Source organism: Danio aesculapii, chromosome 23, assembly GCF_903798145.1.
Source record: "Danio aesculapii chromosome 23, fDanAes4.1, whole genome shotgun sequence".
Lineage (NCBI taxonomy): Eukaryota > Metazoa > Chordata > Actinopteri > Cypriniformes > Danionidae > Danio > Danio aesculapii.
Genome location: NC_079457.1, coordinates 18,460,307 through 18,532,395, shown reverse-complemented (window position 1 = coordinate 18,532,395; position 72,089 = coordinate 18,460,307). Strand labels below are relative to the sequence as shown.

General features: G+C 34.8%; 2 protein-coding genes across 2 annotated transcripts in view; both read right to left on the bottom strand.

Moving 5' to 3' along the window:
- Nucleotides 1-19,814: 19,814 nt before the first annotated feature.
- Nucleotides 19,815-57,247, bottom strand: ctnnbip1 (catenin, beta interacting protein 1). Its single transcript, XM_056449932.1, has 4 exons — nt 57,118-57,247; nt 42,736-42,853; nt 41,888-41,978; nt 19,815-21,665 (listed from the first exon to the last, which is right to left on the bottom strand). The coding sequence occupies exons 2-4, from the start codon at nt 42,829-42,831 to the stop codon at nt 21,607-21,609; spliced, it is 246 nt and encodes an 81-aa protein (XP_056305907.1). The 5' UTR covers nt 42,832-42,853; nt 57,118-57,247; the 3' UTR covers nt 19,815-21,606.
- Nucleotides 57,248-62,687: 5,440 nt separating this feature from the next.
- pik3cd (phosphatidylinositol-4,5-bisphosphate 3-kinase, catalytic subunit delta) overlaps nt 62,688-72,089 on the bottom strand; it is a 60,316-nt gene continuing 50,914 nt past the window's right edge. Inside the window, exons 19-23 of the mRNA XM_056449342.1 lie at nt 71,518-71,685; nt 67,115-67,238; nt 66,416-66,561; nt 65,578-65,710; nt 62,688-64,103 (exon numbers count right to left, since the gene is read on the bottom strand). Of these exons, the coding sequence (XP_056305317.1) occupies nt 63,969-64,103; nt 65,578-65,710; nt 66,416-66,561; nt 67,115-67,238; nt 71,518-71,685 (706 nt within the window). The 3' untranslated portion in view covers nt 62,688-63,968. The remainder of the gene's footprint in view (nt 64,104-65,577; nt 65,711-66,415; nt 66,562-67,114; nt 67,239-71,517; nt 71,686-72,089) is intronic.

Below are 72,089 nucleotides of genomic sequence, written 5' to 3'. Positions count from 1 at the left end.
TGGCTCTTCTCTCTCACTGGCCGCATATTAAATTCCTGGCTCTAGAATACCTGCAGCATCAGCAGAATCGCACAGGGTGATTCATCTGAGGCTGTCAGACTGAGCACACAGCCCGCCGAGAGGAGGAGATTTACACACCTCCTAACATCAGCTCTGACCGAAGAGTAGCAGAGATGAACTCATCCAGACACTGCCTCATCATTTACATAAACATTTATGTCACAGAGGTCATTTTTAAACCACCATTTTACCACAAAGTATAGATTTTCTGGTTTTCATTTATAGGCACAAACCCTGGTAATAAAATGCATAGGCTACTGTTTTAAACTGATAATGTTAACAACAAAATAAACATGCATCATTTATTTTTCTTCGGCTTAGTCTGTTAACTAGGTCTCCACAGCAGAATGAACTATTCCAGCATGTTTTACACAGCGGATGCCATTCCAGCTGCAACCCAGTACTGGGAAATAAACAAAATAAACAAATAATTTAAATCTAGATTGTGTCAACTTTATCTAATGATTTAAAGGGGTAGTTCGTCATTAAATTAATTAATTAATTAATTAATAAAAATACATTCAATTTTTACATTTTAAAACAATAATAGCATTAATGATATTAAGCTCTTAAAATTGTTAATGTTTAGTCACAGCATTAAACTTAAAGGGGACCTATTATGCAAATATTTTCAAGATGTAAAATAAGACTTCGATGTCCCTAGAGTGTGTATCTGATGTTTCAGCTTATAATACCCTACACAATTTTATAATAACTCCTTGAAACGGCGCCTTACGGGCTTTTTTAGGATCCGAATTGTGCGATTTTGATGACTGACACTTTAAATTCAAATGAGATTGTGCTCTTTTGAAAAGAGGGCGGGGCTACAAACGCCTATGTGTCAACATAGCGGCAGATTCAAAACATAACTAAAGTTTTCTCTGTTAGAGCTAAAGATCTTGCCCAAACCCAAAGAAACCCGATGGGTTCGGGCTTAATTTCAAGCATTTTAGAAGGGGTGGGGCTGGGCTCGGGCTTGCGCGGTAAATGATCAGTCATGTGATGCATTTCGATTAGCACGAGAAAGTAATCATTTGTTACAACATCAAAACCCATCCCTGCGAAGGTGAAACAAATGAAGATGGAAAAGTCAAAAAGAGCGAATTTTGGGAAAATGTACAGCAAGCTGACATGGAAAATGACGAGGTCACTCGCTACATTTAAACCGCTGTCATGGAAAATGAAATGGATGTTCTTCGCTAGTGGAAGATGAACAAACAATACCCAAAACTTCCTACTCTACATCCCGGTCGGTAGCAGCAGCAGTAAAAGGGTGTTCAGTGCTGCTGAACGCACCATAAGTGAGAACAGGACCGCGCTAAAGCCATCTACAGTGGATTCAATAATGTTCCTCCACAAAAACACGTAGCCTAATCTTGGTGAGTAAAGAATTATCAAACTGAAGCTAAATAATAATTAAATCATAAATGCATAATGTAGACAGAGTATATAGGCTAATGTTGGCATTATTCTTTTATTATTCAGCTTCACTGTCGCCTTAAGGCCAGATTGTGAAGAGAAGTGGCAAAACAAATCCCGCACTGCTATTATCTTAATTTTGTTATTGCCAAATACCTGTCATAATTTAGAATATATTTTAATTTAATTTGTTAAAAAAGATTCATTTTTTTGGTGTGTTGGCCAATTTAAAGGCTAAGTGTATGTGCCTCGGCCTATTTAGAGTGCTGAGGTGCTACCTTACACTGAGGACTAATTTTATTTCTTTGTTCCAACTTCTAAATGGCCTACAGCCTACGTTTGTTATGAATAAATTATGGTGAAACTTATAAACTCATTATTAAAAAAAGGCAAAAGAGCTGTGTGCATGTGTACTTTTGAATAATGTCTGGCTGTAAACGGGTTCGGGTTTTTAAAAAGCTGTCAATTTCAAATTCTGATCAAATTCTGTCAGACTCTGGCTCTGTCGGGCCAAACTTTTAAGGCCTGGTTACAGCTCTAATCTGTGTGAAAAACTGAAAATGTGAAAAGAAGTGGCTAACAGTGTTCATTTATGGGGTTTAAACACAACCTCTGTTTAAAACTCTTATAAAAATGATTTTTGCATAATAGTTTTCCTTTAAAATTAAAAATAAATATTCAAATACATTAAAAGAGTGGCACGGTGGCTCAGTGGTTAGCACAGTTCAAAGACATGCGCTATAGGTGAATTGAATAAACTTAATAGTCCGTAGTGTATGAGTGTGTGTGTAAATGAGTGTGCATGGGTGTTTCGCAATACTGGGTTGCGGATGAAAGGGTATCCGCTGCGTAAAACTGGAATAGTTAGTGGTTCATTCCGCTGTGGTGACCTCTGAAACAGAAACTAAGCTGAAGGAAAATCAATGAAAGATTGAAATACATTAAAACTCATACAAATTCAAACTATTACATTCATATGAATATATTCTATTTTTAAAAAGGAGGCATTCCCCACAAACCCCACCCCAAAACCCAACCGTCATTGGGGGATGAGCCATTCATACTAAAATGTACGAATAAGATTGTACAAATTCCTATGAATTAGCCACAAAAGCAAAAAAGTTACGTGTCATGTTGGATAATTCTGAACCTGGTTATGTTATGCTATGCTACAGTATTCCTGGGTTGTGGATGGTTTTTACAGTAGATAAAAAACACTAAAGTTAAAATGAACCAGCAGCTGCTCTCATGCTATCTTATCCTGCAGCAGATTCCCAAAATACTTCTAAACTTGGTGCAACAGGAGACTTTCTGAGACTGGCCTATTCTGGACGGTCTGTCTCTGTCCACTCTTCCCATGTGGGTCTGAGTAGAAATCATGACATCTTTCATAGAGCACACTATTCATGGAGAGGATTAGAGGATACAAATAGGAAATGCAGTAATAGTTTCCTGTGGGTGTGAGAATGATGTCAGAACTCAGTGATGTTGACTTTAGTCTAAAGCGTGAATCATTTATCTGTACTGTTTCTTCAGAGTAGTATGTCATTATTAGTTTAATGTATTCGTTAAAAAATGCAGGGGAAAAGTATGTAAAGGTTTCAATAGATATATTAAATTGCGCAACTGTTGTTAACAGTGAGAAAAATAATTATTGATCATGTTTTTTCATGGGAATAATATTTCTAAAGGAGCTGTTAACATTGAATTGAAATAGATTTTGGTACAAACCCAAAAAAATACAAACATAAAAATAAAATAAAACAAAAAAAAATCTGAAAAATTAGTTATGTGTAATAACGGTGTAATGACAAAAGGAGAAAGTACAGAACTACTGAAACATATTTAATACTTTATAAAAGGCTTTATTGGTGATGGCAGCTTAAAGACGCCTCTTATCTGGAGAATGAAATCTTGATAGTTTTGTGGGTCTCGTTTATCAAATCTGATCTTTAATTTGTATTTTATATTGGATTCAAGTCAGGTGATTGGCTGGGCCATTCTACAGCTTGATTTTCTTTCTCTGAAACCATTTAAGAGTTTCATGGCTGGATATTTTGGATCATTATCTTGCTGTAATGTCCATCCTGGTTCATCTTCAACATAATGTAGATTTTGGACTGAAGCAGCGAATATTAATTTACAATGACGAAGGGCAGAGGGTTGCTGAAGAACTACTGAGAGATTTCAGCTGCTGTCTGGGCTTTCACTGCCTTTCTACACCTCCCTTTCTTCATGTGTTCAATACTTTTTCCCTATGTCATTTCCCCCCCCTGTATACAGTTAAGGTCAGAATTATTAGCCCCCCCTGAATTATTAGCCCGGGTTTATTTTTTCCCTAATTTCTGTTTAACAGAAAAGTTTTTTCAACACATTTCTATATATAATAGTTTTAATAACTCATTTCTAATAACTGATTTATTTTCTCTTTGCCGTGATGACAGTAAATAATATTTGACTAGATATTTTTCAAGACACTTCTATACAGCTTACAGTGACATTTAAAGGCTTAACTAGGTTAATTAGGTTAACTAGGCAGGTTAGGGTAATTAGGCAATTATTGTATAACGATGGGTTGTTCTGTTGACTATAGGAAAAAAATAGCTTAAAGGGGCTAATAATATTGACCTCAAAATAATAAAAAAAATTTTTAAACTGCTTTTATTTTAGCCAAAAAACAAAACAAATAAGATTTTCTCCAGAAGAAAAAATATTATCAGACATACTGTGAAAATTTCCTTGCTCTGTTAAACATATTTTAGGAAATATTTAAAAAAGAAAAAAATTTCAAAGGGGGACTAATAATTCTGACTTTAAATGTATATAATTTTATTTATTTATTTGTTATTGTTTACTAAAGACCATAACTGTACTATTGACTAACTGCAGTAGGTTTTGTTAATAGCTTAAATTAAGTATGTATCCATTAAGTACATTTTCAGTTTCACTTTAATTCCAGTGTTTTAGTATTTTTGTTGTGTCTTTATTCATTTTTATCATTTATTCATTTTTAAAAAATATTTCTCAAGTGCTGTTTAACGGGGCCATGAAACCCCCCTCTTTCCGTTCAAGCCTACCTCAGAATTTTTTTTTTAAAAAGCATGGAGCGCTGCGAGCAGAGGGAGGAGTGGGCACGTCCAGCAAAGCAGAGAAAAAAAGAGGGAGGGGTGACGGGGCAGGTTTAGTCGGCTGCATGCGCTCGTGCCAAATAAATGAACTAAACATCAGAAAGACATGAGACTAAAGATTTTACAGTTGGCAAAGTTAAAATGCAATAAAAATAAACTGTGTCCCTTTAAAATGTAATGACATGTTACATAGATTATGTTATTCGTACTTTAATATAAATAAACCACAACTTTAGTCATTATAAAAGTAATCATGTTTATAGAAATACTATATGTATAAAATCTATAAATATTTAAAAATAATTACACTCCATCCAAAAAAACACATAGGCTTACAATACATTAGCCCAGATTTACATCCCCACATAGCACCCATAATAAAGATGGACTCCTAAGATCAATATTATTAGCCTTAATTTTTTTTTGAATGGCTACAGAACAAACCACTGATGTCCCCTGAGATTCCTAAATAACCTCTTAAGGCCCAAGGTGTATTTTTTACATGCATTTTTTATTTCTCTTTGCTATTTGGGCTTATTGGAACCTAATTAGAATAAAAATCTAAGTATCATCTTTTGATATGATGTACCTTTAGAGAAAAATGATGTTCATATATGTGGACTCGTAGTCCGAATTTACATAAAACACTTTTCCCTGAATGTTTTTTAATGCATATTTAACATGGACTTGCTTTGACTATTAGAGAGTAAAAACAAATTTTTTTCCCATTTTGGCCAGTCATAAATACTGTCTAGGACATTTCATATGCTGCAAAACAGTTGCAGGATGACACTGTATGTCTGTAACAAAATATAAAACATTCAAAGTATTTTAAATAGCCACTTAAGAGCTAAAATGTGCTCTCCATGTATGTGGACACTCAAACCCTAGGAGGTTAAACCAACTTGCCTAGTTAACCTAATTAATTAAGCCTTTAAATTGCACTTTAAGATGAATACTACAGTATCTTGAAAATAGTAAAATATTATACTGTCATCATGGCAAAGTCAAAAGAAATAAGTTATTAAAGCTAAAGAAAGTCACATATTTTTTAATGCATTTTTTTGACAAAAAAAGATCCAGAAAGGACAACTGAACTAGGAAAGGACACAAATATCCCCAGGTAAGACGCTGTACCCATTTACCTCTACACAACAGCAAACTTCACACATAGACATATTAGTGCACCGCACAAAACAGCACCATGCAAAACTCAAAGATAATACAATATCAAGACTCTCCCTAACCTTTTCCTTCAACGCAAACTCTTTGAACTTTAACCCACAATGCCAACAACCTACAAGGAAACATTATTATCCAGAGCTGCACCCTTATTTACTCAGCAGGAGGAAAAAATGAATTATTCACCAATCACCCACAGGTGACATCCACGTCACGAGGATTCAAAGAGCCAGTGTTCATCAAATACCAAACACATCAGTGGCCCAGGAACACAACAGGAAAGCGTGTGGAAGAAGCTGTCAGATTGAGCTGAGCAGTGTCTGACTGGGGCCAGCAGGAGGTCATCAGCAGAGAGTCAAAAGACCAGCAGGCTCTCCTGTGCTGAGTCACTGCACTCCCGTCAGGCCCACGCCACAACTGCCCTATAGACCTCATTATCTGTCTACCACTCCAGCCGCAGCTGATCTGAGGTCAGCTGTACCCAATAGTATCTGGATGTAGACTTGGATATGCTAGGCTGAAGTAATGTACTGCAGATGGATTTTTTGCTGATTCTAGTTGTCATGAAATTGGAAGCTAGAAATCAGAAGTTTGACATATCCAGAATATATTACATATATATAGACTTATATAGTTTCTGAAATGTCTCAATGTGATTGGCTGTTGCCTCCAACATTCAAATCTCTCAGATGAAGGTATAGCAGCAATTACAGTTGTCACGATCACCAGCGATCTAATCACCATAGATCGCTGGAGAACATTCACATTCACACGAACTACAATTCTGCCTCAAAATGAACTACAGATCCAGTCATGCAACACACACACCTGCTCCAAGTCACCATTGATTATACTCCCAAAGCTGATGCTGTTCAATGACTGGTTAAACAGACATATATGGCTCACTTTGAGACTCTCATTGCTGAGTCTTGTAAACTGACTGTGAACATTACAACGCGTTTTCCCTTGCCTGCCATGTTTTGACCTTGCTTTGTTTTATTTGTTTACGCTGTATGCTGCCTGCCTTCTGACCTATCGCCTGTTATTTCGACTAGGGTTCTGGATTGCCCATACACTTCTGTTTGTCCCTGTATTGACCATTGCTTGCCTGACCATTCTGTTTAAAAAGCACCTAGGTTACCTCTTTTTACAGTTTCAAGATAAGTCTTTTGTGTCCCCAGTATGTGTCTGCTAAGTTTCAGCTCAAAACACCCATCAGATTATTTATTACAGCTTTCAGTAGTTTTGCATTTGAAAACCGCTCCATTTGGTCCACCGTTTTTATGTTGTTAAATTTGAAAAAAAAAAAGGTCTGGGTGTGTTTATATCAACCCAATATGACGGTCTATACATTACATCCACACATATGTCTGTCCAAACAGCTTAAAAAGTAGAATTTTTACCATAGCTGCCCTTTAAAAAAACCTGCGAAAGGATCCTCACTCTGTTGTCAAGCGTCCCTGTCACATTACAACAGTTCCCTGAAATTCTCCCATATTTTTTATTTTATTATTATTTTTATTATTTACTATTTTTATTTTATCCGTTTATTTTTACTATTTTTTTATTTAATTATAAATACAAACAAGCATTATAGAATATATTTTTATGACCTCCTTAAATACATTAAAGTTGAATTAATTAAATTCTTAATATTAACAAAAACTGCAATATTATCAATAAAACTAAATCAAGTCTATTGTATTGTTATGTTGATCAAGACCAACAACTGTATCACTAATAGCAATCTGTGCAAACGTTGGTGAATAAACAAGAAACTAACATTGTTATCTAAGAGAAAGGCTGAGATGAAAACTCAAACACCAGATTAAAAATTTTAGCTATTAAAATATAATTAGTCTTTTATTGTCAATTATTTAATTAAACGTTCAAAAAGTATTTTTCTATGTAAATAATGATTTTTAGCAGTGCAGTGAAAAAAGTTACAACTGATTATTCATTTAATTAAGCCAGAAAGATAATTTCAATATTACTTTGTTATTTTGACAGATTTCATTTGTACTATTTTATCATTTGTTTTAGTTTGAAACACATGCTTTAGTTTTATTGTGTATCAATATCACATTCGTCGCAGTGCGATGTGGCTGTATATCAGCACTGGTGGGAAGCATGCGTTGGCATGAGGCCACAGACTGAGTGCCTTAGTGTCCCACCAGTGATGATATACAGCCACATCGCACTGCTACGAGTGTGATACTGCGTTCGTACAACAGTTCGACGGCATAATCATATATATAAAAAAGAAAATCAAACACGGAGTGTCTAAAAACCCTTTTGTATGAGGAACTACTTTCTTCCACCATTCATTTATATCTGCAGCTGACTGCAGAACAACAGAAACCGTTGCTACTTCACACACGTCTTTTTAGAGCTAGCGTTTGAATGATTCTCTAGCGTAATGTTTAAAGTGATGACAAAAGCCTACAGAGATATCTCCCAGTTCTTCTCTGTTGCAATCGGGAGATCACAATTATTAACCCAGAAAAAAAGCAGCGCAATTACTACTAGATTACTATTGTGTTTACGATAAAGAAAAATGCTAAACACATGCGGGCATTTCTTCTTTCTTTCTGTTTACTGAGATAGTCTGCAGTAACGAAAACAGGAGACTCATTAGAAAAAGATGGCCAACCAAAATGTAACTCAGGGATATACAAAGAGTGGCCAACACAAAATACACATTCCTTATATGAGAGTCCCATCTCACACTCAATACATATTATATGGTATAAATACCACACTACAACTTACAAAAGAAAAAGATCGACTTAGAATAAAGGGGGGTGGTGAGTGATTGAGATGTCATGCCGGGGAGGGAGATCACAAGTGTTTCTACACTGTTCTAAGAGTTTGTATGGGAAGAACAGGGGCTATGGCATCTCTTTGGGAGATCAAAACAGGTTTATAAGGGCAGACCGGGGCTGGCGGGCACGCTGTTGCAAAACTGCCCAAATTTTCACTACCCTCCTACGTCATTTTTTTTACCAGCAAAAATAAATTCAAAACCCCCCAATCTGGCAACAATGGTCCTTTGCTTGTTGCTGTATGTGGGTGGAGTAATACACAGTAGTGAAGGGTGAAGAGGCGGTACGAGTGCCGTTACTGGCAAAATATTGCATGACTATCAGCCAGTCAGATTCACGAACCAGACAGAACTTTTGTATAAAACATGATAGCGGTATACTATCAGAGTGTTATTGGCATATTAGCATGCTAGTAGTGTGATAAACATGTCAATTACATTTTGACAATGTGCTAAAACACACTAAACAATATTCTGAAACAGTAAATCCACGGTAGCGAGGTTCTAAAACATAGCAGCAATTTGCTTAAGCATGCTAGAAATATATTAGAATTGTGCTAAAACAACAAAGAGTGTGGCAAGTCAAATCTTGTATGTTTTAATTTATTTATATTTATGGATTTAAAAGTACTTTTATACAAACCCAAATCAGAAAATAATTGGGACAGTATGGGAAATGTAAATTAAAAAAAAGAAAGTAGTGATTTAAAAGTTTATTCGACTGGTATTTCATTGCAGACAATATGAACACAAATGATTTCAAGTCTGGTCAACTTCATTTGTAAATATACATCCTTTCCTGTCATTCAGACCTGCAACACATTCCAAAAAAAGTTGGGACAGGAGCAATTCAGGGCTAGTAATCAGTAATAAATTGGTTGTGATTTGAACACTACCTTGGCAAACCTTTGTCACGAACCACAATTCGTTGTTAAATCCACAAATGCCAGTTAAACTGTACTGTGCCAAAAGGAAGCTCTATGTTAACAGTGTCCAGATGCGCCATCGAATTCTCTGGGCTTCGAGGCATCTGGGATGGACCATCACACAGTGGAAATGTGTACTGTGGTCAGATGAATCAGTATTTCAGGTACTTTTTTTGGGAGAAATGGACACCTTGATACAAACAGATCCAACAAATGTGTTAACCTTCTACTGTAGAAACATCCAGACATCAAGATTCCACCTCTCAAGTGATGAGGTCATATATTTAGCCACCCTGACAGACACTAATGGCATAACACAATCTTTCTTAGCGCCTCCGAATGTTCAAGGCTAAATAAAGCCTGCCTAGTAACACACACACACACACGCAGACACTAGATCTTATAATAGCAGCAAATATGTGCGATCTAACATAGACTCCTGTCAGCTCATATTAATGAAGATAGCTGGCGTTCTACTGCTCTGCCAACATACATCGCTGGTGCAGAAGTGCGTCTCTGTGGAGATGTTGAGCAAAAATCCAGGTTAATAAAAGACTCCGACCTTCGGCTGCTGTCTGACCGCTGCATAATTGGCATGCGATGTGCTGTTTTTAGGGCAAACTCAGAGATCTGACTAGTATAAACATATTCAATTCTATTGTTGTCGCAATACATTTCTCGTATTTCAATACGACACACTTAAAAAAATGTTAATGCTCGATGCCATTCCCAACATTCCCAATATGCCAGGGAAATTTTTTAACCACAGCAATAACTTAGATCACAATAGTTACATATCGTAATTTATTCATTTTTACTACTGGTTTGGTCAGGTCAATTGGTCAGATTTTCACTTGCCATGATAATAATGTCACTTGCCCAGCAAAAAATAAAAATAAACAAGCAAATATACAATAGAAATATTTGCTGCTTTCATTTGATAACTGTAACAGTTATAAATTCTGCCATGTTGTATAATATTAATTCAATTAAATTGAAAAGTGCTTTATTGTTATGACTGTAAATGATACAATATTGCCAAAGCTTGAAATAGGTGGACAAATATAAAACTAAATAATAAAAAAAAATATTTAATTTAAGCAATTTTGAATTGAATTGAATTAATATTAAAGGCACAGTTCACCCAAAACTGAAATTTCTGTCATCATTTACTTGCCCTTGTCACAAACCTGTTTGATTTACTCTTCTTAAGTTATTTTGAAAAATGTTGGAAACCTACTATGGAGATAAATGGTCACAGATTTCTAAAATTCAATGTTCTGAATATCTTCTTTTGTGTAAAAAAAACTCCTTAAGGCTTGGAAACACTCAAAGGGGTGAGTAAATAGTGAGTAACGTTTCATTTTTGGGTGAACTATACCTTTAAATTTCCCAATTCTTAACTCTAATTTCAGAATTAGAAAAGAAAGTACTTTTAACTAACTTTCATAATGTAACACTAATAAAACTCAACAGATATGCAAACAAAATGTGCGTGAGCATTGTAATGACATTATGTGTGACTCATCGTTGCAGAAAGGCTTGAATTAACTCCACAACAAATACATCAAATAATCATTGGGAAAGTTCTTACTGTAGTATTTCTCACAAATGTTACGCGTGATCTGCTTCCTTCATGTCTGTCACTGTGCTGTTGATCTGATGCAACTGGGGACTGAGGCACACTCACACAGGCACGTGGGAACAGTGGGCGGGAAGAACTAGTATTAAAGGCACAGGAAACAAAAACAGCTAAACACTGTTTAAAACAGAAAATTCCAACATTCTGAAAGCTATAATAAATAATCTGAAGGGTGTTTTGAGCTAAAACTTTACAGACATTCTGGAGACACAAAAGACTTATCTTAAATCTTGAAAAAGGGGTGAAATAGGTGCCATTTAATGTTTAATGATTTAGCACATTTATACTGCTGTCACTTTAAGAAGTTTCTTCTTTAACAGATAAAAGACAAAAAAGCTTTTCAAAGGAAGCTTTGTTTGTTGCACCCATATGTGCAATAAAATTAACCCTAGATCTCCTTTCCACTGGTTTTCCTATTTCCTGCACCAATATGCTGATTTACCCACACACATTTCAAACTTCTGCTGAATGTAGGTGGACATGTTGATGGCAAAAGCAGGAGACAGAGGTTCATGAGAAGGCCACAGTTGGACAGAACTCAATGAAATGATAATGAAAACAGCAGGAATGATGAACACGATCCTGAACGCTTTATATAAATGCTTATAATATCGGTGGTGTAAATATGAATGTGCTAAAATGAGCCTAAAACAGCATCCGCTCATATGTGCATCACTATTGTGACAATTTCTAAATCGGTCTCAGTCAGAAATAATAATAGGAAAGCTGTCTCAAAAATATTTTGGATGAGGAGCCAAGTGTGATAATAAAAAATGCAATTGACATGTTAATAAAATAAAATCAATAAAAGCCTAAATCTATATCCTAGTTTCAATCACACATTTGTGCAACATGTTTTTGATATTTTCAGTCAATTCAAAGTTTTTGTGTAATGTTTAACCAAACTTAAGTGACTAAAACATGTTACATTAAGTCATTTTAAAAATCATGATGACAGAATATTAACTAACAATTATTGCATTTGTTACAATCGTTGTTATTGATTATAAAAAAAACAACTGCTATTTTCAATCCCGTTAGCTCATGCCTGTCACAATCACCAGCTATCTAATCCTTACAGATCGCTGGTAAACCAACACAATCTCATGGCAATTCGTAACTTTTTGATTTAGTGGCTAATTCGTACGATCTAATTCGTACAATTTAGTACGATTTGCTCATCAAGGAGGTGCCACGCCTCCTTTTTAAAATCGTGCAATTTCGTACGACTGAACTCGTACGAATTAGCCACTAAACTGAAAAAACGTAAAATACTTACGTTTTCTCGTGAGATCAGGCTGGGTAAACTCACAGATCGCATAACTACAAATCCGCCAGTATATGGACTACAAGATCCAGTCATGCACCACACATTCACACCTGTTCCGGTTTCCTGAAGCTGAAGCTGTTCAGAACTGTTTACATGGACTTTAAAAGCAGCACAGACACACACACCAGTTGCTGAGTCTTGTTATACAGTACTCTGAACATTACAACGCATTTGCCTCATCTTGCCACGTTTGATCCTCGCTTTTTGTTTGTTTATTCCTGTCTGCTTCATGCCTTTTGACCATCTGCCTGTTTACTGACCATGACTTTGGATCCGCACCCCTTTGTCAGCATCCACTTCACATTACAATGCCATTTAATTTTTTTATTTTAATGATGTATTATTAAATATTGCATTATTAATTTTTATTGTTTTTAACTAATGTAGTAGCAATCTTATACTAAATTGCTTCTGAAATACAATATTTTAAAAAAAGCTAAATAAAATGTTTGTTGTGTTTTTTTAGACCAATAAATGACAAGAATGCATTTAGGAGACAATTTAGGAACAAACTAACAGCATCTTTTTACTTCAAGCTTACATTTAGCATGCATTTGACAAATTTATTTATCATCAATATTGGTGCATTACAAAACCCCTAGACCAATTGCTTCGAGCTAGAGAAAGAAAACTATCAAAATTAAATGCGGTTTTTAGTGATTATGTTAAAACTGTCCATTTATCCTTTTAATTATTGAAGAAAAGAAGTTGTGCAGCAGATGGTGAGACTAATGCGCTCTTTGTGATCGAGCGCAAATGAATGCAGGAGTCTCTGGTTGAGTGAGAGGAGATGCACCCAGGATTAATCAGTATTCTGGCTTCTCGTTTAAACTAGAGAGCAGTTTGAGGACAGTAGAGCGAAAAAACGGTGCCTCTACACCCACATATGACTCATTAATATCAGCCAAATCCGTAAAGTAGATGGCTGAAAAACAAAAGAAGAGGCGTGCAGGAAGAGGACGGAGTGATGTTTAACTCATCAAAGGAAGTTTCATACAGTATGTGATTTACAGCTGTAAGCGGATATTGCTTAAATATTATCAGTGGTTATTAGAGTGTTAGCATATGAGCTGAGGTCTGGGCTTGTCAGCGTTTTTAGATCATTTGAAAAGCTTCTTTGAATTAAGTGGGGCAATTATTGCCAGAAGGAACTATTTTAGATTACTTGTCGAGTCCTGCTCTCCTGTGAAATTATAAAATAAACTCGGCCAAAGGGCAGATATTCACCAGGTTCTTAAATTTTGCTGTTCTACTTTATAATATTTGGCTACAGAAAGCTGAACAATTCCATCTTCATCAATGAAGAATAGCGTCAGTAGGTTATACTTTTCATAAAGATAAACACTGAATTTGGACCTATGGTTCGTTGAGGGAAAAGGAGCTTATTAGCCAACAGATTTTTTTGCTTATCCACTGTCCTGAAGTAAATTTCTTAAATATTTGTACTTCTACAACTTTATAACATGATATAGCACAATAATAACTGACATTGACCTCACATTGCAGAAGTCGTGCAGTTCCTTGTTATTGAGAAGCACTCAAAAATGATTACTGCAGCTTGTTCAATCTACTTGTTTAAAATGAGCTGAAACAAAACAATTCTTGTCATTTCTTTAGTCAATTTATTTGTTTTATGTTCAATCCACTTAAATTTGCAAACCATTATGTTAACTTAAGCTGTTTGTGTTGGTCCAACTACCTGTTTAGGGGATTTGTAGCTAAGAGGGGATTGAATTAAGAGAAGGAAATGTTGGCAATAAAAGTAATCTTAGGTGTTGAAGGTTGATAGTAAGACTTGTTAGAGTTTTATCTTCATTTTAGTTTGAAGATTTAGAAGATTTTCATGTAATGCTTTAGGTTTTGAGATTCCCACCTTGCACTAGCACACATGCTTTGGGTGTTGGCAGCTTATTTAGAAAAAATGCTTTTTGTTGAATTGCTCAGTGAGCAATAACTGTCCTGAAATTAGTTCTGAGATCAATCAACTGCACATCTAACTCATGAAATATGCTTAAAACTGATTTTTTTTGTTTGTTCATTTATGATAACTTCAAATAAAAGAGACTTAAAAATGTACAACCCATAACAGACATACATGATATTATCAGACCTTTGAGTTTAAGTAAAATAAAAAATGTATTTAAACTTTTATTTGATAAAGTCATGTTGGACCAACTCTATTGGATTTGTGTAGTTTTTTTTAGTTGGTGATAAAACAAATGAATTGGATGGAAATCCAATTATATTGAGTTCATCCAATGAGTTATTTTTTGGGAGTGATGAAATTAAGATATCAAGATAAACAAATCATTTAGACTTTAGAATTAGTTCTTTTTAATGAACCGTTTTAATCAGCTCTCAAGACACATGGATGATTCAATCATTTGAAAATTCAACTTACCCAGTAGGTTAAATGATCCAGTTGGATGGTGAAGTTCAAAAGGAACAAAACTTAAAAATGTAAAATGCCAGTTTGTAGGCGCACTAAAGTACAGCAGTTTATGAGCACAACAACAACAAATTTTTACTACTAATAAAATAAAATGCAGCATTGTAATTACTGGGTGAATATGTAAAAACTAACACAATCTCATGGCAATAAGTAACTTTTTGATTTAGTGGCTAATTCGTATGAATTCGTACGGTCTAATTCGTACATTTTAGTACGATTTGCTCATCCCCCAATGACGGTTGGGTTTAGGGGTGGGGTTAGGTGCCACGCCTTCTTTTTAAAATCATACAATTTCGTACGACTGAACTCGTACGAATTAGCCACTAAACCGACAAAACGTAAAATACTTACATTTTCTCGTGAGATCAGGCTGGTAAAACTGTCAAGTTAAACTTTTAATTATTGGTGCTTTTTTATATAATACACAATATAATTTAATAAAATTATAATAAAACCTTATTAAGGATGGGTTATAATGATAATTAAAACAAACTGCAGAGTCCACACCATAATGAGATTTTTACAACATCTGAGCCACTTTGGGAAAGATTTTTTCAGCTTATGAGTATTTTAAAAAGACAGACTCGAGTATTTAAAGTCTGCATGAAATCAGAATTTACTGTTTATTTTGTCAGTGCAAATTGTTAGTCTTAAGGTGAAACATTAATCTGTGCAAGTTAAACCGAAAAAAGTTTGTTTTGGTAATCTTTCATCAAAATCTAACCATTTGCTCATTCTGTAAAACGGCAGTCCTTTTCTGATGATGTCAGTTTGTCGGCTTGGGCGGAATATGCTTAGCCACGCCCATTCAAACCAGAGTGAAAGAGGAGTTCATGAGCCTAAAATTAGTACTAAAAACAGTTAAGTGTAGCCTGTAGATTCATTGGTGTTTTTCTTTATGTTTTCACATTGTATTATAGGACCTTGATGTTTAAAATTGAACTCTGCAGCCATTTTGTTAAAACTTTTCAACATCAAAAGTTCTTTGGAGCAGAAATTCCCATAATGAAAATGAAAACAAATGGAAATCCCCCATGAATGTTTTTTTTTATATACTGTGTACAGCAACATTTCATTAGAGTGCCTGTCTACACTTTAAGTACATGATTTGTCATTCAGCAGTACTTATGCGTCTCATTTTTAAATAAAAAATAAAACGGCTCCTTTTAAGAATTCAAAGACAGGTATAGACTATTGTGTTGCTGTAACACACTACGGCTTCATTGTGCACTCCCATCTCCCCAGCCAAAAGACTGGGCACACATACAGAATGCCTTCAAAACATTAGCCCACTTCCAAAACAGACATTATAAATATTTAAGTTATATTTTGAGGGGGAAGAAGCTTCATATTTAACACATCGTAATAAAACATACAGTTTCAGGCAGGGACAGGACTGAGGGCTGAAGCACTTTGCGTGTAATTGATCAGGGATTGGTGCACATTCATCTAGTCAGGTGACGGAGCTGTATATCAGTGTCAAACTCTGAAAACGGTCATCCAGTTGAGGATGATGCATATACCCATTTCAATTGCACAGCAGCTGGCGCTTCATTCCCACCGCCAGCCTCCTCTAAATCACAGGATTTTGACCATCTGTGGAAGATGGCAGGAGAAACACTGAACAGATGTTGGTTATTACATGGGGAATACATGTAATCAGAATGGAGAAACAGATCAGAGTCTGCTGTTAGTCGCAGGCATGTATACTGTTCCCTCACCTACGGCTGCTGTACACAATACAAACTATAAAGTTACAAAATAAGCTTTACTTTTTCAAAATTGGATTGTTTTTAAATTTTATCATATTTTCAAATAGATTCATGAAGCTTATTTAATTTAAACACATTAGGAATTTTAACAACAAAAAGCAAAAAGGGACTACAATAAAATAAACTATACATGTACACTATACATAAAACAAGACTAATTTTGTAATTAAGTGTAAATAAAAATAATGCTTTAATTATTATCCTATTATCAATTAACATTCCTAATAAATGAAACCCACCGGTCCTACTGCACCTAACCCGCTCTGAGCTGGGATTGAACCAGCGATTCTTTGCATGGGAATCGGTTGCTCTAACAAGGAGGCTAAAGACAGTGGCCTCTAGCATCTGTCGCTAGAACACCTTTTGAGGTCAGAGGAGTGAGGTCTACCTGCATAGCACTTTACTAGCTGGCCTCCGTTACACTCACTACCCTAAACGTGAAACTAGGCATGGGACGATAACCGTTTTCAAGGTATACCGTGGTTTGGAGAAGTCAAGGTTTTAAAACAGTCAAAATTTTCTGCTATACCGTTCCATAAGGTGTGTGTAAGATTTTTTATTTACATTTTTTTTTTTTAGGACAGCAGTATCTCCATCAGAAAAGATGCCGTTTTAAATGGTAAAGAAATCTGTTTTTGAAACTAATAAAGACAGCAGAAGTCAATGATTTAACTGAATTAATCAATATTTGAAATCTTTCATATAGTTTCATATTGTTTTCAAAGGGGGAAAAATGTTTTTTACTAAGAATATATTTCAGAGAAATAATCACAATACTGTGAAACTGATATTTTTATCTAAGGTTATCATACCGTCAGAATCTTATACCGGCACATGCCTACGTGAAACCCACCGGTCCTACTGCACCCAACACGCTCTTAGCTGGGATCAAACCAGCACTTCTTTGGAGTTAGTTAACAAGGAGGCTAAAGACCATGGCCTCAAGCATCTGTCACTTTAGAGCACCTTTTGAGGTCAGAGGAGTGAGGTTTACCTGCATAGCAATTTTGCTGGATGGCCTTTTTCACATAAATATTATATTTAAAATATTCATATTATTTGAAAGGTATTGCACTGGACAGGAAAACCTTTACATAAAACATTACTATTTTAATTAGTATTAATTAAACTAATAAATAAAATAGTTAGGGGAGAGCAGGGACGAAGTAACATCAGATAAAAGAAACAAATTGATTTTCTTGAAAATCAAGAAAAAAGCATTTGCTTTCAAGGCTATAACAGCACATTCAGCATGTAACCATTGATGAAGCTGCCAAATATCATGTGATTTCGCGACCATGGCCCGTGGTTAGCTCCAAATTTTTAGTTTATAAGTGCTAAAAGTAAATTATTGTAGTGGTACTTCAAAAAAAAAAAATGATTACAAGTTGTGTTTCTCCTTTAATGCATCACAGTAGTGATCAATCTACAGGTTATGTAGTGTAATAACAAATTCTTAAGTTTGCAATGTCTTTTTTCAGTTTAACAATAAATCAGGTTTAAATGGCGAAGATTCTATAGGGTTGAAAGTAACACTGTTATTTATGTCCCACCGCTAATAGCCTTACCATATGTTTCACTTCCACATTAGAGTCTGAATTTAAATGTTTTCTAAAATTAATGCATATTGCCAATAATAATACAAACATGCTCAACAATTGTAGATAATATTTTTCATTGTTGGTTTGCTTTTGCAACATTTGATTGAAGTGAAATTTAAAATGAAAATGCAGTTTAATATATATATATATTTTTTTTTCGAAAATAAAGGACAAAATGTTTGCAGTTAACATTAACAAGTTCATAGTCAGATATATTTAAAATAAACACGATTAAGCCAGTAAATCTAGCAAATATTGTCATAGTTTAAAGTCAGGTTATATTGAAGTTAATCTACATTGATACAAAACAACACCTGATTTTGATAGACCACTCTTGTGATTTAGTAACAGCAAAAATATATTTCTGCTAAAAAAAAATCATCTACTAAAATAAAATTTTTATGAAAAATGGTACTTTTGTCCCACCTCTCCCATACTTATGTATATTAAGATAACACTTATCATTTTGGGGGTGGCACAGTGGCTTAATGGTTAGCATTGTCGCCTCACAGCAAAAAGGTCACTGGTTTGAGTTTCGGCAGGACGAGTTGGTATTTCTGCGTGGAGTTTGCATGTTCTCCCCATGATGGCATGGGTTTCCTCCGGGTGCTCCGGTTTTGCCCGGGTGCTCAGGTTTTCCCCATCACCTGCACTATAGGTGAACTGAATAAGCTAAATTGGCCGTAGTGTATGAATGTGTGTATGAATGAGTGTGTATGGATGCTTCCCAGTACTGGCTTGTGGCTGAAAGAGCATCCGCTGCATAAAACATATGCTGGAATAGTTGGTGGTTCATTCCGCTGTCATGACCTCTGAAATAGAGACTAAGCCGAATGAAAATGATTCAATAAATAATTGACTTTGTTTGCTTAACAGCATGCACTAAATCACATGCATTTTTACTTTGAAACGAATATAACTAATCAGTACAGTCAGAATTATGGGCACTTGTTTGATGATTTCAAATACACCAAATGATAAAATGGTTAAAACCTGATTAGCCATGTTATTATTGTATTAATTATTGTAGTATATAACCACAATAAAAATAATAATAATAATGATAATAATAATAATAATAATAATAATAATAATAATAATAATAATAATAATAATAACAACAACAACAACAACAACAACAACCATAAATCAGCAGGTCAGCTTTGAAAAAATAAACATTAGTCTAAAACCCAAACATGACAACACAATACGACTCCCCAAATTGCATATTTAACTGCACATGTATTTACATTTTAAACATTTTTACTCATCTATAATCTACTGCGTCCTTGCTTCTGTTTTTCTTGTGCTGGTATCTTATCAGAATCCAGAGACTTCCATGAAAAGGAGCAAAATATTCCCCCTATTATGAGCTTAAATCTTATCTCACTTACAGAGAGCTCAAACCACAGCACAGTCTTATTATCAAGATTCCACAATAAAAGCCACTTGAAACACAAACTTCCAATACAAAGAGGCAGTTTTCAACTCCTTTAATGGTTCAGTTGGTATAGATTTTGGACGCATTAAGTCAAAGGACGAGGTCGACGGCCGTACGTCATAAAACAACCATTCAATTGAATTTTAAAACAATATAAAAAAAGCAATTCACATTAAATAGTTTAACAGCTCAAGCGAGTAGGGACGACATGCAGTGAAGTCGATGAATTAAACAAGAGCGACATTCGTTTGAATGTGAAGCTGAAAGGCCACAAACTCAACTTGAAATGAGTGCATGTAAGACACGATTGTATGCGAAATAAAAACAATGCATAGACAAAATAAGGATTTACAGTTAACGTTCCTGTAAGGGGTGAGATAATCCGACGGTCACATGGACAAGAAACCTTGACGGCTGATGACATTCAGTCAAATACTTATTGCTGATATTAGAGAGAACTATAAAAGCCGTTTTCATAAAAGGACAGATTAAAAAGAAGTGTAGATTGATGTTTAATGAAGCAAGGCTCTTGTGACCATTACTTGAACATATACCGTAGACCACAATGCAGGCATGCGTCATTTCAAAACACTAAGATACAATAATTATGTTACGCAAGTTAACAAAACATGAATACGCATTAAATACTGAACATGAAATCGTGATACTAAAAAGGTCAGAGGCCAAAACAAAAAATTCAACTGTTGATAGTTAAAATAAAAAGGTTTGGTTTTCGATGATTAAGTTAAAAATCGCAGGACATTTAGAACCCAAGGGTTATATTCATATTTAACTTTAGTTAGAATAGCTAAAAACGAGTTTCGCTAGCACCACTGAATCAGATATACAGTGACAAATACTCGTATCAGAGTATGGCACATCTTGCAAAAATTTCGAAAGACGTCTGTATTAAAACATGCGGTTAAGAATCAGAAGTTTAAAAGGGGGTTGTGTTGGTCTACATTTTAAGATGTTGAAAAAATAAATAAGGACCTAAAACATTCATTAGATACCTTTAGAAATATTTTACATAAAAACACAGTTGGCACAACTTGTTGACTTTTCTACTTTTTTCTTTTCATGTTCTGTACAAAAGGAGGCTATGAAATTTCACATTAATCCAAACATCAAAAAAAGAGAGAGAGAGATCATGAAATATTGGTGTATGTCATTCTGAGTGTGTGTGTGTGTGTGTGTGTGTGTGTGTGTGTGTGTGTGTGTGTGTGTGTGTGTGTGTGTGTGTGCTTGTGTACGGGCCTTATCTGCTTGGAAAACTTTGATATCCTCCACGACAACATTTTGACGAAATTACAAAGCGAATGACTACTACAACAAAAAGAAAACCCTGAAAATCATAACAAACAAAAAAAAAAGACGACCTGCAGGATCCTGTGGACGATAAAAACAAGGAGCTACATACATAAAGAAAATGGTTTGCAATTATAACACAACCCATAAGGCGATTTATATTCTTTCGTAGTTTGACCAGACAAATGAAGCTCTTGGTCCATTAAGTCTCTCATTGGGAACAAATATAAAAACGCCACAAGATGAATTAGGAAAAATTTAAACTTAAAACACCTAATACAAATAATTACCCTCCAGGCCTCTTTCTGATTGGTTTGCTGTACGTCACCAGGTAGTGCGGCCGCTGGGCCAGATAGTGTAACAGTTAGTGTGAGGATGAAGAGGGGAATGGGGAAGAGAAGGGAAGTGGAGCGGCTGGCGTGCAGCAGAGCTCCGCCCCTCTCCTGTCTCAGGCTCCGCCCTCTCCATCAGTCAACAGTGTTGTGTTGTGTTGAGCTGTAGTGACTCGGCCTGGCGAGAGGTCACTGTCTCCTGTCCTCAGTCTCCGATCTTGAGAAGGCCATTACCACATCCTCAGCTCCTGGAAAAGAAAAGAACAATGGATTCTGTGAATTAATGAAATCAGTGACTAATTATTATTTTATGAATTATATATTTGCTTTTAACAAGATGTACAAAGCGTGGAATCTGACATTTGTAATAACCAGTGTGTGCTTTCAGTCGCAACCCAAAACAGGCAGACACCCACACACTCTTGCACACACTACGGCCAATTTAGCTTATTCAATTCACCTGTACCGCATGTCTCTGGGTTATGAGGGAAACCGGAGCACTCAGAGGAAACCCACGCGAACACGGGGAGATCTCCACACAGAAATGCCAACTAACGCAGCCAGGGCTCGAACCAGAGACCATCTTGCTGTGAGGCCCACAAATAATTTACCACTGATTTCTTTATTTTATATATTTTCTATTACTTGTTCTGCTTTTAGTGCTTTTTCCATTGTTTAGTCTTATTTTGATGGTGTTTCATGAAATGAAATGAAATTTCATGATATGAGATTCGAGGATATGTCTCTAACATATCTATAATAACATTTGTTATGTTTCTGCTGTTCAGATGAAGTATGAGCGCGCACCGAAACACATGCAACTAAGATTATTCAATAAACCCTGCTCTTTTATTATCATCACTTCATCTCCTGCTTCAACTCTTCACTGGCTTTCTTCCACAGTAGACTCCTATATTGATATTAGAATGCTAATTCAGTTAAATACTGGTTAACAGGTTTGGGTATTGGAATCTCTGCTAATTTGCTGTCCAAATACCTAGAGAAATTGACATTTACTGACAAGATCAGGGGCCTCATGTACGAAGACTTGCGTTGAAATCATACTAAAACGTTGCGTACGCACAAAGCTGTAAATGTGCATACACAGTAAAAAATTCAGATGTATGAAACACTGCGTACGCTGAATCCCACGCATATTCTCTTTGTACATCCAAATTAACGTGAAACTGAGCGCACGTGCACGAGTGCAAAACCCCTTCCTGCCTCCTCCCCTGTATGAATATGCTAACGACTCTACTTTGGCAAAACCAAACGAAAAAGCAATGGCAAAAGCAAGCAAAAAGAGAAACTTTGAACAGAATGTGAATTGGAGGTGCTCCTATCAGAGGTAGACCGAAGAAAAACTGTGTTATTTGCAAGTTTGTCCCGCCGGAATTAGTAACAAAAGAAAAAAATAGAGTGGGAGAGTTTAGCTGACGTGGTTAACGCAGTTGGGTCTGAGCATCGCACTGTGAGTGAATTTAAAAAGAAATGGTCTGATGTAAAATTTTGTGGCGTATATAGCAGCGTGAGTGGCGTAGCTCGTAAAGCGCATGGCAACATGTTTTGACACGTTTGATCATGGACTCTGTTCGAACCCAGCGTCTGATGAACTCATTCTTCTTTTTTCCCCCACTACATAGCAGATTTTTCCTACTCTTTATCACGAGGAAGACAAGTAGGAATCATTAATAAGTGTGTGTATTATGTTAAGCGCATTTGAGCATCACATATTATTTGCACATTTATTGAATGGAAATGTTTCTGATTCATCCAAGTTCATCTTCAGATGGCGCCTTTATTGCAATGTGCGTGCAGTTGATCGCTCCGATTACATTGGTAAAACCGGCGATCGCTGCAAATTGCGCTTTAATGTTTGGCTGGTCAACTGCATGGTATGGAAACCTTATAAATCTGCTAGACATGCGAATAATCCCGTCCCATACAGCTGCTATTGCATGGCTCAAAGATACTTTGTAGTGTGCAAATTAACATAATTGCCTCTAGGAGGAAATAAAACAAACACACACAAGAAATGCACGTATGCCAGACATGAAGTTGGCGTGAACCAACGCATGTTCTCACGTTCATTTCATCGTTAGTAAATCCAAACGTGAGTGTGAATTCTGGCGTACGCAAAGTTTTTGTGTGTACGCAGTGTTGACACATGAGGCCCCTGGTGTCCGGGGCTGGATCTTATTTATCTGGAGTGTAGACTGTGATCGAACAAAAGTCTCAAGCGTCCTTAGATTGTATCTGTGAAGGTTTCACTCAAAAGCATTTGACAATAAAAATAATTTGCATGCATTTTAAGGTCTTATGACCCCTAATAGTACCCCTTTAAAATAATTATGTTTTACAGATTAAAATGAAGTATGCAATGCGCTGAGAAGATTACTACTGTTAACACAAAATAACACATAATTGGAAAATAAATTTAGCCACTCTCCAGACTACCACAGCTTTATTAGATAGGGAAAATGTAATCTTCGCAACAGAGCAAATAATGTGCTGTCCAATGGTGGCGAGCATCATTATAAAGGCTAAGCATACAGGCAGTGGTGTTGTTTAATTAAAACTAGACAATGGCTTACAAACTCTCTAGTGTTATCTAGGTCTGTGCTCCAAAGAGAAGAATAAGCATTGTGTTTAAACTGCATTTGTAAAACACGCACACAATATGCAACAGTAAACATTTAGAACAGTTTAATGTGGCACATCTTTTGTATGTTTTACACACATAAGACTGCATTAAGTGCCTCTATTATGCTATTTGAAATGTTTCCTAATTTTGTTTTGGACCACTCCTACAATTGGTTTACAGTACATCAAATTTAATATACAGCGTTCCTTGCTATAACGCGGATGACTTTTCGCAGCCTCGCTGATTTTTTTCGTGCAATTTCACATGCATTTTTTCTACAGCGCATTGTGTTCTGTGCCACGAGTAGCACATTGTGTTCTGCGTCTAGACTGACTGTAAAACATTGTCGATCAATATACTCCATGCAGTGTCTCCTGTACAGTACAGAATGCGTTCAGATCGCTAAATTGACATAAATCTTCAATCGCTAGCATTGTGACTCTGAAGTGCTGTACTGTTTGTTTGCAAGTCTTCTCCCTACAATGTCGATGAAACATTCTGCACCATTAATGGCACCTGCGATAGCACCCAAAAGGCAGAGGAAGATGCTAATCATCACACAAAAAGTTTAACTTCTGGACTTGCTAAAGAAAGTAAGTTACGTGGCTGTAGGGCACCATTACAGAATAAATAAATGAAGATCAAATGGTTTTGATCTTTGTGTTCATTCTATAGTACTGGACTTATTTTTCTGCGAAGGTTTGAACTTAGAGTGTTTAAACAAGAGAGAAAAGTGTGAAAATGTTAATACCTGTCTGAGAAAAGTGTATAAAGTGTGTAGTGAGGGGCTTCACAGCCTTAAAATATCTATAATAAAAAAAATAAAAAAAAAAGCTGAATACTTTTTCACCTATTGCGTTTTTTTTTTTTTAGAACGTAACTCGAGGGACCACTGTACACTGCAACATCAGCTCATTTCTCATGGTATCTGAGCCTAAAACAATCTTTTAAGACAGTCTGCCCTTCTCCGATTGGTCAGAAGGCCCAGTCTCTGTGATTGGTCTACCACTGCATGTGTCTAAAATGAAGAACTAGAGCTGGCCAATTTGGCCTATAATCAAAATTTTGATTAATTGAACGTTTTAACTCGATTATAATTAATAAACAATTATTTTATTTATTTACTTTTTTTGCCCTCATAGTTCACTGAAAGGTTTTGTACAGTAAATCTGTTCTCACATATTACAAGTGAGAGCTTTTTGAATGGAGGGTGCATTTCTTGTTTTTAAAATAATAGAAGCAAACGCTATCTTCTATCTATGATTATTTATTGAACATCAATGTTGAACAACTAAAAATGAAACACACATTGCCTAAAACCAACAGTCAATTCTTTTAATGAATAACTTGCACTTCTGGAAACAAAATAAATCATTTTCAATGTGTTTCATATTAAAAGTAGAAAATGAGCAGCATCTCGTCTAAATAAAATTATTCTTGCATATCCTGTAAATAATATTTTAACAGAGCATTTCTTGCATCTTCTGTAAACAAATGTTTTAATTTAAATAATAATTTTGATGTAAAGGAAAACATGCCGTCTCGAGGAATCTTTGGCACAGCTTCGTCAATCGCGAATGTAGTGCAAAGTAACACAAAAGTAACAAACAGAGGGGGTTTAGTGACTCCACACATGGTAGAGAAGGTAATTGAAAAAAAAGTAAAAAAAAAAAACTAATCGACCTGGAAAAATTTCATTATTGGTTCTGAATGTCGATTTTGATTACTTTGAGTAAATCGCCCAGCCCTATGAAATACCCATTAAGAAGCCTGAACTTCAGAGGTTTCCTCAGCACTTAAGGCAAATAGTAACAATGGTGTTGGTCTTACTGTATAAATTTGCATCAGTTCAGAATAGTTTCTTTTATTAGGAAACAATAACTCCATTCATCATGAACTTTAACCTTTAAAACTTTCTAGACCTTTTCCATTCACAAACAGCTACATTACATTCAATAGAAGAACATCATTAAAGATGCTCTAAACTAATTTTGCCAAATGAAACGCCAAAAAAAACAAAACAAAACAAAAAAACGCCTTTAACCCAATATAGGACTTTGCCACTTTTTCATATCTTCACAATAACGCTTACAATGCACGCCCTTACTAACGTGTTATTCCAATATTATTCAAATATTGGGTTTTGCAAATATTGCTTAGATCGCCTTTAAAGTCTGTAGCAACACCAGAATAATGGGTTCAAGTTCCAGTGGCTGTATGAACAGTCCACTAAACATAAATGCAAACAGTGCATATTCCCAGTGTGCTCTGCAGCTCAATATATTGAATCATCTTTGAATCACAATGTATTGAATGTATTCAGTATAGCAGAAAGTCAGTATTTTCTAAAATGATTAAGGTGTATGTCCTCTTTGGTAAAGATGAGTATTTTTTAAGCAACCCTGACCCACACTGACCTTAAATCAATTTCACACATTCATACTGCAGCTGCCCTGATCTCAGACCTAAAGAACTGCAGAGAATGATGTTCATAGTCTATTTTAAACTAGATCACAATCATAGCAAATACAGAACAAGACACCTATAAACATTAACATCAGAGAAAAACCACCATCTGCTTTTGTAGCATGTGGCATGAGACACACGACACCCGCAGTATCAACCACTGCTTGGGATTTTCTGCACCAGACTGATAAGAAATGTGACTAAAAGCCTCTAAATCTACTACTGTCTGCATCTGAAATACAGACTCAGGAGCAAAAACACCCGTGTGAGCCAAAACAAACACTGCAAGAGATGTCCTCTAAAGACATGAAAATGTCACCGGCGGATTGCGGGAAGTCTGTTTAAAGAGGGAATGAGCGTATTTGTGATTTCAGTCAGGTTCAGGGTTGATTCTCAGTGAAGGAAGGCGCTAATCAATTCCAATCCTCATTAACGATCCGACCAGGGGATGAAAAACAAAACCCTGGAAACCAGGTAAACAGGATTTGTAGGTCCAGCTGTCTCTCGATGAACATGGATTAATAACAATAACGATTTGTAAACGGTAAATAAAGAGCAAAATAAACAGCTCTGGTCATGCTGTTTTAGGTAAGGTGGATGTCTGAAGGTCAAATGGGTTTTGCTGCAAAGGAAGAACTGAAGTGTCCCAATATTTAAGTTTTTGGTAATTTAGAGAACGTCATTGCTTACTTTAAACTGGTTTAAAGGAAAGTACTGTTTGACTGTCCTAGATGAGGCTTAATAAGCAGAAAGCAGAACATCGGCATGTTAATTTCCTTTGCCTTTCATGTGCTCTAGTCTTCGAAATCAAACACAGCACTTCCTTGGCAAAATAATGACTAGTTAGACTCTCCAGGAGCTACAGATTCTCTGTCTAACCGTCAAAAAATTGAAGAGATGCATTCAACATCTAAGACACCCTTTGCACATCACTTAAGGATGGTGTATTTTGGTTTTCCAAACTAGGTTAGGTTTTTACTAGGTTTTTACATTATAAGGTCAAGAACTAGTAAACTAGTAAACTAGTAAACTAGTAAAAAAATTACATTAAAATACTGTTATATACCACTGTATATAATTTTACAGCTTTGAGATTTTTTTTCTGGTTTCTATATTGTTCTCTTGTTATAGAAGGGTGCTGAATTGCAAAATGCACTGTGCACCTTTTTTAGCATTTGTTTCCTCGGCTTGAGGAAATGATGGTGCTCTGTAGAATCGAGCAAGAAGGGATGGTTAAAAACTCTGATAAAACACAACAGATACATTAGCATACAGAGACAGCGATTTTCAACCAGACAGAGAGTTCGCACCTCACTGAAAGCACTGACAGTTCACACCCTGTTCACGAGCTGTAGGCAGCCTGATTCTACTGAAAACAAATCTAATTACAGTCTTTCTCCTGCTTTACATTAGAATACAATAAATAGCCCTGAACACAAAAAAGCCATGTTTTGATGGCAAACCAGCGCTTATTTTTATTCCAAATAAATCTGTTTATAAAGTGGAAAATTAGTAAAGATTCTGTTTTAGACCAAAAAAATAATGCAAGAAGACAAAAATAAGACTGATTGCAGTAGAGTATTGCAGATACTAAACAATCAACATCATGGGTTAGATCCTGTATCATCATAGGGTTGCGTAATCGTTGCGTAATGGCCTGATCAGGTTATAGAAGAGACAAAACACATGGCTTCATCCACTGACAGGCTGCTCTCAAACTGAGCGAATGGAGAGTCTGTGGATGGAGAAGTTCCTTCTGCTTCTGTTCTGATGGAGCTGCTCGCTGTGGCACAGGAGCACCAGCCAACACGGGCCGACGTCAGAGCCCTCATGCCCGTTGCCTAGCAACAGCCTAGAATCTGATTGCATCACAATGGGGCGGGCAACAACCACCTATGAACAAACAGCAGCTGTTCGCCTTTCTGTATTACTGATTCTCTCCAGCATTGCCCTGTTCAACCTCTAGCCACAGTCCTGGAGGAATACACTCACCATAATCCAGAAACATATCACACACACCTGTGGGCGATGATACTGCAGTGAAATCTGTAACATCTGTCATTCTGAAATCTTCATTAGAGAGAGTTTAGATTTTAGGTTTATGAAGATTCCTGCTTTAGTTTTATGAACAGTCACCATTAATAAAAAAGAAGTCACGATTTTTGTTTGTTAAATACATGATATTGAATTACTATATATAAATTATTCACTGGGCGTCACAGTGGTGCAGTGGGTAGCACGATCGCCTCACAGCGAGAAGGTTGCTGGTTCGAGCCTCGACTGGGTCAGTTGGCATTTCTATGTGGAGTTTGCATGTTCTCCCCGTGTTCACGTGGGTTTCCTCCGGGTGCTCCGGTTTCCCCCACAGTCCAAAGACATGTGGTATAGGTGAATTGGGTAGGCTAAATTGCTCATAGAGTATGTGTGGGAATGACTGTGTATGGATGTTTCCCAGTGATGGGTTGCAGCTGGAAAAGCATCCGCCGTGTAAAACATATGCTGGATAAATTGGCGGCTCAATCCACTGTGGCGACCCCTATGGGGACTATGCCAAAAGGAAAATGAATAAATGGATGAAATTATTCCCTGTAAAAATGCTGGGCTCCACACAATTCCTTCATGTTGTCCTAACATAAATCGATTAGGCTAAATTAAATGTTTTTTAATTTTTGTGATTAAATGTGATTGAATTTAAAACATTTATGTCCCCCCAAAAAATCATTTTAATTAAGTAGTTTGAACAACCAGCAAACTTATTTTTGTGTAAAATGACTTGTATTGTATACATTATTAAACATTTATTGTGCATTCAGATTGAATCCACTTTAATGAAACACTATTTATTCCTAACAAAAAGCTTAAAAACTATCCAAAAAATCCTGAAATATTCATTTTGATCAAAAAAATAAACACTGCTTTCATGTTAAAATGACACATGAATAGCCATATTAAATATATAAAAAATACATAGGAAAGATGCATACATATTACATCTTGTTTATATATCTCTCATTCTACCTCAGAATTGTTTACTTCACCTCACCCTACCTCCCCTTATCCCCTATTTTGCACTACTGTTTATCGTCTACAGTTATTTCTACTGTAACTTGTTGTTTTTTGTGATTTGTACTGTAAGGATAAATTTACATGTTTGCACTGAGCAGTGAGATGCGCATAATCTCACTGCAATCGTGTATAATGTATATTGTATATGTGTACAGTGACAATAAAAGGCATTATATTCTAATCTATTCTATATTTTATTCGATATATGAATATGATATGAATGTATCACTTTTTAAAAAAATCAAAAGACCATATAACCTGCGAATTACAAGTATTAAGCCCACTGGAATTGAAAGAATTAAATTTTTGATATTAAATTGATTAGTTAAAAACAATCCACATTAATGAAACGAATTTATTCCTAACAAAAAGCTTAAAAAACAAGACAAAAAAAAAACAATACTGCTTTCATGTTTAAACGATGCATGAATAGCCATATTAAATGCATTGTGAGAGTTGAGCGAATTATCTGTGCCTAGAATTACTATATTTACTTTAAATTAGGGCTGCATGACATTTGAAAAAAAATTACATGGCAATACAATTTTTCTCTGCAATATAATTTCACCAGATGACTTAAATAGCTCTAGTTGCAAATACATTACTTGGGATGATTTTGTAGGGGAGTGAAATATAAATATATTTTTATGTAATTTATTATACATGTATAATAAACAAACAACAGTCATAAATAAACACAATGGAGCAAATATTAAAGTGAAATAAACTGTGCTTTATGGTTTTCTGAAGAGAGCAACAGTATTCAAGTACAGAAATTGAATGATCAAATAGCACTGCATAGTCTTTATTATATGAATAATTCAATCAGATGAATCTTTATTAAACTTACTTTATTAATCTTTAAACTCTCTTCAAAAACACATGCAGATGATAAACTTTCACTCTATTATGGTTCAATTCTGCAGTGTCTCCACAAATCTCATGTGTTTTGATCTGTGGTTTCTGGTCATCTATAATCCTAATTCAACATTTCATATCTTGCGATGTGACTATTGCAGACACACACATTGCGATATTGATGCTCAGATGCTATATTGTGCAGCTGTGCTTCAAATCTACACATTTTTTGTCTGACAAACTGTTTCACTTAGATAAATATCAAAATAAGGGGAAAAAGACAATTGCAACATTCATGCCATCTATTTAGGTGTCATTTATAACTGACCAAAGGGTTCACACAAATAAAATGAGCTTTTTGCTAAAAAAAACATTTATTAATAAATATATGAATCCTTGTTGACGGTGTCCAGGTAAAATAAGCAATACTAGAAAATAAAAGGAAAAACTAAAATTAAATTAGTTCTAACAATTACTCAAGAAAAATAAAAACACATTTCTATAGCATCTCTCTAAGACAGGAAGTTGTAGATGAAATCAAACTTAAGCAAACCTGGGAGAATGAATTAGGGTTAGAGATAGATTCGGAGAGTTGGAAAGAAGGCCATGAGAATATACATGCATGCTCAATTAACACAAGACATAATTTAATTCAATTTAAAACCCTGCATAGGTTAAACTAATCTAAGGACAAACACCATAAGATAGGTTTCCTCACTATGTAACAGGTGTAAAACAGCAGAAGGATCCCTAACCCACTTATGGTTGTGTCTAAAATTACAAGAGTTTTGGGAGTGTGAGTACGCCCTCATATTCAAACGTTTTTCTAAAGCTTTCCAAAAAAATCTTGAACCATGTCCACTTATAGCAGTTCTTAAGATATTTGTAACCTAGAGACGTTTAAAAAATATGAAAGACAAGGCATGTTATTTGGTATGGCTATTGCCAAAAGGGTGATTTGGAGAATGTGGAAAAATGAATCTGTACCTAAATTTAGTAAGTGGGGTAGAGGACAACATGCTTGCTTTGGAGAGGCTGAGATATATACTGTGTAATGATAAATTGGAGTTATTTGCTACATGGGGAATGATATTAGAACAGAAAAGAAAGAAATGGAAACATAACCAATGCCCCCTGTGAGAATAGTTATTAAATATTGAGTGTAATTGATATTCACTATTCACAATCTATAATGATTTTAATAATGTGCCCAAACTATTATTTGACAATAAAACTTTAGTCAGGATAATGCATTTATTTGTTAATATAAGAACTATGTTAATTTATAATTGCTTTTATTTATGCACTACCTGACCAGCTAAGTTATATTTTGCTTTTATGTGCATTTGTCTCCCTGTTTTCTGTTGTTCGGTTGTTCTATCATAAGTTAGTGTTTTTATTATGTATTGTATTTTATACGTATTATTATTGTATAGTTTTTTCTCTTCTTTATTTTGTTGAAGTTTTGTTGTAGCTTTACAAAATGCTAAAAGCACATAAATAAATGTTTAAAAAAACCACACAAAATTACCTGCTTCTACAACGGCGTTAAATACTGAACAAAAACGTCCCTCAAACTCACAGTATGATTTAACTATGAGGTTATTTCCAAAATCCCCCTTTTAAAGGCTACTCTGCCACCTATAAATCATCTGATAATAGCAGTAATGAAACAGTAACGGCAGACTTCAGAAGCACAGATAATGGAGTAGAGATAACAGATACAGTGTTATTTCAGGAAGTGATGTGTTTAAATATGGGCAGCAGTGAAGGATCATGAGCAGTGAGAGTGTGTGGGATTAGCACACCACCACACATACACCCCAACGCCTTCTGTGTGCATCACTTTCACATTTACAACATCAAAATATGACTCACAACTCCAGATATTTCTATAAAGTTTCAGTTTAATTTCAGTGGAGAAGCAGAGATCTAAGTGAGGGCATTTTTAGCTATCAGACTAATCTGCTGTTTAGTAACCAAAACATATATAGGTCAAAGACAAACTGGGATTATCAGGCAGTGTCGTACAGTTTTCATTTATTTCCCTGTACATTAAAATGGCAATCTCTTTAGTTATTTTTTTTTCTGAGAACATACATTTGAACTATTATTTAAATGTCATTCAGTGTAGCAATAGTTTATATACCCCAAAAATCTTGTCCGGCATTATTTGAACAGGAATCATCTTTGACATACTGAAAGACTTTAATAATACATATATGGATACCTAGAAATAATGCAGCCCCAAAATACGAAGCCAATGTTGTATTTAACCTTTACATTTTGCCTAAATCCTTCAGACCACTGTAGTTTTACAAATTAATCAACAAAGTTTTTTTTAATTATTTAAAGATTAAGTTTTTCTTTAACACTGACTGACTTCACCGAGGTTTTTTCTCTTTTTTTGATGGAATGTTTTCTGAAACATTGAAATAGACAATTGCATTTAATATTTAGTTTTGTTTTAGTTTTATGAATGGTCCGCATTAAAATAAAAAGACAGGATTCTTCTTCGTTAAAAATAAATTGTTCAATTAGTACATCAATTATAAATTGCTTATAATTTTAAATTTGATACATTATTCAACCTATGTGCATTTAGATTGTGAAAAACCTATAAAACATTTTTTAAAATATAAATTTGAATATAACAAACTATAATTATATTATATTGTATTATATATATATGTGTGTGTGTGTGTGTGTGTGTGTGTGTGTATGTGTGTGTGTGTGTGTGTGTGTGTGTGTGTGTGTGTGTGTGTGTGTGTGTGTGTGTGTGAATGAATTTATCACTGTATGAAATTCACAAAGGTATATAATCTGAGAATTACTAGTATTAAACCCACTGAGATTGAAAGAATTTAATTGGATGATAAAATAATTGGTTGAAACAATATTTATTCCAAACAAAAAGATTCCTATAAAAAGTTTAAATAAAAATCCAAAAACATTAATTTATTTAAAAAATTATTTTTCACGTTAAAACGATCCATAAATAGACATATTGAATATAGAAAATTGTCCAAAAGGCATTATGAGAGAACTATAACTGAAAAACAATTATGTCTTTTATTTTTTTCATTCCTTTAAAACCTGGTTTAAGACCTTTTAATCTGTTTTTAATAGTTTAATAATTAAAATAGATTTTAACTATTTTAAATGTTTTTTTTTCTTGTTTATTTGATTTTTGTTTATGTAAAGCACTTTGAATTACTATCATGTTTGAAATGTGCTATATAAATAAACTTGCTGTGCCTTTCCTTGTGCCCTTAATTGTTTCAGTTTTAACTCATTTAACTAGTCAAACTGCATTTAAAATGCTTTCAATGTAAAAAAAAATAAATCACTTTTGTAAATTTTGTTATGTGACCTTATTTTATGTGGACTCTACTTTTTATAAATGTATAAATATTTAGAAAATAAACATACAATTTATTTTTTTCTACATAGCAAGTAACTGAACGTGTAATGTTACATTACCTGTAAAATATATTTCACACACATGTATAAAATACCTATTTGTCCTATAGTAATAATAATTATCATGCTTGTTATTTTAAACAGTTTCTAAAATACATATTATTGTTCTAGTAAATAATATATTAAAATGCAATACATACACAAGTACATATACAGAATAATACATTAGTATTTCTAAAAGAATAATGGGTAATACTTTTTAAAAAGGTTCTATTAGTTAAAGAAATGCATTTACTAACACGAACAAACAGTGAGCAATACATTTATTATAGCATTTATTCATCTTTGTTTAAATTAGCTAATGGTAATAAACTCATTCATTATTAGTTCATGTCGATTCACGGTGCATTAACTAATGTTAACACATATAGATTTTGATAATGCATTATTAAATATTTAATTATAATTAATAAATGCTGTACAAGAATTGCTCATTATAATTATATTATTATATTAACTATCATAACTAATGGAACCTTATTGTAAGCTGTGACCTGATTAATAATATTTAGTTTGTTGGTTATGCCAGCTTCTATAGCTATTTTCATGGCAAGAACATGTATGATTGCATATTATTTATAGTTATATTATAGAGAGTTTTTCAATTTATTTTTGCTAAAAACTGTATATGGTATAACGCTGTTTAAAATCTCATCAAAAGACTTAATTAATAATATTAAACATTAATAATATTTTATGATTACAGTAAATAAGAAACACTTAAATGTTACACTCTCCCTTCCTCATGCTAGAGAAATTTCTTTTATAGGAGGCTCTCTGGCTCATTAATTTGCTTATCGGGGGGGAAATAGACATTCAGACTATTACTACTGCACTTAGAAACGGGTCACAATCTGCTACAGCACAAGAGGATAAAGATATGAACAGCAGGATGGCGACAGCACTGTTTAATAATATCTACTGCATTATTATGCTGTTACTGGACCACCTACAAAACACCCTGGTCACAGCTGGCAAACAAAACGACTGCAGTTACAATGATTGCAAAATAGGGACAGATTTAGGCTAGGCCTGAAATACCAGAGCATGAGAGGAAATTAATCATCGTAAAACTTTATATGTTCTGTTTTTTCACTCTAATTTTGTCCACACAGCAAAGGTAATTCATCCAAGCCATTGTGAAGCCATAAAAAATGGCTTGCATTAACTGTGTTTATGACATTGAGTGGATTCTGGAGTCTGGGATTATACTGTCTGAGGATTATTATACCAGCAGACACGAGACAAAAGAGTGTTGACTCTGCTGTTTCAGTGTAAAAGATAATGCTCTACCAACTAATGCAGAGCTCTGAATTTTCTTTAAAAGGTCAGGCACTTACACAACATAGAGAAAAACACATGTAAAAGAACAGCATCCTCATTCAAATGCGGTGTCACACAGACAATGAGTGTGATGTCCTCCTCTCAGCATTCGTCTGTAATTAACAATTGGGCTTGGGTGAAGGTCTCCTAATGAGGCCTGTTCCTTTCCGCATTCACAGCACCATGAGGCCCCTGTCCACCCAATCTCATCGCCATGGAAACTGAGTACTGTACTCTGTACTACTGTGCTCTGTTGTTCAGTTCTCAAGGCCTCCAGAAAAAAGCGAGCAGGTTCTTTCACAGCCGCACTGGCAGATTTATTTTTTTTAATTATGAAATAATTATTCAAATATAGTCTCACATTCTCGTCATTTGTTAGAACTAAAATATTCAAATCTATATTTTTCTATTTTTAAAAATCTATTTACCTGATATGCATTTTGTATTATCACATTTTTACCAATTGTTGTTTAAATAATAAGACATGGGGCTATATTTTAATGATCTAGGTGCATAGTCTAAAGAGCATGGTGCAAAAGCATTAAGGGTGTGTCCGAATCCACTCTTGCAATTTTAAGGACAGAAAAATATGCTTTGCACCCTGGCGCATGGTCTAACAAGGTTGTGCTTATTCTCTTAATGAGTTATGGGTGTGCTTTGAGCATAACAAACATTAAACCAGTCAGAGTCTCATCTCCATTCAAAAGTCAGTTGTGTCACGCCATGGCGCATTACCTATTTACATGGCCGACTTTGTAAGTGGAAAAACTGAACGCTTCGCTAGCGAGAAAACAGTTAAACAGACCATCTGCAACGAGAGGATGAAGAACAAACCTCCTACATTCGGCCTCTCTACTTTCTCTTTACCCCTTTACTTTTGTGGATAAGGAAATGGTGGAAACTCACCCCACTGAAGACATCCATTAGTCTACATATTTAATTTAGCTTGTTAAGCACAAAGATTTGTTTCAAAACTATTTATAAATCAGTTCGAATTTCCAGCAAATAAATAAATGAAAAATAATAACGAAGTGTGATCAAAAAATTGTTATATTAAAACACACGTCCTATTATTATGCTTCATATAGTCCAAAACTCGACAGGTGGACAAATCTAAAATTGTTTTTATTAAAACAAATATAAATATGCATATAATAAATAATACTGCTAATAAGCATTATAAAAATGCAAATTGTCATGAATAAATAGAAAAAGCCCCCCGTGGTGAGGAAGGCACATGGGTTGTTGTGTTTATAAAGAAATGAATAATTTCTGTAACATTTTAGTCATTTTTTTCATATGTAAAGATATTTGTGTACTGCTAAACATCCTGTGTGTATTAAGCAAAGTGTAAGCGTTTTGAACCTACATAGGCGCATAACTAACATGCTCTGCGCTGGACTTTAGACCAGCTTTTAGTTGGTCAACGACGCAGCCTATTTCAGTTCCTCAAAATAATAACGTGCCAACAATGCGTCTTAACGTGCCTCCTTCTAGACCGGCACACCCACAAGTCCACAAAGTGGCGCAAATGGATTTACTATTTAAACAACGTGGCGCAAAAAGTGAAAATTAGGGTTGCGCTGATATGAAAATAGCAACAAATCGTGTCAAACATGTCTTGCGCCTTATTGTGCCGGGTGTGTGAGGCCCATTATGATTAAAAGATTTTTCAAAAATAGTATTATTTACTTTTTAATACCCAATATAAAAACATCATTTCAGAAAATTACAACAAAAAAAAAAAACTGTTTTAGTCATTTACATTTTTTTTTAAATAAAATAAATACTTGATATTTTAAAACGTTAAAAAATCTGTTTTTACAAATAAGCAATATATAAATGTGTATATGGCATGTTATACAATATAACAATTGAATAGACAGTTGATGTAATCAAATACACACACTATTTATTTGATACATGTTCCATATATAAACTGATATGAATTGGACTAAATTGCTAGAACAGGACACTGAATACACAGATTGCCTATTTATATTAAGAATAAAAGTTAATTTCATCTTCGCAGCGGCTCTTTCTTAAGTCCTGTTAATGAGTCTGCTTGGCACGGTATTTTACTTTGAGCTGCCTGAACTCTGAAAGTTCTCCTACGTCCACCGTCCTCCCCCAGACACCACCATCCAGCTCCATCCTCTAAACTTCAAGGCCTTACATTTGATTAAAATTGCATTACAAAATTTAGAATATGCGTCTATGGTAATTAGCCAATTAGATGGTCCCGAATGCAAATTTGTTTAATCCATAGACCAGTAAACAGGGAAAGTGGCAGGTTTAGAGCATCTGACAGGGTAAACACGCCACATTTGTGGACTTATGAAGAAAACGGAGTGGTGGCTGCAATGTTTGGCTGTTATGGTGAGCCAAAATACCCACCCACAAGTGTTTGATTAAGGGTGCCCTACAAATATAAAAGTGAAAACAAAGTAAGAGGAATGTTTGACTGTGTGCTTTATTTTAATTGGTCATGAAAATATTATAATCTTTTTTTAACATGACATTTGCATCACATTCATAGCTGTGGCCAAATTTATTTAGATTTCACAGCATTTTGTTCCACTAGATAGTTTCCTCTATGCATTTCACTATAGTACAGTAATATTTAACATCCATAATATTGCAGCATATAATAATTTTGGGTTATTCATGGTCTGTTTAAAGTAATTTGTTGATTTTAACAAGTTGTCATTTCTTTTGACATAAAAAAAAATGCACTGCGAGGAAAATGACATCTCACTTCTGTCCTGTCAAGTTTTTCAAACTACTTTACTGATTGTTTTTGAAAATAATGTTTCCTCTAAATATAACATAAGGTACCATACAAAATGCATAAAAATTCTTCACAGATTAGAAAATTGTTAAGAAATTTAGAAAAAATAATTAGGAAAACAGTAACAAATGCATAAAGATGATATTACAGAGCACAACAGGGTAGACACGCTCACAGTTTAAGTTAGGAGATGAAATTCACCCATATATCAACTTCCTTATGATCACCATTAATTCTGTCCAACTTTACTGATTGTTTACAATTTAACATAAGTTACTACATAATTGAATGTATAGACACAAAAATTCTGACTTCCTCACAAACGATTTGTGTTGAGACAACATGAAGGAATTAAGTTAACTTATAAAGATTTACAAATTTAAGTGGATTTAAAATAAACAATTAAGTTGTAAATCAAGAATTGTGTTGTTGCAGCACATGTTAAATAAGTAGTTTGAACAAACAGCAAATGTCATTTTTAGAATGTTCCATTATTTTAAAAAAGTAGACTGTTTATTTAAAAAAAAATTAATACACCATAAATTGCATTTTATTTGCTTTCGATGTAAAATCACTTCTGTAATTTTAGCTTTGTGTATACAAAGATGAATTCACAAAGTTATAAATAGGAAAGCGATTTTACATTGAAAGCAAATAAAATGTAAGTGTCTACTTCAGTGTTTGAGATAACCTTTGATCAATTGTTTTTTTAAATGATTAAAAAATTCCTGTTGACAGTTTTTTTATGTATATGCATTCATATATATACACACACATACATAAAAATTGTCAACAGGATCAAATTAAATAAATTATTAAAAAATTCCTGTAGACAAAAAAAAAATTAATATATATTGATTTCACCTTCAACTTCAGATGTCATCAAATTTGTCCAGCTTGATATGCAATACTCCAAATAATGATCTCAAACTGGCCACATTCACAACAGCATGATCATGCCTTCTCAAATAAAGACAAAAACGCCCGTGTTTTGTTCCTCTAGACAGTTGTCTCAAGGCATTTCACTAACATATCCATAATATTGCAGCATATAATCTATCACTTTTCACAACATGAAGAAATTTAGTTAATTTGTTAGTTTTTACAAATTTAAGTGGATTTAACATAAAAAATTAAGTTTTCTCATAGCATGTCACTACTGTACAGTAATATTTAACTCGTCCATATTATTGCAGCATATAATATTTTGGGGTTATTTGTGGTCTGTTTAAAGAAAATTGTTTATTTAAATAAAGTTGTCATTACTTTTCAAGACAAACTGAAAAGAACAACATGAAGGAATTAAGTTACGTTATTAGTTTTTACAAATTTAATAAATACAAAAATGAAATTACAAATTAATATGACGAAAGCGATTTTACATTGAAAGCATATAAAATGTAAGTGTCTACTTTAGTGCTTACCTTTGATCAAATTTCTTTTAAATGATTAAAAAAATTCCTGTCAACAATAAAATAATTTAATATATATTGATTTCACCTTCAACTTCAGACATCATTAAATCTGTCCAGCTTAAGCTAAATAACGATCTCAAAACTGGCCACATTCACAACAGCATGATCATGCCTTCTCAAATAAAGAGAAAAACAGCCAACACACAAGTGTTCATTCACATGTGAGAATAATAGGCACTGAGAAAGTGAAACGGTCAGCCTCAATGCTCTGAGTCCATGCAAGTCTATTCAGCACACAAATGTCTTACTGTGCCTATTACAAACGAACTCTCAATCTTACACGGCTCTTATTAACAGTACAGACAGAAGCTCTTTAATTGACCCACAGAAATCTGAAAGGCCTACGAGCCATTCACGCTTTTGAATACACAAACCCACTTAGAGTCTTTCCATTATTGCAAGCATTATGTAAAGCAAATATAGCCATATCTACAAAGATGTACAAGGGTGACTCATTTTTCCAAGGTGTTGGACGCAAACACATGCAGTCCTCTGAGACGGCTAGGCTTGAGATGTAAATAATTCATCCAACTGCAGTGATTTCCCCTGAGATGCGGCACTATTTTGCCTTATGCGAGAGAGAACACATTAGCATGTTTGCGGCTAAAGTGACATCCATTTGCACTAATATTACATTAGCTAAAACCTCAGATAGTGTCATGATCCTACATTATCGGTTTAATTTGAACTAAAAAAAGCTAGTGCTACTAAACTTATTCCAGTTCACCTCATCAGACCTCTAGTATTTTTTGTACATTTTTTTTCGCTTTATTTTTCCACATAGAATGAGATGTAAGAGTTTCTCCTCAAAGGATTGGACTGATTTTCTTCTCAATCATATTGCTGATGGGCCTCATCTGTGTGTTAAACAAAGGTTATTGTACTTCATTGTGAGCTGTTTATTAAGTGTGTGTTCCCTTTCATCTCCGCCTCATTAGACTGTATTATTGATAGACTGAAGATATCAAAGGGCTGTCTTTTTGCCTTAATCACATCATAAGATGTAGAAATAACCCATTAAAATGTTGGTGCATCGACAACGCAAGACTTCCTAATGCTGGAGCTAAGATCTGCACCAAAAATATATTTTGAGCTCGAAAAATCCCAGAAGTGCACCACACATCGACATCTACATCCATCTTTCTTGTGCTGCTGCATTATTTATCAAGATCCTTCCAAAAAGAGCACAGTGCTGGTATCCTTGCTTAACAACCAGGCTCATTATGCATAATTAATGAAAGCAAAACGTGGGCTCCAAAATTCTATACACCTAGTGTTATTCACAACAGCTTCTCTGTAAAAAAAATAAATAAAAAAATTCACAAATGACAAAGCATGTTACTTCTTTGACACGGTGATCAGGTAATGCATTATGAGCATTACACAATTTAATATTACAGTTTGATTCTCAGTATTGCATATTAAGCTGCTAAGAGAAGTTAATTTACTCTAATTCTACAGATCTCCCGATAAAATTAGTTGTAAAGCGAGGAAATATGACAGTTTACGTTGCGTTTGAACTGTCTAGTTGAAATATTTGTGTAGTACTAGCGCCCCTTAGTGGAAGATACAGTTACTGCACAATGTTGTTATAAATATAAGCAGAATTCTTTTATATCCAAAATTTGAATATATATGATTTTATTACTATATTTATTATTTGTATTATTAATTATAACTATATTTAATACAGTTTATTTTCAATATTATCTATGTCTGTACATTTAATATTACTTTAGTATATCTATAAAAACCTTCATACAGATTTAATATTTCAAATTTTCATTCGTTTTAATGTTCTCTAATTTAGATAGATGGTTAGATAGACAGACAATATTATATTTTATAATACATAAAACCAATAGGTGGCATAGTGGCTCAGTGGTTAGCACTGTCGCCTTACAGCAAGAAGGTTGCTGGTTCAAGACCCAGCTGGGCCAGTTGGCATTTCTGTGTGGAGTTTGCATGTTCTCCGTATGTTGGCGTGGGTTTCCTCCAGGTGCTTCGGCTTCCCCCACAGCCAAAGACATGCGGTATAGGTGAATTGGATGAGCTAAACTGGATGAAAGTGTATGAATTGTATGAGTGTGTGTAAATGAATGTGTAAGGGTGTTTCCCAGTGCTGGGTTGCGGCTGGAAGGGCATCCGCTGTGTAAAACATATTCTGGAGTAATTGGCGGTTCATTCCTCTGTGGTAACCCCTGATATACAAGGGACGAAGGAAAATTAATGAATAAAACCAACAAGTGGTGTGATCAGAACAACAGTACCTCAGCATTGTAAATACGAGTGTTAGTGGTAAAGGGTGGGGGTGTGAAGTCATAGGTCTGGCCTGCTGTACTCAGTCTGTAAATGTTGACTTACCCTGGTCAATAGGGTGCTGTGGCAGCTGACTCATCTGACTGTGCACCACGCCTGCATAATTCCGCAGAAATGCTTCCTCGTTTGGTGTCAGCTGCAAAAAAAATTAAAATTATATATATATATATATATATATATATATATATATATATATATATATATATATATATATATATATATATATATATATATATATATATATAAAATTTTATTCAAGGTTACCATGCCGTCAGAATCTTATACCGACCCATCCCTACTTTGGACGTTAAAGTCAGGTTTTATAGAGGGATTTTTGTGAATCTATTTTTATATCATTCCATAATACAGAAAATAGATAGCTTAATTTCAACTTTTACATTTTTTGTAGACTAAAATGTTGTATTTAATCAGTTTATGTAGGAAATTATATAGGCACAAATCATTCCGTAAAAAAGACTAGAAGACACAAATAAAACTGCAGTGGGATGTACATTAATGCTGTTTATGTGGAGATTTATGGCTCAGTGTAGAAGAAAAATTAATCATTTTGGGAAAACGGTTTTAAAAATGTGTCCTGTGATTAAAAGCTACAGAAACAAACTGATAAAAGAAAGACTTAAGTATATTTTGGATGTTCTTTCCATTATAATGAAGAAGTTATTTAAGGAAAGCCAAAGAACTCGAATTTCCAAAACTGACAGTGTATAAACAAAACATATTTTTGCCTGCAGTGTTTTAGCTTAACAGATTAACAATGTCCTGCTCAGAGTACATATCTCACAGAACATTGTTCAACTCAGAGGTGAATACCATTCTACGGTGTCTTAAAAGTACATCAGAAGATGTCTTATTCTCTGTAGTCTGACACTTACATTTGATCCCATCTTCTTGAGCATGAGCAGCACCCGCACCTTCTGCTGGATGTACATCTCCTCAGGAGACTTGCCAGGGGCTTCCTCTCGGTTCATCCCCCCTGCTCCTGACGCACCGCTGAACATACAGAAAAAAAGACTCAGATTTTATAGAAAAAACTATGCATGATGATAGAATAAAAATGTAAATATATTGATGACAATAAATAATAATATACAGAAAATAATAACAACAGTCTTGCAAAATATTGACTTTAAAGTCATATGAATCATAACCTTTGCAGAGAGCAGAACGCTTCTAATTAAGCAGAATGACAGTGTGTGAAGTCTGAACACACTTCAGATCATGGAGCAGGTTGACAGCATCATAAATGGCCCTCATGCATATTTAATGAGAGATCTAACCGGGCTCCCAGCTTTCCCTCGTCTTGCTCACTTCCTAATGACCTATTTTCCAACTTACACTCAGTGTGAAACATTTTTAAGGACCCAGAGGAGCAAAATAAAAAAAGAGCATAATCACAGAAGAAAGCCACATGCTTATGCACAAGAGAGTGAATATGCAAAAAAAAAAATCCAATACCTCAAAATTACTTTACAGAAAACTGCATCATGACACAATGAAATCTGCTTTTTTGATTCTGAATGAATTTTCTGAATGATATTTTATTAACACCTCAAATATAATTACATTTATTTAAACCGATTTTCTATTCATTTAATGCATTTTTGGATGATTTGTGTTCGTTTACAAAATAATATGTTCTAGTTCTATAAAACTATATGTTCTTTCATACATACCTCTGTTAATTTGTCTGAATGAAATGTTTGTTTGTTTTTTAAAAGATTTTATTTTTGGCATTTTCCCTTTATTTGATAAGACAGTAGATTGATAGGAAGTGAAGTGAGAGAGAGAGGTTGATCAAGATCGGGAAAAAGTCCAAAGGTTTCTGCAGGTTTCACAAAGTCAAATTTGAGAATTTTAAAGACATTTTTAGGACCATTCTGAATAACTTTTAGACTTAGGTTCTGTTTACACTAATACATTTCTGTTTTTAAATGCTTAAGTTTTGCTACGGTTACGCCATCTGTCCACAATACCTCAGAGTTTAAGCCCCGAAAATGGAGCGTTTTGAAAATGCTGAAGACGTCGTTTTCGCCTTAAAACGCTGCTGCTGTCAGTGTGGATGGGGGAAAATGGAGACATCTGAAAACAAAGGCAGGGCTGCAGATATTCGCTACTTAATTGGGGCTTTTTCTCAATATCAAGTACACAAAGTTCAGTCTTAAATCCTTTCCTTGTAAGATCAGACTTCGCAAGTTTGATATGAAAAACAAACTCCAGAGGACACATCAGATAAATCTTCAAAGGGAACAGTGTACTTTATTACATTATTCACATCACCCTTGCTACGTTGTTTCACTATCATGATGAATTAAATATCACATATAACAACTGAGATGAAATCCAGCAATAGATCCTTGATGAACTGTCCAACGTGTGCTGCTCTCACCTAGGCAGGTGGGTTCGAAGCACCCGCTGACTGCCTGGAGCTCCAACGTGCACATACGCAGCAACACATGCCAGAGTGAGCATGTGGTCACATGATGTGCATTTTCAGAGTTGTAGTGTGGACAGAAAACTTTTCAGAAACACTAAATGAAATGCCAGTGTGGCCGTAGATTATTTTCATAAATGCAGCAGTGTAAACAGGCCTTACACAGGGCCAAACGTTAATGATTTTTATGGTTGGGCCACTGGAAAAGATTTTTTTTTTGCCAAATCAAAAAGATAAAAAAATAAAAAAAAATTATTTTATAGCCACATTTTTTTACAATGCGCCAAAGTAAGCAAAGTCTGTTGTCTACATACACATTTCTCAAAAAAAAGTTTTAAAAATCTTTAAAAACTAAATTGTCTGCCCAGGTCAGCTTCCTCAACATATAGCCTATGTTATGGAAAACCTTTAAAAATATGTAATTTTAAGGAAGAAAATTAAACCACATTCCTAAATAGAGTTACAAGTAGAGTTTTGTTAAACCTTTTATTAAGGTGTCTCGTTGGAGATTGGAAGGGAAAGTAAAACTGAAAACATGGACATAGTAAAATTAAGACCTGTTTAACATGATTTAAGAGCTACAAGACAACATTTTAGTGAATTTAAGACTTTTTATAACCTAAAATTTAGATTTTGAAATTTAAGGCATTTTAAGACCCTGCTGACACCCTGGGTCCATGAGCCTTGGTTTGAACACAGGACGCCTGAATCGATGTTTCGCTATACGCTCTAACCACTGGTCTATCACGCAGACTGTATTTAATTATTTTAATAATATAAATATTTTCAGATATGCATTTTAATAACTAAACAATCACACTTCATTCCTTCAAACACTTCCACAGACCCCTAGCACTCGGTTGTAGCCTCTTAGTTTAAAATCCCCAGGTCTATTTAACCCAAATGATGAAACATTTTATAATTAGTTACAATTATACACCTTATACAACTGTCTATGCTTACACAGTACTTTCAGTTTATTAATCAATGTCAAAATTCTTAATGTGGTGTTAATATGCAGTAAATTTCATTTTAATGAGTGCATTTCATAATTTTAGTAATTCATAGAGCCCTTAAAGATGGAGTCTATGGTAATAACATCTAATGCATAATAGCACAATAATGCATCCAACACAATGCCATATGTAAGAAAAAAAATATATTTAAAAAATTCACAGACTTGCACTGACAATTGAGCAAAATGACATCAAATGTATTGTGGGGGTTTTGTGCATCTGTCAGACTGAATGCTCCGGCGACATCCAGCCTGTGATGTCTGACGCCCTCTTATCTGCACAAAGAGCCTCTAATACACGTCGACAGCTTGTTTGATGTGGGGTTAGCCTATATTTAATTGAAAAGCTCTATTGCACGACAGTTACATTAGTCTGGCCTTGACTACCCCCCTATGGCCAATCTGACATGTTAACAGCTTCAATTTCTAAAGGCAGTGCACTTAATGTTATCCAGGAAAGCATTTAAGACAGAAATCTGCATGGAAACAGAAGATACGGGCAAAATAACTAACCCAGATTTCCTCTACAGTCACAAACTCATCAGTCACCAAAGGGCCGTGGCATCAAAAGGGCTTCATATTCAATAAAGCATGCACTTTATTCTGCTGCGTCTCGCTGGCAGCCGCGGGGGGATGAGGAGCGCTAGCAGATGAAAGACACGAGAGGGACCCGAGCGTCAGTTCGGCAGCTCTGTGACACCAGGCACACCTTCAGGCGGGGGAGAGACGGTTCACTCTCCCTCTCGCGCTTTTGATCATCACTGTCCTTCCTGCTGGAGACGAGACAGGCCAGACAGCAGGCAGACTCACTGCGGCTGCAAACACGCCAGAAAAGCCTGTGCATAACACCCCCATTACTTCATCCTTCGGACACTGAGGGGATGAATCTCTGAAAAATGCCACATAATCTTTCAAGGCTTTAGATTTGCAGCACACCCTGGCCCAAGAGCAGGTGTTTTGTTGGAGCAAGTCTGCAGATTTGCAGAAAATATGTGCATCATAGACTGTTGAAACAGGACATTTATGATTGTGAGTTGATTTCATAGTTGAAAATCTCAAATGCACTGTAGATTTATTTCGGTTTAATTATTCAGTGGCAATACATTATTTTTATTGGAGGTGGGAAAGCCCAGCCATGCCACAACAAAAGAGGACTTTAAATAAGGGCTGGGCAAAATTATCACAATATCATGTTTATATCATTCAATATCGATAATTATTGAATATTTTTAACAGTAAATTTAGGACTATTAGGATTTTTTAATAATTTATCCACTTAATTTTAATTTACCAACATTACTAAGACAAATAGCTATATATAAAAACAAAAATATTTAAACAAAATATCTGATCTCTTTATAATAAAATGAACAGAAGTGTTAAAGAGACTCTTAAACTTGATAAATAAAACGTTACAAAGTGTGTGCAATGGTAAAGGACCAGATCAACATCTATAAGGTGTGAATAATAATGATACAGTAAACTTCAACTCAACACTAAAACATCTTTCAAAAGAGGTGCTAGTGGCTGGGATGCACAAAAAAAAGAAACCAAAAAGCCACTCTGGCGACATCCTTGCATCCTTTTTTATTTACAATCTCCTCACTGCTGCTTTTGTTATTCTGACAATGACGCAACCCAAAACTCACATGTGAAAAGTGCGAGCGCATGGTTTCCTTCACCATTTCTATGGCATCTCTCGTAATTAGGCGACCATCAACCGTTTTCTCAGAGGATGACAGATGGACAAATCATTGCTGCAGCTCTGATGCAAGTTTATGGAGAAAAGTAAAAATCACTGCAGTGTTTGGGTGCGCTGTGCTTGTCTGAGGTAATTAGTCTACCATTATTACTAAAATGTGTATATTCCATATAAATTGTGAAGCAGATTGGTTAGTTCTACTTGCATGAATCGCAGTGCGATCGTGGCATTTGGAAAAGATCAGATGTTTTAAACTAGATGTACCTGGAAAATGCACATGCGTCATATGTGCGCATCGTGCACCTCCATTGGAAATGACAAACTTACATCTTAAGCTTATTGGCATTCCTTCCAAGGTTCAACATTTTAATAAAACTGTAGCCTTCATACTGAAACTCCGTACCAAACTTTTTTTATTGACAATGGTGTTAGGTCTATAAATTCCGATATGGATTTTAATCGCCCAGCCCTACTTTAAATAAACCTTTTTATTTTTACAAATCATTTTGAAATATAGAGGTTGAGGATGTTAGCGTTTCCTCTAAGATTTTTTCCAGCTGTGGCGACAGACCTTTTACAGTGAGCACAGTATTACAAGTCAAGATGGCATTCATGTAATACGAGTATGCGAATCTCTTTGCTTGTGCGCCGATTTTCTGTTGCGCCCTCAAAATAAATGCTGTTGAAGTGTGATTTAACGAGTATGTCCCCAACATTTATAGGATTTGAAAGGAATATTTATTAATGTCTCCAATAGACCTACAGAGCGAGGTTAATGCATCCTGAAGTAAAGTGAAAAGACTATAAATTCCAGCAAGATAAAGTCATGGGATGCAGAACCATAGAACTTTATCTAGAAGTATAATTATGGAAACTGTGTTCATCTTAACTGAAAGCTACATTGTGTTTGCTGGCCTCGCGCACCTGTCAGTCAGTCAGTTTGTCACCATAAAAGGTTAAACAAATATTACACAGAACTACTACGATTGCAGAAAAGTTTGAGCCGTTATATTTCACTTACCTTTTAATACATTTTGGTGCATTTATAATCCGCTTTTTTTTTTAAAAAAACAATGACTAAATGTTTTGAATGAAAAGCTGTAATGTAGCCATGGCAGGATGAATTTTGGTGTGGCGCCCCGCCATAGAAGAATGAATGTAGCGGAAACCATGGATGTTATATATAAATGTATGGATGCTATAGACGATAGCCTAATCCCTAAAAATACCTACTTACAGATCATGGTTTCCACTACATTCATTCTTCCATGGCGGGGCGCCACACCAAAATTGATCCCGCCGCGGCTACATTACAGCTTCTCATTCAAAACATTCAATCATGTTTTTTTTTTTCATAGCGGCTGATAATCGCACCAAAACGAATTAAAAGGTAAGTGAAATATAACTAGAATATTTATATTTATATAAAATAGAACTTTTCTGTAACTGTAGTAGTGCTCTGCATTATTTGTTTAACCCTTTAAGGTTACGTGCTGACTGACTGACTGGCTGACTGACAGGTGTGAGATGCGTGAGGCCAGCAAACACGACATATAGCCGTTTCACTTTAGTTCAGGACGCATTAATAACGCTCTGTAGGTCTATTGGAGACATTCATAAATATTCCTAGCAAATCTTATAAATGTTGGAGACATACGTGTTACATAAACGCACTAAATCGCACTTCAGCACCATTTATTATTTATATATATATATATATATATATATATATATATATATATATACGCACTTCAGCAGCGTATATTTGAGGGGGCGTGCAAGAAGTGCACGAGCAGAGGAAATCGGCGGGCAAGCAAAGACATTTGCATGCTCGTAGGCTATTACATAAATGCGATCTTGACTCGTAATACTGCGCTCCCAACATTTGTCATTGAAACAACGCCACAGGTAGTTGGTAGATCTGTGTTAAAATAAAAAGGCCTGCCGCCACAGCTGGAAAAAATCCTAGAGGAAACACTTCAGATTATAATTTTTTTACATTATGGCAGACAATCAATTTGAACCTATAATGTATAATAAAATCAAGACAGCTCACAATAAAATGTAAATTTTTAAAATCATAATTTACATTATTTAGCCAGAGGTCATCAAACCTGGGCTCATTGACAATCGGCAGTTACATGTAATGCATATACAAGGCATTTTTGATCACTACATTTTTACATTTGGATTTTTTTTTTACATTTTAACCATCAGTAACTTTTAAAACCTAGTTAATTAAAGAAATTGATTATAAAAGTCTATTTAAAATAGTAATAACTACGATAAAGAATTTAAATGTGCATTATCTCTCCATATTCCATCTTCTTCACCAAATGTGCTATACGAAATAAAAAAACTCCATTTTGTTGATCACAAAGGACCTGGATGTGGCTGGTTTTACTGCCACCAGATGTCATTTCAGACTTTCAGCCTGATTTCACAGTGGAAAATGTCAAATCATGTGACGATGGGTCATTTGGGCAGACGGCTAAATATAGAACACCTACAGTATCGTCTGGTTCAGTCGAGACTCTGGGGCTCAAGTTAGTGTCATTTTGGTATCTACTATTTATTTTGAACTTAACACAATTGGCATCATTAAGCAGCTGTTTTAAAAAGCCATTAAAGCTAGACTGCTTTAGTCTTCTTAGTGTGGTCACCGAGTGTTATCTCATGTGAACTCAATAACATTGAGCCAAAGCAACGATACAGCAAAAGATCAGTTCATCAGAGACTCTTGCCACTATCCATGTAGGGAAGGTGCAGAAGCTCTGGAAGGAGATCTACAATCCAGATAGCAGATCTATTTATAGACTCATCAAGTCATTTGAATCCGCACAAACAGCTTGCAAAGAAAAATTCTTCAATTGTTTAAATGTGAAACAAATCATCATGCTCCAGATACCTCTTTGCCATTAGTTTAGCAAGAAATATTACATTATGAGCTCCTTGCAACTGTTTAGTGTGTAAAAAGCAGTATGTAAACATCATTGATGCTCCAGTCAGAATGGAAGCAAATCCCTGCCATCATGTTTCAACATCTAGTGACAAGCCTTCCAGGAAGAGTGGAAGTTACTATAATAGGGAGCAGACCTGTCACAGTAATTACTGTCTTAGGTGAGTGATACTGACAAATAATCATCTTGTAATTTATTTAAATTTTTCTTCTGATGATCAAACATCTTGATTTTTTTTTTGCATTTAAATAAGCAAATTTACTGGTAAAACAAACAATATTTTACAAAGTGTTTGTTTTCTGGTACCTTGATTAAATAAATGACACTAAGTGATTCAGTGAGTCATTCATTCAAATGATTTGTTAAAAACAGATCTTTAAAATAGAGCAAGTAACTTTCTTTGTAAATGGGTATTTGAATCAGAGACTCTGATTAACAATGTCAGCTCTCATGTCAATAAAACGAAAGAGAAAATCTACATTTGCTATAAATATTACACACCCCTAATTACTATACAGACTTATAGCATGTTATACGAGGACCACATTTGCTAAGTTTTACTAATATGATATATTCACATACTGTGATGCTAGAATTATAACTGTTTTGCATACTGCCATCTTAATCGCTCAGTCATATATTCATAAAAAAGTCTGTTTGCCATCAGCTATCACAACATAGAAAAAAAGATCTTTGTTAAAGTTTATTCCCATTAATTGCACATTCGCTGTTTTTATGAACAGAATTAAAGAACAGAATCTTCACATGAAACATAAGCCAGTTTTTAGCATATTCATTAAATAAATGGTTTAATGAATGACATCCCTGTCCTGATGTGGCTGAAATGGTGACATAAAATAAATAAAAACTGAACTACACTGTTCCAATTTACTATGACCTTTTATGTGAAGCTGCTTTGACACAATATACATTGTATAAGCGCTATACAAATAAAGCTGAATTGAATTAAATTGAATATAGGGCTGAGTGATTAATCGAATGGGCTCTATGCACAGCTAGAGTTTTAAACCCAACGATAAACTTCCGGTGAAAGATTAATGTGACTATTTTTAATTTCACAAGTTTGTTTTTACAGCATCAATGCAGTAATTACAATACATTTAGTTAAATAGACTTAAGCATTCATTTAGTTGTTCAAGTGTAAAACGAGATGAGAGATGGTTATAACCACTAGAGCTGTCTGTAGCTAGCGCAGAAATTACATAGAAAATAATGGGGTAAAATAAACTGTCATATATTAAAGACATGGCGGGGACAACTCAAAATTAATTATACGGCCAATCATTAAATATAAAAGAGGGCATTTGCAGCAATGCCATAAAATAACCATTTTGCTCCCCCAAAGCACCTTTGTGACCACTTGTTAAAAATAGTCATTTTATCTTAGTGTGAACAACATTTTTAAAAATCTAAAATCCTTTTAAGCAATGAAAAGTTTCTAAGGACGTTGAACGTTCTACATAAAGCCACAGATGCCAATGAATAACTTTTACTTTCAAAAATAAAGCCAGCAAGCATGTCATCCCATGCATCAGCATTTGAATTTGAGTCAATGAGTAATAAACTAAACACGAAATAGTATTATTTGTTGTGTGCATTTTGTTTTAGAGAATGATGAAGCAGCAAAGGGCACTTCCCTAGTTTTATAGCTCACAACCATCAACCCAAGACCAAAAACTAGTCGAACCAATCAGCATCCAGTGGGTTAGATTTATAATTACAACAAGAAACCACCTACAACAGGCTGGTTTGACTGTTTTGACCCCGTTCCCAGTTTTCTCGCCTCAACTTTCCTGTATACTTCAAATAAAACAATAAAAGACAGACAGGGGTCATTTTAGTGCAAAATACTGATGTATTTATAACATCAAGCCATTTTAAAAGCCAAAGAACAGATATGCTTGAATAACTTGCCAGGAGATTTCTTCGTAAACTTGCTATTTACAGTGTGGAAACAATAGCTACTGTATTTTACACAATAGAGATGAGGCAGCCAGAGCCGGTATGACTGATAACTGGGTCATGACTTGTTGGTAATGCATGAAGCATGACCCAGCAATGAAGTCCCTGCATTATAACAAATATTCAATACAAAAAATAATTTGTTAACTTGTCAAAGAAACATAAAAAGGTCTAAATAGCTGAAAAGTAGCCTAGGATATTTTGGGAATTTCATCTTGGTACACGTGCAACTCAAGTCAAAAATTAATGTTAATTTAATTTGCCATACAGTATATTTAAACGCTAACGTATGACAAAGTGTAAAGTTGCTCTAAAGCTTCCCAAGGCTTATTTTGTCAGTGCATCATCCTGGTACTCAAATCTGTCTAGCATAAGAGTTTCACAAGATGGTTGTCATGCACCACAGTGCTTGTCATGAATCACAATACAAAACCCACTGCAGAGGGAAGCTCCCTTCGGGATCAGTGCTGCAACGGCTGTTGGAGATATACAGCTATTCCAAATGATGACAAGACAATCTTCTACATAATACGATTTAAGACACAGGATCAAACTCTATATTTAAAGCATAAGTCAGGCTTGCCTTCATAAGGTGTGACTAATTAGTTTGAAGCCTGAAGGGTAAAACCAGGCAAATGCCAAGAAAAAAAAAAGAGATTAATATTCAACTATACACGTGACATGAAATGTTGATAGTGTGATTTATTGCTGAATCATTTTTCGTGGTATTTTTAACGACATTTAAATATTTTTATTTCAATTTAATAAATTGTTTCTTTTTTATTATTAATGATAACCATAAGGTTAACAAGGCAGTTGCAATCCAATCCAAAGTTAAGTTTAATTTGTTAAAAAAATTACTTTCTTTACTTTAATATGTACAATGTTAATTATAAAACATTGCAATTTATTAAATGTATAGTATAATTAGGAAATTATACATTATTATAAATTAATAACATATTCATACATTCATATTCCACAACATTCATTCTTCCGTGGCGGGGCGCCACACCAAAATTCACCCCGCCACTGCTACATTACTTCTCATTCAAAACATTCAGTCGTTGTTGTTGTTTTTTTAATAGCGGGATATAATCTCACCAAAACGTGTTAAAACGTAAGTGAATTACAACGCCGCGCGACCTTTTCTGTAATCATAGTAGTGCTGTGCATCATTTGTTTACCCTTTAAGGTGACATGGTGACTGACTGACAGTTGCGTGATGCCAGCAAACATGGCGAAGCTTTCAGTTAAGATGAACATGGTTTCCGTTTCACTTTACTTTAGGACGCATTAATGTCACTCGGTAGGTCTATTGGAGAAATTCATAAATATTCCTAGCAAATCTAATGAATGTTGGAGACATACTTTTTACATGAATACACTAAATCGCACTTCAGCAGCATTTATTTGGGAGCGCACAAGATAATTTGCACTTGAGCAGCGTATATCTGAGGGTGTTCAAGACGTTTTGAGCACGAACAGAGGGAATTGGCACGCAAGCGAAGAGATTCGCATGCTCATATTACATGAATGCGCTCTCGACTTCTAATACTGCGCTCACAACATTTGTTATTGAAATAACGCCACAGGTAGTTGGCAGATCTGTGTAAAAGGCCCAACAGAGTCTGCCGCCACAGCTGGAAAAAACACTTTCATATATACATATATTAGGGCTGCATAATATTGGAAAAAATTGACATTGCCATATGTTTTCCAGCGATATACTTTGCGATATGAAATGCATCTCGCCAGATGAATTGAATAACTGTTTTTGTGAAGAATTCACTATTTCAGAATGTTTGGTTGTAATTTTATAGGGGAGTGCGTCATCATAAACATATTTTACACTATAAAAATTTTATTAGTCTTTGTTAAAGCAACAATTGCATTGTTTATTGTGCCAGACAACTTACTTGATATGTTTAACAGAAAAAAACAATTTCAATGAAATTTATATCCACAATTGTTAAACTCTGCCACTAATCTCAAGCTCCTGGTCAATAATAAGCCATACTACTTGACATTGGAGATCCAGTAATGTGACCATTGCATAAGCGCACATTGCGATATCAATGCTGTAACAATATATTGTGCAGCCCTAATATATAATAATTATATATATATATATATATATATATATATATATATATATATATATATATATATATATATATAAAAAATATATATATACAAATAAATATATACATATATATATATATATATATATATATATATATATATATATATTTTTTTTTTTTTTTTTTTTTTTTTAAATAACTGAATGAATGTAAAAATGATTTTGCCATCTGCCACAACATTTTCAGGCAGCAAGGCAGATTTAAGGGTGGATGTGGGCCTTGATTATGTAGGAGCAGGCCTGTAAGACATAAATGAAGCCTGTGTTGTGTCTGACGGCCAGGAAAAGAGGGTGTGAGGGGGATGCCAAGCGACACCAGGGGGTCTAGGGTCCCCAACTACAACAGCAACAAAAACTGTGCTGAGGCTTGGCTTGGCAGGAGGTCTGAGTCCATGCCTACGCTTGTAGCTCAAAGGCAGCTGATGATCTCCTTCGGGACTAGGAGATTGAGCGCTCCATGAGCCACACCTGCCCACCCCCCCACCCTGCAAGAGAGGAGGGGATTCAAAGAGCCAGAATGCCTCAGGAGAATCCCAAGACTGAGGAAAATACAGTTTCACTTCCAAGTTCACAAGTAACCAACCCTGGCACGTCCTTTCAGCTCTGGGTTCAAGTGCCCACTGAAGGCAGAATGCCAGATTCATACCCCAATGTGAGCCACACTGTAGCTGACAGATGTATTCTGTGTTCACAATGAGTTTAGGGTGTGGAGAGGCTAAAAATAGACCCTCGTTGGCATTAAGACTTTGGCACATCTTACTGAGATTCTTTCTGTTTTATTCTGTAAAATACTGATGACATTTCATTTAAATTGAAAATTAAAATGCTGTCATTTACAACTTTTTTATGCAAAAATATTCATTTGCAGAAAAGACAATATCAATTATTTAACTTCAAAAGCATTAGAAAAGGCAAGGCTTGGTTGATGTTCAATCATAGGATATAAAATCATTAGTAACTCTAAACAACAGTCATTTACTGGAAGTTAATTGATGTCAGCGATGATATGATTATTTAAACTTTGAAGTAATGTCATTATGGGGAAATGTAACTATAGCTGCATTTATGTGTGTGGGTGTGTATGTAATATCATATTATACTTATTGTAATATTGCATATTATTATATGCATACATGTTTTTAATTACCCGATTGAATTATTTTCAGAAATAGGAGACAAATATAATAATATGTATCAGTGTCTTTATGCTTGATATTAGCAAAGAAAATAATTCTACAAAATTGGAAGTCCGAATACGTGGCTGTTTTTTAAACCTGCTTTAGAAGCCTATAAAAGTTATGTGTAGCCCTTGGACGAATTGAGATTTGGGTTGGCAAAAAGAAAAATATTTTGAAAAACCTGGAATGCTATAAAGCCTTTTATTAGTGATGCTGAATTATTATGCCTTATGGGTTGGATTGGTTTGGTGAGCGCCGAGATGTTGAGCCAACACACTTCCCCATAATTTATTTAATCTATTTATTCTTATTCTTTCTTGAAGAACTTTTGGTATGATTTGTCCAACATTCTGTGAATTTTGAATAGACATGGGACGATAACTGGCTTCCCACGATTTAGATAAGTCAAGGTTTCAAAACCGCTACAATTTTCTGTTATACAGTCCCTATAGTATATGTAAGGGTTTTTTATTGTGTTTTTTATGTTTTTTAAAGAAATCTGTGCTTTTGAAATTAATGAAGAGAGCTGAAGTCAATTATTTATTTTAATTATTTAGCCTGACATGTTTACTGTTCCAAAATATTATAAATGTTTTCCTAAAATAAAATATATTGTGTTTAATGGGGAAATAGTTGTTGTTGTTTTTTTACCCAGAAATTTAAAAATAACTTATTTTAGAGAAGTAAATCACAATACCATGATACCATGAAACCATGATTTTTTTTTTTATCCAAGCTTATCATACTGTCAGAAACTTACACTGGCCCATGCCCAATTTTGAAATTGCTGCCTTTGTACCTTTTCTGGTCTAGTAATTGTTATTGTTTATTCTTTTATGCTAAAATCCATTATATATATATATATATATATATATATATATATATATATATATATATATATATATATATAAAAATATTATAAATGTAAATAATAGTGAAAATGTAACTAATACTGAAAGTATATTTTAAATTTTTTTAAACTTTGTAATTCACAATTTTCTTTATAAAACTATAAAATACAATGCATTGAATAATTTATACCATAATTATTAAATAATTTAAATCTTATATATGTTGCACTTTACATTTATTAGCCTTCATATATTTTAAAATGGATATTTTATTTTTGTTTTGTTTTATCATTTCCAATCCAAGTTTGATAAAACTATTTTCTATGCAACTAGGTAAAAAAAAATCTGTGAACACTTATAGCAAGTCACAGAAACTTTTTAAGTTTTTAAATATTAAATAGATGCAAGCAAACACAAAAAAGCTAAACAAATTAAATGAAATATAAATCAACACTCACAATGAGGATTTAAGCATTCACAACAGCAGCTTATTGCGCAGAAAGAGAGCAAAAACCAACCCAGGCAAACAGTACAACGTGTATTAATCATAAAAAACGTCATTAATATGTTAATGAGATAATAATTACATTTTAAAAGTGCAAAGTCTCTTCCCAACAGTGAAGTAAAGCGGTCGGTTTAGCAAACCTGAATCTCTCCAGTCATCTGCTCGCTCCTGAGCAAAAACGCACGGAAATATTTCTCGTATTATGTAAAGATGAAGCTTGTCAGTAAAACTGGTTGTCTTTTATCCACGCCTATTGCTTTTAAAAGAGAAAAGTTAGTGTGCGGAAGATAGAGAGAGTGTTTTAATGGGCAAACCGGACAGTGGGGCTGTAACAAAGCCCTGAATGAAGTTCCCACAATTCCCATTCACATACACACACACATTAGCTCGCTAGCAACCGAAAAGCCAAATCGCTTCAATTCGCGCCTCATTTTTGGGGCGTATTTTCCATATGCTGCCTCGGTAAAGTCCGCTTGGGTGCCTTACCTCTCCTGGTCCAGGATTCTGTCGTTTTTGTTGTATTTGAGAGCTGTGTTGTGTGTAAGGAGGCGTCCTGTTCCGGGGTCACATCCCGACAGTCGGCAGCGCTGGAGTGACTCAAGAGCGTAAACGCGCCGCTGCTGCTGAATCAGTTCCTGCCGAAGCGATGCACGGCCGCCGACACTAGAGGGCGCTGTGACGCTGCCCTGCCGTGCGCTGGGGGAACTGCAACTGTACAGAGATCAGTGAAAAACCTCAACTGTGTTGTGAAGCCCTGTAAAGAAATAGATTTGAAAATAAAATAAAATGAAATGTTTTGCTTTGCTTCTATTTGTTTTATTACAAATATATATAAATGTACTTATATTATATTATATTATATTATATTATAATATATTATATTATATTATATTATATTATATTATATTATATTATATTATATTATATTATATTATATTATATTATATTTAAAATAAATAAAATAAAATAAATAATATAATATTATAATATTATTTAATAAAACAATGTGACCATCTCATGAGGTTATTTTATTCATATTTTAAGGGCCATACAATATCACCTTCTTTTATTATGAGTAATATCACACGAGTAGCTGTGCAATATGGCTGTATATCAGCACTGGTGGGATGCATGCGTTGTGCCTCGGTGTCCCATCAGTGATTATATACAGCCATATCGCACTGCTACAACTGTGATTCTGCGTTTACACAACAGTTCGATGGCATAATCATGTATATAAAAACGTAAAATCGGCATGAAATGCCATCAGTCTAGATATATTTCACAGTATTTCTCTGTTGCAATCAAGATATCACAATAATTAACGCCAAAATAGCCAAAGCAAGCAAAGGCTACCAGATTACTATGGTATAAATACAGCACTACAACATGCAAAAGAGAAAGATTGACTTAGAAAATCGCTTACCTGTTTTATAATGATTTGATCAGCTGTAGTTAGAAATTAAACATTTTTTATCCTCTAACGACTCATTATGCGGTCTCTGTCGCAATCTTGTGGTGAAACGTCAACCCTTTTTGCTATGCTCAGTACGACAGGCTGATGGCCATCGATCTCCAAAATTATAAATATCTAAAACAGGCACTATCCTTATAAATAAACTGCATAGTTGCAATTTAAACAACTACATTATTGCCTTAAAAAGCCTCAAAAGTACATTATGTTGTCCAACAGCTGCGATATTTGTGAAACTGTAGTGAGTCTATTGATCTGCTGTCACTGTGAGTGGAATAAAACACAAGGATTAAGAGGCTGTACGAGTGCTGTTATTGCAGAATATCACATGGCTATCAGCCAATCAGAATTGAGAATCAGACAGAATTGTTGTATAAAGTAAAATATAGTAGGGATTTACAATTTCATCATAAATTTCCATGAATGACATAAACCTACACAGTATATCACCTCCTTAATGGCATAATTATAGCTATACTGCCATTCAATATCTTACAGTCTGCAGTTGTTTAGCCTGAACATGACAGGCAATAATGAACCTATTTTCTAATCTGCCGAGTACAGTAACACTATTAAACTTTTATTAACATGTAAAAGCTCACAATAAGCCGTTAAATTGCTCAAGAGAGTTTCGTGTTTCTCAGGATTAAGAACTGATACTGCTGAATTACCGAAACCCCTTCAACTGAACTGCTACAAAATTAGTTGAGTGGACTATAGCATGTGTTTCTGGGAGATTCCCGGCAGTCTGGTTTACTGTACATCTCACCCTGGGAAAGCCTTGTTTATAATTCATTACACAATCAAGACTGATGCACACAACTTCCAGTTCCGCTTTCATCTCTGTTCCATTTGAACTGTGTATGTTTCTCTAACTCACATTAATAACATTCAAACGCTGATCAGGCGTATTTAACATCCTGTCCCGAACTATTCTGAGTTCTGCAAATTCAGAGGAAATTCAGGCGGACAGTCAGAAAAATAAACATTTTCCATCCTCATAGCCCACAGAGTAAAGTTGAACTCCATTCCCAAGCAGGTCATGATTTGAGAAGTGAAATTGTACTTTTCACTTAAGAGGTCGTTGTACTATAAAAACACATTTTATTGTAGAACATCAGCAAAACGACACATGCAAACACTGGACCATGCAAGCAAGAAGATTCATTCATTCATTTTTCAGTTAAGTCTCTTTATTATTCAGGGGTCGCCACAGCAGAATCAACCGCCAACTTATCCAGCATAAGTTTTATGCAGCTGATGCCCTTTCAGTTGCAACCCAACATTGGGAAACACCCATACACTCTTGCAATCACACACATACACTACAGCCAATTTAGCATATATTTACCTATAATTTACCTATAGCGCATGGACTGTTGGGGAAACTGGAGCACCCTGAGGAAACCCACATGAAGACGGGGAGAACATACATGCATACATGTATGCAACAACATACATCGACACAGAAATGCCAACTGACCCAGCCGAGGCTCAAACCAGCGACCTTCTTACTGTGTGGTGATTGTGCTACCCACTGCGCCACCATGACGCCTGCAAGAAGATTCAAATTTACAAAAATTACATACAAATATATAGGCCAACAGCTGAAGTCAACAGAATACATTTTTTACAGTATTTCCTGTAATAATTTTTCTTCTGGAGAAAGCTTATTTATGCTAGAATAAATAAATAATTTTTTTTAAGCCATTTTAAGGTCAATATTATTAGCCCTTTTTTGCAATATATATTTTTTTCAATTGTCCTCAGAACACATTGTTGTTATACCTAATTGCCTTGTTGACCAAATGGAGTACATGCACAGTGTTTTTCAGCCAATAATAAACTTCTGCTGGAAGCTTAATGTGACTATTTTCAATTTCATAAGGTTCCTTTTACAGCAGCGATGTTGTAATGTAACTACAAAACATTCAGATAAATAGACTTAAGCATTCATTTAGTTGTTCAAGCATAAAATGAGATGAAAGGCCGTGTAACCGTTAGCGCCGTCAAGACCAGCAGACGAGCGCAGAAACTCCATTGAAAATACTGGGGTAAAATAAACTCATATTTTACAAACATGGCAGGGGGATTTAAGGCAGTGCTTCTTTTCCGGTCTGATGCCCACTTCATATCGTATATCTATCAGGTTGTGAAGATCACTGATTTTTACAGAAATCAGACCTTAAACTTGGAAAATTTATAGTGGAAAGACAGGAAGCGCTGAGCCTGGCTGGTTGAAATTAAAAGTCAGTGTGCATATACCCCATTAACCTAATTAAGTCTTGAAATGTCACTTCAAGCTGAATATCTTGAAAAATATCTCATCACGAATAAGATAAAATCAGTTAGTTAATAAAACCATTATGTTTAGAAATGTGTTGAAACAATAATCGTCATTCCTTTAAACAGAAATTGGGGGAAATACAGGCGGCTAATCATTCAGGGCTAATAATTCTGACTTCAAATGTAGTCAAAAAAAAAAAAAAATCTATATATATATATATTATATATATATACTTTGTTTTGCAACATCGGAGAGTTTTTGTAAAACTGAGGTTTCCATTTCATTTTATGTCATTTGCAGGGTAATGGCGTACTGTATCTTAATAGCATGGTAACGGTACCTTACTTAACATGTATAGTTAAAATATATGTGCACCCTCTGGTAGCTGGATATTCAATTCAATTCAATTCACTTTATTTGTATAGCGCTTATACAATGTAGATTGTGTCAAAGCAGCTTCACATAAAAGGTCATAGTAAATAGGAACAGGGTAGTTCATATATGGAATATATCATAAGCCCCGCCCTCTCCATTTAAATGAATAATCAAACTAAAAGAATTTGGAATACATTTCTTGAACAAATGTTTTCCATCACAGGTAGTTCACACAGTATGTTCAATGTATGTTTATTTTACTAACAAGTTTGCTTTTAGTTATTTAATGCTGCAAAAACAGGGTGTGTGGCATAATAAACACTATACTGCACAGACTCGGGCTCCATATGACATCATCCAAAATATGACGGATGCCATACTTTGGACATTCTGGCTTCACTATTCTAGAGTGGAAGATGCTGTCTATCTATTTTTAAGTCTATGTACAATTAAATGTAATGAAAGCAGTGAAGTAAATCATTTGAATGAATGAATTAAAAAACATTGGATGCAGCTCAGATTTCACTGCACCAGGTCTGCATCCAGACTGCTCTCCCTCGAGCTGGAAATCAAGCTTGGGTCGCCGTGAGCACCAAGGTGCTATATGTTAGCGCATTTAAACATTAGGCAATCGGCGCCAACATAAATACTTTTTAAATAATTATTTAACCCTCCCTATTAGCTCAAATCGAATCCAGACACCAATGCAGCTGCTCCCTCCATTGAAGATGAATGACTTCCTGTCTGTTGCTTGTTTTTATCCAATATATTTGACAGGCAGTTTTGTAAGCATGTGTCAAAAACACTTGTGATTTAAATGCAATCGATTTGTCCAAAATTTAAATCTATTTTTAGTTAAAATTACTCACACTGCTTTAAGAGTTTATCTCTTATTCCTATTCCATATATTAGTTTAATATGCAAAAGGTTACCCAATTATAGTAATGGGTGTTAATTTCAAAGTCTTGAATGTGGTACGCCTCTTCGAAACTTTAAAAAAGGGGGCAAAAAAAGCAGATTGCTCATAATTATATGTAAAATATCATGACCTGGGGGCGTCACAGTGGCGCAGTGGGTAGCACGATCACCTCACAGCAAGAAGGTCGCTGGTTCGAGCCCATGCTGGGTCAGTTGGCATTTCTGTGTGAAGTTTGCATGTTCTCCCTATGATCATGTGGATTTCCTCTGGTTCCTCCAGTTTCCCCCACAGTCCAAATGTGGTCCAAAGACATGCGCTATAGGTGAATTGAATAAGCTAAATTGGCTGTAGTGTGTGTGTGTGTGTGTGTGTGTGTGTGTGTGTGTGTGTGTGTGTGTGTGAATGTAAGAGTGTGTGGGTGTTTCCCAGAACCGGGTTGCAGCTGGAAGGGCATCCGCTGCGTAAAACCTATGCTGGATAAGACGTCACTGTGGTGACCCCTGATTAATAAAGGACTAAGCCGAAAAGAAAATGAATAAATATCAGGACTTCTTCAAATAAAAAAGGACACAAATCAGTTTCATAATCAATAATTTATGGCAAAATGAAAACGAATAGCACAATTCAAAACCTCAAAGTATAAAAAAAATCAAAACAAAGCAGTTCTGTTTGAAGAAAATTAACTAGTAAACAGAAATCCTGGAGTTTCATGATGCATAATCAAGAACAGAAAATGGCTTAGAAAAATTCTCATGGCTTATAACGATAGTTCTCCCCAAAATTAATATGTACTCACTATTTACTGACCCTCAAGTTGTTCACAAAGCTTTATAAGTTTATTTAATCCGTAGAACACAAAAGAAGATATTTTGAAGAAAGCTGAAAACCTGTAACCATCGACTTCCACAGTTCAATAAAAACCACTATGGAAGTCAATAGTTTCAGGTTTCCAGCTTTCCTCAAAATATCTTATATATATCTTAATATCTTAAATATAACAAGTCTGCTGTTGGAACAAATCAAAAGTAAAAGATGAAATTTTAGGTGAACTATCCCTTTACAAGAGGTACTCACATAGACGTCCGAACAAACCAATTCACAAACAAATGCAAAAATACATCCACTAGGTGAAAGATATTCTGCAGTCCACTAATCTTCCTTACATGGCTAAAATTGATGGGCGTTTACAGCACTTTCATATATAAAGATACGATCCATTTGAGTTTAAATCTCTTCTTTTAAAAATTCACATTCTAGAGGACATTTCAAGATTCAAAATAAACAACGTTATCTTCATGAGAGAATACTGAGGTGATACATTCTGGAAGTGATTAAGGTTTAACCGGAAGAGCAAACACAAGCGCGATTGACTCTATATTCAATATAGGCACACATTTACACAGGCGCAGATTTCTACAGAGCAATAACACTTCATTTTGCCCTGATTTATAATACAGCAGTCTTAGGCAAACATCCTGTTTTTTTGTTGTTGATTTTCACTGAACGATACGCAAACTCTTTGGACACGTCTTCAAGATGGCTTGTGTCTCATCCCAAAGGCACAGAATACCCCACAGATACAAAATATTTAAGGCTCGTTTCCACACGGACATACAAAAATGTCTTCTCAGGTACACCTCTATACTATAACTATACAAAGGCTTTCCTGATAAACAACGCTCCTATTATACAAGGCATCCAAATGAAAAACAAAATACAGCTTCAAGGAATGCAAATATACGTATGATACACAAAATAATATGTACACATTCATGTAAACGAAAGAAAATCCAGAAATGAAAATGTAAACCTTGCGAAAGCTCTCAAAGTGCTTTCTCCTGACTCGAAGTGATTTATACGCTGTACAGAAATGATAAATACATTAACTCGATCTGATCTTGATCTGCTTTTTTTCTCTGTTCGGGTACACGTGTGACCAGAGATGCTTAAATTAGTATCACCCCGATAGTTTGTTTGTTAAATTAGTAGCTTCTATTTTCAGTGCATCGTGTTGCAAAATGCTCTCCTTAAAAGACTAAAACAAAAAGACTTATTTAGTAGTACGTACGTCACTGATGTAAACATTCGCTATATATATTTACTGCCCTGCAAAGGCAAACCGCAGGATTTTCGATATAACCTGCTCACATTTTGCCTTTGCATGGCAGGACAGATGCCAGACAGCATTGCAACATCTCCAAAAGCTGCATTGGTTGAAAACAAAACTCTGCATCAAGAGGGTTTCAATGGGTCTTCTTTAGCAGTCTGTGATCGAGCGTCGTTTATCTGTTATCTTTGGCAAAAGTGTGCATCATCCAGTTCACCTTGGTCTTCCAACTCTCTCTTAGAGCTTCATTAAATTTGACTTTAAAGTTCTTCAGTGCTTCCTCCTCCGATTTCCCCAGTGCCAAAGAGTCCTGTGACCAAAAAAAAAAGTCAAACTATTATTTTACCTGCACTAGCAAGGCCATCATGACTAAAGATCTTTAAAAGAAATTTGACATTTGAAGCTTCAACAAGAACAGCCAATGAAACTGCAGTATTTGTGACTCAATTTGCATATGAGATGCGTTCCTATACATAAACAAGCTTTTTTATGTCATGTTATTCATGAAAGGTATTGTAAAGGTATACTAGTATTGTACATATACAAATGTCATTTTACTTTCCTAAGTGTCGCCTCAACACACAAATTGTGCAGGTCTATTCTTACTAAAATACATTCAAAATGGAGGTCCGATTGGTCTTCCATACTGAAATAAATGTCTTTCATAATTATTCATATATAGCAAAATCAAAATGAATATCACAATTTCATAATAATAATAATAAAAAAAACACTGACTGTGGTAGATAAATTAAATACTATGGAAGTCAATAGTTACAGGTTTTCAGCTTTCTTCAAAATGTCTTCTTTAGTGATTAGTAATACAAAGGTTTGGAATCACTTGAGGGTCAATAAATTCGGAGTAATTAGATGTTTTTGAGTGAACTATCCCTTTAGCATGGTGGTCGAGAAAACTTAACGTGCTGCAATTTAAGAAAACACATGCAATTTCAAAAAACGGCAGCAAATTAGAAAAAAGATCTTCATCCATATATCACAGCACACGTGCCACAAATCCTCACAACGCATACACATTAAAAAAACGTTATAATGCAGCCAAAATAATAATTATATAATAATAAACTTAATAAATAAATAAACTTAATAAACAATAATAAATAAATAAGGAAATCCTATTAGGAGCAAATGACTCATGAAATGTTCACAGTCAGTCAGTCAATTAAATAGTGCCAATGTTGTTTTGAAGTCATATTTACATCCGATTTCAGACCAAATATTCAAAGTAACATGGTTAACATAAACAATATAAAGCATCTCACAAGCTGTCACTGAGCGAATGTGTGAATATACAGTAAAACCAACTTTACCTTAATCATGACTATTCCTTAGTGAAGTTGTAGGTGATCTTAGAAAGCTGAGTTTTTTGTTTGTTTATTTTAACAACATGATTCCCTTTGTCTTTTGTATTTTATTAGCCTAAATAACCATAACCTAAATAGCCGGGTCTGTCACGTTTTAGGGTCCCCTTGAAACATTTCTGTTCTGTTCTGTGCAATTTGAAAGCGCTGTGAGAAAATGCAGGTGTTTTATTCATCTGTTTGCATTGTGAGAAAATGCAGCGTGTTTTTTAGAAACGTGTTTGTGTTGTGAGAACTTGCAGCACGTATGCTGTCAAACAGATGAAGATCTTTTCTCAGTGTGCTTTTTGTAATTGCATGTGTTTTCTTAAATTGCAGCATGTTAAGTCATCGTACTTTAGACTTGTGTAAACAAAGTTTCATGGGTAACAAATGGTCAGCTGGACATGGAAGGGCAGTTATTACCTTTAGATACTGGATGTCTTTAGAAGAATTGAGCTCTGGAAGACCTGCAGCTTTCATCAGGGCAAAAAGATTCACAAAAAGAGTTCCGTTCCGGCAAAGAATCTTATAGGCTTGTTCACAACAGACGCGAAACCTGGCAAACATAGGCACACACGCAATCTTACTATTTCTAACCACTGAACATATTTGATTTCCCTAAAAAATTGCTTTCCGGTATCATCTCATCACATTTGTGTCAAGGTTATAAGAAGCCAGCAGTTTCTATGAATTACAGACATAAAAACGTGAGAAAATTGGCATAGTTGTTTCTTTTGTTTAGATTTTTCCATATAATTTCTACATCTATGACATAAGTTCATATCTAGATTTCACATATATATGTCGTATATGGTACATTTACTTCAAAATATTGCAAAAATGGCCTTTTTCATATACATTTAACCACTGGAATTACAAATATGTAGATATGTGTTCAAATATATTTGTTGATTGGTACATTTATGCCCATATATAAAATAATAGCTAATTTATTTGCTATAATTCCAATGGTTGAATAATATATGTATGTATAAATGCCACATAAATGCTTATATGAGATATATTTTATGTATGTGAAATCCAGATATGAACTTATATATTGCCATATATCATATTTCTATACGAGTTGTTTTAATTGATAAATGCAATTGACAAATTTGAAATAAACCACAGAAACATACAAAAAGTTTACAACTAAATACACAAAACATTAATTAAACTTCAAATGGCGCCAATTAGTTTTCAACTTACACAATATTTTGAGTTGCTTTTGTTATTTATATATAAAATGTGCACCGACCTTTCAAATTTCTCGCTGTTGTTGGTCCGTCCCTCCTGAATTACATGGACAAAATCATATGTCAGAATGAAAGGCACACGTTCCCTGTTGATCCCGAATTTGCTCTTGAAGTTCCCCAAAAAGTGCCCAAAATCTATATGGAACAACTGCAAACAACACAAAAAAATGTTATAAAATGGCACAAATCCCAGAGTATACAGTTGAAGTCAAAATTATTAGCTCTCCTATGAATTAATTTTTTCTTTGTCAAATATTTCCCAAATGATGTTTAACAGAGCAAGGAATTTTTCATAGTATTTCCTATACTATTTTTTCTTCTGGAAAAAGTCTTATTTGTTTTATTTTAGCTAGAATAAAAGCAGTTTTTAATTTTTAGAAACTTTTTTAAGGTCAATTTTATTTGATCAACATATATATTCATATGTTCAGTCTTTAAATTGCACTTTGAACAGAATACTAGTATGTTAAAAAATATCTACTAAAATATTTTTTACTGTCATCATGGCAAATATAAAAGGAATCAGTTATTATAAATTAGTTATTAAAACTATAATGTTTAGAAATGTGTTGAAAAAAAAAAAACTGAAACTGTATATCCAATAAATGCCCACTCTTTAGCAGTCATTATGGATGGCTGGTGCCATCTTGTGATGCAGTTTATGATTACACAATACTGATGAGGTGCTGAATGAATCTCACCTGCCCAGTTTCCCTAATCATGATATTGTCACTGTGCCGATCACCTATTCCCAGAACATATGTGGCTACACAGTAGCCTGCGCACGAGAGGGTGAATTCCTCAATGGCTTGATCCAGTTTATCCCTAGAAAATACAGCAAGAATAATGTGTTCATTCATAAACCATTCTTTTACCACCTACTTCCTGTTTGCAAACCAGTTAAAACACACACACAAATGTAATAAGGTTTTTTTACACATTAAAATATCTATCAGTGGCGACACGGTGGCTCAGTGGTTAGCACTGTCGCCTAACAGCAAGAAGGCTGCTGATTCGAGCCCTGGCTGCGTCAGTTTCTGTGTGGAGTTTGCATGTTCTCTTCGTGTTTGTGTGGGTTTTTTCCGGGTGCTCCGGGTTTTCCCCACATTCCAATGACATATGCTATAGGTGAATTGGGTAAGCTAAATTGGCCATAGAGTATGTGTGTGAATGAGTGTGTATGGATGTTTCCCAGTACTGGGTTGCATCTGGAAAGGCATCCGCTGTGTAAAACATATGCTGGATAAGTTGGCGGTTCATTCCACTGTGGCAACCCTGATAAATAAAGGGACTAATCTATAGGAAAATGAATGAATGAATGAAAAATGTCTATCATAGAATTTTAGCATAATTTATAGAAGTCATTCAGCATAACAATCGTTTATATACCGATTGTTTATAATAGAATAATATGATGACTTTAAAAGATGCTATAAGATTTACAGGGAAGCCTCAAATTATAAATTAATTAGTAAATAATTTATATCTTTATACGGTGCACATCAATATCCTTGTTTAAATAATATCAAATATAATAAGTTTATTATCATTAGCTTGCTCTTTTATGTCAATAAGAGTACAACTCCACCCATACAATCATGCTTTTACTTGATCTAAAATCACTTTAGTAAATTAAATTTGATGTACACACCAAAACACCACATTTCTGCATGTATTAATACAGATTTGTGCAGTGTATTTTACTTTCATCTCCTGAAAATGGAGTTCATCAGATTCAACCTATTTATAAATACATTGATCTAAAACACATATGCTGAGTCACTGAAGGTTGCCAAAGTGTTGAATGTTTTTGTCTTGTTTTCATCAGATAACAGAAACTGTCAGATAATTTTCTCACTCAGACAAATAAGTCACTCTATGAGTCACCCAAGACATTCACTGTTAATATGCCGAGCGAATGTGTAATGCTACAGTCTGTTCAGCTCAGGTCCCATTAAAAAGAGACATTTCAATTCATTTTCAAAACAATCAGATGATGTCACGAATGATAATAAAAATGCAGGGCTCACAAAATCTGGTAGCCTAAAGTCCTGGGGCTATTGTTTTTTCAGTCAGGCTACCAAAATCTATCTACACCGTGCCCAGTGGGCTATCTAGATGCAGGTCAGAGGCACTTTGAAAGACAGAAACACATACAGGCTAAACAAAATTAAAACCTGTGATTCCTAATAATACACTGAGGTCTTATGAATCAAAATGACCATTCATAATATTTTTGCTTTTAATCTTCAGCCTTGGTAAACGGTTTTAAGTATTTCTCTTCCTTTAACAAATGATAGAATGCATAAGGAATAAGACGTATTATGTGCATCTGTACTAAGGGTACAGTTGTAGCTTTTAGCCACACCTGGCATAATAATATTCATATAAAATCTTTAAATTGTTTATTTGTATTACGTTTGTAGCATTTTCTTGTACACTTGTAAGATAAAATATCCCGAATAACTAGATAGCCTGCAGAGCATGATGTAGAAAGATTTTGGACTGAAAAATAATAGCCCCGGGACTAGCCCCAGATTTTGCAAGCCCTGAAATGATATGAAAAAAATCTGTGTCTAACCATCTTGATTTGGTACTTTTTTCTCACTTTTACTTTTAAGTGTACAAGAAAATGCTACAAATATAATACAAACAAACAATGAAAAGATTTTATATGAATATTTATATGCCAGGTGTGACTACAAGCTACAACTCTACCCATAATACAGATGCACCTAATACATTTTATTCCTTATCCATTTCATCATTGTTACAGGAAGAGTAATGCTTCTAACCATTTACCAAGGTTTAGAATGAAACGCTATAACATTACAAATGATCATTTTGATTTATAAGATCTCAATGTATCATAAAGAGTCGCAGGTTTTAATTTAGTTTAGCCTGTTTATGTGTTTTTCTGACTTTCGAAGTGCCTGTAGCCTGATCCTGAAACAACATTCCAGTCAGCCAATCAGAATTAAGGGATATGTTTACAGTTTATGTTGAGTTTAGGCTTACGGTTAGGTTTATGTGCTTCTACATGATTTTTATCCAGCTATTATTCCCCTCTGATTTTGGGAATAATTTACAGTTATGGTTGGGTTTAGGGGTAGGGAATAGGCATGGATTACATTTTTTTTTAACAAAAATGATGCTCCAGAATCAATCATACACTACCTGTCAAAAGTCTAAGTTTTACGAACAGTAAATTATAACTTGACTTCTAGTTTATCATTTGGTATAAGAAGTGGCTCATATGAAAGGCAAAATCCTCTACATTATGCTTATTTTACCAAAAGAAAATATGATCATGCCTTGATTTTTAAAATTATTTAATTAGGACAGTAAGGTCCGACTTTGCTTAGACAAAAGTCTTGTCACTTAACAGAAATAATGTCCAATATAGAATATAAAGTCATGGTGCAGTGGGAAAAAGACTTAATATTGTGTATGACTCCCATGAGCTTGGAGGAGTGCATCCATACATCTCTGCAATGACTCAAATAACTTATTAATAAAGTCATCTGGAGTGACAAAGAAAGCATTCTTGCAGGACTCCCAGAGTTCATCAGGATTCTTTGGATTCATCTTCAATGCCTCATCCTTCATCTTACCCCAGACATGCACAATAATGTTTATGTCTGGTGAGTGGGCCGGCCAATCCTGGAGGACCTTGACCTTCTTTGCTTCCAGGATCTTTGATGTGGAGGCTGAAGTATGAGAAGGAGCGCTATCTTGCTGAAGAATTTGCCCTCTCCTGTGGTTTGTAATGTAATGGGCAGAACAAAAGTCTTGATACCTCAGGCTGTTTATGTTGCCATCCACTCTGCAGATCTCTCACACGGCCCCATACTGAATGTAATCCCAAACCATGGTTTTTCCTTCACCAAACTTGACTGATTTTTGTGAGAATCTTGGGTCCATGTGTGTTACAATAGGTCATCAGCAGTATTAGTGATGATTGGGATGCAGTTTAACAGATGCTTAATCAGAAAAAGCTACCTTCTACAACTTTTCCAAATCATCAACGAGAAGTCAAGTTATTATTTGTTGCTCTTACAACTGGGATCAACAACAACACTTTTGTCAGCCAGTGTAGATGTTAATCCAGGATCGCATCATACTTGGTAAAATCATTACGTGCAGCCTCTTTCATGTTTATGAATCATAAAAAGAAAATATTCATTATTGTTGAACGACAACTTAAAGAGAAATAAAAGCATCAGACAACTAATCTGTGAGCCTAACATGAGTGTCCAATACTCTGAGGCAAATGATTTCTTATGATATAGCGTAGCATTTACAGTAAGTGAAAAGAGGCGAGCTGAACCGGATATGTCCACAGGGGGCATATCTCCCTTTCAGACCAGCCATCAATGTCTTTTCCTTATTGTGCTCTAGTTTCAGGAGTTCAGCAAGTTCAAGAGGAGGTCATGAATAAACAGGATACACTAGAAGAAAAATCATGCATGCATCATAGTGAGTTGCTGTTTTTGGTTAGCCACAAAAAGTAGCTAGCATTGTTAGTCGTCGAAATGCTAAAAACAAACAAAAACTATCCAAAGGAAAGTAATGTCACTATGTCAATGAGAAGTGCTGATGCTGAAGGTTTATTTGATGCCTAAAAAAAAACCCCAGATACTCTGACTTCTTCAAATCAGCATATTCCAGAAAAAGGTCTCTCTTTTGCACATTCTTACAAAACTTTCAAAATAAAAACTGTTACACAACGTAACACGCTTTGTGGTTTCATCTTAGTGCACAGCTTGTCTTCTTAGCTGTTTTATCACCAAAACAATATGCACATCAAGCCACTTTGGTGGAAAACACCTGGCAAGAACAAATGAGGTTGTAAACGCAGGGTAAAATTTACCCCACCGCTGCACCTTCTGCAAGCAAAGTGCATTTGATGTTACGCTACAGTTTCATAGAAACCAAAAGGTCAAATGAGCCAAGAAAGGTTTAAGTCTGAGAGTAGGCAGCTCACGCAAGCTTCTCGAATGATGTTAAACCGGAGGCCTGATGTTTTGATATATACAGTAGGTTTGTTTGCAGTGCAGTGCTATGGTGTGGTGTTGTAGAGGTTATAGAGTCTGCTGCTCACCCTGGGTTTTTGGACTTGAGCCAGTTGAGAAGAGCGTCCTTGTTGAAGGCAGCAGTGGCTGCACTGTTGCTGTTGTTTCTCTGGATGTTGGCAATAGTGTCTGAGTTTTTGACCACCTCGATGAGACCTGTTTTATTGCCGGTTGAAAGGCATCCGTAGGGCTGCATTCTGAGATCGAACAACATGAATATTAACTGAAATTGTTTATTTTGAACTAATTAAATGAATTTATTTATAGATGTTGAAAATCAAACAAAAAGTGCTCAGGGGTATCTTAAATAATGTGTCTGTGCTACAGTTGAAGTGAGAATTATTAGCCCCACTTTTAATTTTTTTTCTTTTTTAAATATTTCCCAAATTATGTTTAACAGAGCAAGAAAATTTTCACAGTATGCCTGGCAATTTTTTTTTCTTCTGTAAAAAGTATTATTTGCCAGAATATAAGCCGTTTTTAATAAAAAAAAAACATTTTAAGGTCAAAATTATTAGCCTCTTTAAGCTATATTTTTTAACCTACAACACAATATTTCAGTAGATTTGAGAATTTTGAAGGCCTAAAATTAAGGCTTTTT

Bases quoted from the DNA above. Each gene is read 5' to 3' on its own strand.
- ctnnbip1 (XM_056449932.1), bottom strand. From the start codon at position 42,831: ATGAACCGAGAGGAAGCCCCTGGCAAGTCTCCTGAGGAGATGTACATC. The intron at 41,979-42,735 runs GTAAGTGTCAGA...TTTTTTTTGCAG, and splicing joins TCAAGAAGATGGGATCAAAT to CTGACACCAAACGAGGAAGC. The intron at 21,666-41,887 runs GTAAGTCAACAT...TTTCTTTTCCAG, and splicing joins ACAGCACCCTATTGACCAGG to GAGCTGAGGATGTGGTAATG.